The sequence below is a fragment of the Pyrus communis genome, chromosome 6 (assembly GCF_963583255.1).
Source record: "Pyrus communis chromosome 6, drPyrComm1.1, whole genome shotgun sequence".
Lineage (NCBI taxonomy): Eukaryota > Viridiplantae > Streptophyta > Magnoliopsida > Rosales > Rosaceae > Pyrus > Pyrus communis.
The window spans coordinates 14985740-15057828 of record NC_084808.1 but is presented as its reverse complement, the minus strand read 5'-3'; the positions used below and the strand labels follow the sequence as shown (position 1 = coordinate 15057828).

Genomic DNA, 72089 nt, shown 5'->3' with positions numbered 1-72089 from the left:
AACTCACATTTATACTCCCCCTCAAGTTGGTGCATAGATATCACACATGCCCAACTTGTCAAGTGAGTCATCAAATGTTCTACTACATACGGCATGAGTAAAGACATTCGCAAGTTGCTATTCAGAATTAACAAACAGTATAGATACAATCTTTTTCTCAATAAAATGTCAATCAACCTCCTCATGCTTCGTCCTGTCATGTTGTACCGAATTATCTACTACATCCCTCGCAGACTTGTTATCACAATATAACTTCATAGTCTTCTTTGGCTTGAACCCAAGACCCCAAAGAAGTCTACGTAACCAAAGAATTTCACAAACCCCCTAAGCCATACCCCTATACTCGGCCTCAGCTGATGACTGAGACACCACCTTATGTTTCTTACTTCGCCATGTAACCAGATTTCCTCCAACAAAAGTAAAAAACCCAAAAGTGGAACGCCTATCAGTCACATCACCTGCCCAATTCGCATCAGTAAAAGCTTAATCCTCAGGTGCCTATGTCTTTCATACAATATTCATTTCCCTGTTGCAGACTTTAAATATGACAAAATACGCATAACAGCAGCCATGTGATCCACACTCGGTGAGTGCATAAACTGACTCACAACACTTACAACATAGGCAATATTTGGATGAGTATTGATAAGTGCATTATTTATCATATTTTCATATTAATTATCCCTAGGTTTTTTTGAGGAATTGATTATAAAAGAGCCTTATTACTTTCCTTTTCTCAGTTTCAGCCATTCGGCGCACTTAGAACGTTTTTGGTGATAATTCGACTTTCTAGAGAATTTTTTATGCAAGGCCAATTGTGTCTGAATTTCATAATTTCCCATGAAGCCAAACATTCTAGTTTTGCAAATCAATCCCGCAAAAGTTGTTTTCCCGTCAGAACTGCACAGCTGTGGGAGAATGATGATTTGAAGGCTTTCCCGATTTTTCCTAGTGGCGTGCGATATATACTTGGAATGATAAGAGATAAAGCTACGTTTCCCATATGTTTACAAAATTTTCTAGAAGATAAATCGACCTAAAAAATGGCGTGCAAGACATATGACGTGTTTCCCAAGCCAAGAAAGATTCTTTCCTAGTTTGTGTCATTAATTGTTTATGAGTTTGTTTTATTTAGGACAATTTATCCCATACCTTTTAGGGTTTTTCTAGTATAAATAAGGTGCCCTAAGCTCTCTCTACAGAGTCCGACATCACCCCACATCCATACTATCATTCACCATCTCCGCAATTTGTGAAGAAAAGCTTAAGGACGTGCTTTGCCATGGATTCGTTTCTATCTTTCTTTTATTTTTATTTCCATATGTAACGAAGTTATTTTCTAAGGTTTATGATGAAGCCATGAGATGAATATTTGCGAAGTACTTTGTTAATAATTATCCAATTATATGCCATGTTATATTCTTAATCTTTGTGGGTATATTTTATTCTAAGTTTGAATTTCTAATGACTGATCACCTTTATGAATTTTTCATTTATATATTTAGATAAATCTATGAGGATGACCGATCAATTAGGTTTATTGGAACTAAGGTTAAGAAGAGTAGACAAACTAGTGAGAATGACCAATATCAAGCTAGTCCTACTTGGTTGACATGATTCTTCTTTACTTAATGGGTTTTTATGTGTTTAATTGTATGCCTAACCAATAGGATATAGTTATCATGTAAAGATAAAAGAGTTGATGCCAGACCACGGAATAATTCGTACCTTAGAAAGAACAACTTTTGACATTGGCATGGTAATTGGATAGTAGTTGGCTCTAGGCAAAGTAAATAGGATTGTTGTTGGTGGATTCATAACCTTAGACTTCCATTGTTTCTTAATTTCTTCTTGTGTCGTGTGTGATTTTAATTAATTGTCTTTTGTTTTTCTTGTTAATTTTAGTCTTAATCAATTAATCAATTATTAAATTCAATCTACCCTTTGTTTGTTTAATTAAGTCTAGCGTGATTAATTGGTTAAGTTGTGTTAAAGCAATCCCCGTGTGATCGACCTTGTATTTACATATATTACTACAATTGATTCATGTGCTTGCGAGTTTGATTTGGTTTAGATCAATCTATTATTTAGGTTGGTTTAAATACACATCGAGTATGAGCCAAATAAATCAGTTTCCCTACCAATCTCTAATATCTACCCTTATCTACCAGTTTATGATCCGGATACAAACCCAGATGATGTTTTTCCACAATGGGAGTATCCACAGGCTTACACCCCTAGCATACCCGTTTCCCTTAATAAATCCAGAACATATTTACGTTGGGACAAGAAGATACCTTTGGATGAGCGAGCAACTTCAAATCCAAGAAAGTACTTCAAATCCCCCTAAATCCTTCATTTCGAACTCTGCAGCTAGGCTCCTTTGCCATTTTAATATTTTCTCAGAATCATCACCTGTTATAATCATATCATGTTCATAGATAATCAGTGCAGTCACTTTATCATGCCTACACTTCACAAATAATGTGTGATCAGGATGACTATGACGATACCCATTCTTCTTCATAGCTTGAGTAAACCTATCAAATCATGCATGAGGTGATTGCTTAAGTCCATAAAGTGACTTACGTAATCGACATACACTAGTTTTTCCACCAGCATCATAGTCAAGAGGAAAATCCATATACACCTCTTCTTCCAGATGACCATGAAGAAAAGCATTTTTCACATCGAACTGTGTCAATTGTCAGTCCATATTTGCAACTAGAGAAATAAGAACACGTACCGTATTCATCTTGGCTACTGGAGGAAAATTTTCTTGGTAATCCACGTACCATATGTTTGAGTATATCCTTTTGCCACCAACCTTGCCTTGTACCTGTCAATCGATCGATCAGCCTTGTATTTAATTGTAAATACCCAACAACACCCAACAGGCTTCTTTCCCTTGGGTAGCTCTATTATTTCCTATGTATTATTTTTCTATAGCGCCAACATTTCTTCATCCATTGCTTTTACCCATTTTGGATCCTTCAAAGCTTCTTCCACTCAGGTTAGAATCTAAATAGACTCCATACTATTTCACCAACGCTTGACATTTAGGTGCAGGACTCTTGCATGATATGTAGTTGGTTATTGGGTACTTCACTTTTCCTTCCGAAGAAAACTTGTCACACACCTGGATTTTTGCCTTGGTCACAACTTACATGAACTTACAACATTATTTGGATTAGTTGCATAATCATCTATTATACTTACCTCAGGTATACTTAGAGGAGATGTATTGGACGACATGGTGGAGCTAGAGAGAGGGTGACATACTAATAGGCTCGGCAAGAGGTTGTTGTGGCTGGGTACTATATGGTTCAGCAGCATATGGCTACTAATCATCACTAATCTAGACAGAAGTTAACCGAACGTCCATGCTGTTCTCGGCAGGAGCTGGTCGAGGCTCTATCTTGTTCTCAGCAAGAACTAGCCGAAACCCTGTAGTGCCTAGGTCAGAAGGTACAGGTTGATCTACTTTACTATTCTCGGTGGCATCACCTGGATATTCTTATCCCCCTGAAATACTTTGATCACAAACTCCTCCCACGTCCAACCAACCAAGATCACCAGCAGAGCTAGTATTCTCCCCTTGGTGATCTGAAGTTGGAATGGACGAAGTATAAAATATTCAGACTCTGAAAAAGTAGCATTCATTGTCATATACATACGTCGAGTTTTTGAATGATAACATTTATACCCTTTTTGCTAAGATGCAAAACCAACAAAGATACACCGAATGGCACATGGATTAAGCTTACTATAGTGAATTTTCTGAATATGAACATACGCAACACACCCAAATACTCGATGGGTGAGAGTATTAGTCAACACCACTGGAGCATGTTGAGTGAGAACTTGGAGAGGTGTTCGAAATTCTACAACTTGGGATGGCATACAATTGATCACATGTATTGCATAAGTGACCACTTGAAGCCAAAAGAACTTAGGCAAGCAATGCACATGAAATTTCAAGAATGAGAGGGTTCTTTCTCTCAGCAACCCCGTTTTGTTGTGGGGTATATAAAGGCACATTGTTTCATGAAGAATTCCTTGATCATGAAAAAACTCAGATAACTCAAAATTAACATATTCACATCCATTGTTAGAGCGAAGAACTTTAACAATATAGGAATATTTTTTTTAATCATCTGAGAGAAAGAACGGAACACCATACCAACATCACTTTTACTTTTAAGCACATATAGTCAAATCGTAAAGGTGCAATCATCTACAAATGTGACAAACCACTTAATTCCAGATGAAGTAACAACTGGAGATAACCCCCAGACATCAAAGTGCACAAGATCAAATGAAACCTGTCTTTTATTCATACTAGGAGAAAACGAAGCACGATGGCTTTTAGCAAGAATACATACTTCACAATGTAAGTCTAATTCACTTATTTCATGAACGATGTCATCCACATAGTACAACCCCTCTCTCTTAGTGCCATGCCCAATTATCTCCTCGGTTTGAGTATTATAAAGTAGACAAAAGGACGGATACATTAGCACAACATAATCCAGTTGTTCAGTAACTTGTGGTATAGAGAGAAGATGATGTGATAAAGAGGGGACAAATAAGTTACGGTGTAGAGACAAAGATGGAGTAAGATTCACGTTGCTTGCTCCAAGAACTGAGGCAGTGGAACTGTTAGCAGTGGCTATACACGTTCTATGAGGTGTTGTCATATATTGAAACAAATTCTTATCATATGTCAAATGATCAGTTGCATTAGAATCCAGAATCCAACCTATATGATGCTTAGTGTCTGAGGCTAAAAGAACACGCCTTATAGTACCTGTATTGGATAAGGATTCACTAGGAGCAACACAGGTCAACAGTGTTTGACTTGGATCTCAAAAACTAGGCTCAGCCTTCTTGGTGTTGGGTGCGGCAATAGCAAGAAAGGCACGACCTCCATTGGTTCCACTATTTCCTCGCTTTTTTGCACATAAGTGTTTCTTCATCTCCGGAAACCAATCGGGTACTCCATGTTTCGCAAAACATGTATCTTCAGTATAACAGGTTTGACCACAGAATGTACACTTCAAATCATCTTTGTTTTCTCAAGTAAAAGGATGAGAATTCGAAGATGAATTTGAAGAGAACGTTGAACGGGAAATGGACGATGGCCGAGACACCATTGCCACAGATGGCGCTCCTCCTTGGTTGCTCATGGTACTCCCACCCATCATAGTGGCATGCCATTGTGCGATCAAGCCTAACAACAGAAAACACCTCCTTGACATGTGGTAATGGTTGAGTTCGTAAAATATCACTGTGTACCTTATTGAATATATCATCTAATCTTGCTAGGAAGGCGTACATACGATCAAGTTGAATTTACTCTTGAAGGGTCTTTAAATCAATGGCACACTCCATCTTGATAGGCCAATGTTGATCAAGTTCTTGCCAAACGGATTTAAGGTCAACATAAGACACACCAATAGGATGCTCTTTGTGACGAAGTCAAAATGACTTTACCTTCAACTCATAAATTTGGGAAATATCAAACCCATCATAATATGTGCAAGCAACCTCTTCCCACACTTCCTTAGCCGTGCGAAGGTGGATGAAAAAAACCCATGATAGTAGGATCCATGGAGTTAGATCAACCATCCTTTCATAATTGCATTCCCTATCTCCCATGTTTCATAATCGACCTTCACTAGGTTCCTTGATGCTCCTTGTCACAAACTTCTTTTCCATGTCTAGCTATATGCATCTCCAAGACCTTGGACCAAAGTGGGTAGTTCGATCCATTAAGTTTCACTATATTCGGTACGGTTGAAGCATCATTCTGAATAACCACTCGATTCAAAACTAGGTTCTTGGTTGTGCTTCGCGCATCACCCTCCAACTTCAGTTTTGGGCTTTCCTCTGAACACTTCCCAATTAGCACAAGGAACTTGGCACAGCACAACAGAAGGTAGAACACACCTCTGCGATTTCCATAGCAGTACACGGCAAGAGCAGATGCAACTCTTGCAGGAAACAGACATGATAGCAGCAAAAAATTGTTTTTTACGGTTAGGGTTACGGCAAAATAGGCTTGGATGCCAAATAGAACTTTTACAACTTAATTCTCATTGTATTACATAATCAAAGATATATACACATACAATCCTTGTTCTACAAGGTAACAATAAAGGACACAAAATTATATCCGTCCTAATAAAGGACTCCTAATATTTACACAATCTACACATTCCCTTTCTAATTAACTCACGTTTACATAAGTTATGTGCTTTTTCCAGTGAATTAGTAAATTTTGAGAAGTCAAAATTTTTGTTTTTTCAAATACTAGGAGAAGAGTGGCTCGTAAAATCAGCAGGATATGTGGCTCAAATGTAGCTAGCTCACTTGGGACGTATCTTGGAGTTCTTTTATTGCATAAAAGGGTCAATAAATCAACCTATCAATATGTGGTGAATAAAGTTCAAATGAAGTTGTCTTCTTGGAAGAGTAAAATGTTTTCTATGGCAGGTAGGCTTAATTTAATTAAGTCTATTGCTTCTTCTATACCGATCACACTGTGCAAACAGCTAGCATTCCTATCAGTATTTGTGATTCTCGTGATAAAATCAGTAGAAAATTTCTTTGGGGTAATATGGATAATAGAGCCAAACCGCACCTTGTGAGTTGGAACAAAGTTTGTTGTCCTATGATTAAAAGGGGGGTCTTGGCATTAAAAAAGAAAATCAAATGAATAAGGCCCTTCTTACTAAATCAGGTTGCAGGTTACTAAATAAGGACAATGGTCTATGGGCTAATATGTCCAGGCAAAAGTATCTCAAACACGGTGAGGCTGATCGTTTTAAAATTAAAGTCTAGAAGGGTGCTTCTTCTTCTTGGAGGAGTATGACTCATGATGTTGAGACTTTTCATAAATGCCTGATATGGAGAATTGGAAATGCTCAAAATACAAATTTCTAGTTTGATATTTGGGTTTGAAATGATACCTTGATTAATTATGCTCTGCCTTCAGTTCATGGCTTTGATCCAAATTTTAAAGTTGTAGACTTCATTGAGGATGGGTCTTGGAATGTTGATAAGTTAAGTCTTATGATTCCTCCCCAAGTTATAAAAAAAATTCTTTGTATTCTGGCTGCTTTGTCCTATGGTGGCAATGACTCCATGATTTGGAATGGCACCAATAATGGAGAGTTCAGTGTGAAAAGTGGTTATCTTATCCATTTTCCTAACCAGGAATTTGCTGATAGTTCTTGGGCTTTCATTTGGAAAATCAAGTTGCCTCCTAAGTATAATGCTTTCTTTGGATTTTAACTCATGGTAAGCCGCTGACTAATAAACAACGTTTTAAAAGACAGATGTCTAGGAACACTTTCTGTCACATTTGTAATTCTGTAGTGGAGAATATTTCACGTGTTTTCTCAAGTTGTCATGCTGCTATTTGGAGAAATATTTTCTTTCCACATCATCTTCATTGGAACCAATTTGATTCCTTTTTTGGTTGTGTGGGGGCAAATTTAAGATGCAATGATCCGCATGAGCTTGGGTTATCTTGGAATCTTGTTTTTGCTGTAGCCTTATGGTTCATATGGAAGTGGAGGTGTTATGCTATTTTTTGTCCTAATTTTATTAAACCTCCGGATCCAAAGAAATGTATCTTGGAGTACTCTACTGAACGACTCAAAGGTAATGTTAGCATCTCAAGTAAACTCAACCATGTGCAGTTTCTCTTAGCTTGGGTTCCTCATCCGTCTGGGACCTTTAAGTTAAATGTGGATAGTGCTAGGCTTGGTTCTAACAGGGTGATTGGAAGTGGAGGATTAATTAGAGACTGGCACGCTAACTGAATCACTAGTTTTATTGCTAGAAAAGGAGTTTGGGAAGTTCTCCATGCTGAGCTTTGGGCTTCGTTTTATGGGTTGAAGGTAACTAAAGTTAGAAATTTCTCTCATCTTATTGTCGAGGCTGATTCTACTTTGGTGGTCTCGCTCATTCATGGTTCACCTAGCCTTATTAATCATCCTCTCTATGGTCCTATCTCGGAGTGCAGAAGTTTGATCATAGAGAATTGGAGTTGTAATGTGTAACATGTTCATAGAGACCGTACCTTTGCAGCTGACGAGTTAGCCAAATTGAGTTTAAATAGCAAGATGGAGTTTTAAGAACTTGAGGAGCCTCCTCCTTGTTTTGTTCAAACTTTTTTGGACAACTTCTCTGGAGTTGCTGCAGCTAGATTAGTTGTTCCTTAGTGTTTTCTTTTTCTTCTTCAATGTTACCGGAAAAAAAAAAAAAAAAAAAAGATATTTTTTTTTTATTTTTTTTTATTTTAATTATTTGAGTTTAATGGGTTTTTTATTTCAGTGTTCTTCCTTTGGAAACATATGACGTTTTGGATTCCACGACATTTCGCCAATACTTTACGTTGTCTCGCGTGTGTGCGCGTGTATTGAAGTATGGGATACACAAGGAAGGTGTGGGAGCTCCCATCATGTGGGAGCCCTTTCTGCAAGCCAGACATATTGATCCCAATCTGGGTTAATCTGTAGATAAAACTGTAGGATTTGTCCCTCAATTTTAACTCAATCGAAGCAATGATTTCTCAACTAAAAATTCATAATCATTGACTCATAAAAATGTGCAGCTATGGTCATTTTCGTCAACTTCGTTAGGATTCCGTCAAAACAAGTCATGTTGAAAAGACCATTGCTACACTTGGGTTAAAGTTGAGGGACCACTACTCTAGTTGGGTTAAAATTAAAGGACAATTTCTCCAATCATAGGTTCAAGTTGAGGGACTATTTTTACAATGTTTCTCATTTGTTTTTTCATATTTGTCCCTTGATTTAGCCTCACGTGCTTGGCATGTAACTCGTTAACGGAAGTTGTAACAGAGTTACGATACGTTTCGATGAGTTAAAAGATCAACGTTCATGAAATTTTAGTTTGAAAGACCATTCTAATTGAATTAAAGTTAAGGATCATTGCTACAGTTTCCTCTAAATACTGTGTTGACTCATTGACCGAGTAAAATAGAAACCCTAGCGTGTGGAAGGTTGTTTTGCGCCTTTTAGTTGGGAAGAGCACTGTTCTTCTGTTGCTTTACACCCTTTCATGCTTCAAATTTCATTGAGTTTCTTGCCCTTTTTGTCTTTGAGTGTAAAACCAAAGCCAAACCACATTGTTGTTTTGTAATGTGTTTGTTATTCTTCCTTGCGGTTTGATATACTGATTAATTAGAACCTTAATCCTTGGGTTTGTGCACACCATTCTTTTCTGATCAGCAAGGACTTTCATAGATGAGTCCGTCAGAGTTTTGCTTGTTATTCATCAGCTTTTTTCCAACAGAAGATTAAACTTTTCCCGTATCCTTGGTCATGGTTGCTGAGGACTGTTTTGTTGGTTTTTCGTTATTAGATGAGGACGTTGGTGGTTGAATTTTTTGTGTGCATATTAATTAACCTATGTTACTGTATCTGCTCCGCTTAAAGCCTTGTTTTTCATTTTCTTTTGGTATCAGGCAGAGGATATCCGTAGAGAAAGTGGAATCCAAAGCAAGTGAAAATAGGCATAGTGGGAGCTCAATTTAGTTTTAAAACGCCGCCAGGTCTTGTAAGCTACTTGGTATCTTGGACCTCCAGAGCCTTTCCGAATTTTGAGCTCCTTGATACTTCAAGTATTGAAAGAACAGATGATTATCGAAAGGTGGAGCAGGACTACAACTCCTTGATACTTCATGCATCAGCTGCTGCTGCTATGGATGCAACTCGGCTTTCTCAACTTGTTTTCAACAATGAGAATTCATATTTCTTGAATAGGAGGAGCAGGACTACAACTCCATTCAACTAGAATTTTTGGGCGACTGTATCGCCAGATTAGAGATGCTTGTGATGAAGAAGTGGCAACCTTTCTAAACTGGATTATGCTCCAGATGACATCCCATATGATATGAAGGAGCTTGAAGCATTCGTACAACACTCTTAGGAAAGAATTCAGGCTAGTTTTCGAGAAGTTGGACTCGAATAATGAACGACTTAGTGATGATGAGAAGAGTATGATGTAAGAGCAGAAGGCATCAGCATGATACTAGGTAACTTACCACCCGAAATGGGTTGAAAAGTCAATGCATTTGCAAGAGCCCGATGTTCCTGGGGATGCGGCGATGCTGAGCTTTTCCTGGATTTCAGCTGACTACCTTGCTCGAATCAAGATTAAATGCCATGGAGTGGAACATATTGAGTCTGCAAAGCCGATTAACTCTTTGTTGAGGTACCTCGCTGATCAGATATGACAACCATTTGAAGACCTTAAGAGCTGTGACCTTGTGGCTTTCCGAGCATCTTAAGCCCTTGAGAGTTGTCAGTCTCCTGTCTCTCCGTCAAACTTCATGGCGGTCAAGGCCATTCTGCCAATTTCATTAGGTCAACTTTTATGTTTTATGTTCTGTTTCTTGATTTCTCCTTTGGAAATATGACTTATTGAAACTACAAGTTTATTGCTTGCTTGCAATTAAAATGCCTTTTGGGGTTGACTGCAAAATTGTTTGTTGCTTTGGATCCTCTCTGCCACCATTCAAACAGCCTGCTAGTTGACATCTTCAGAGATAAACTGAATATAATTTCTGTGTTTCTACCTTTAGAGTCTTTAATTCCGGAGTTTAGCGATTTAAAGGTTTCGGTTTTCTGTTCAGTGTTCACCAAGAAAAAAAAGGGTTTCAGTTTTTCGTTTCTTTGACGGAATTCGATGCTGTTTTCCTTCAAAATTCATCTGTCACCCCTGTAATTATCAAACATTTAGTGTATAATTCATCTTTATTCTAACAAGTACTCACTCCAACTGGACTGTACTCTAAAAATGGACTAATAAAGCAGTACATTGAAAAGTTGTAGCTCCACATGAATGAAAAAGTGTAGCTCTAATGAACGAAAATCGCAGCCAACCTAAATGAAAAATTGTAGTTCCACATGCATCGGTTCTTAGATTTGAACACTCCCCTTCAGAGAACCTTGGCCGGAGTCCATGACACCAAATGAGAGGAGAGATCCGTAGGTGGCAGAGAAGTGGAGATGTGCTAACTCATTAATTATGATGTTTTAATGAATTTAATTAATCGAAATAGGTTCTATGGTTCATTGTTCTTAGCGAAGTATAGGTTGATTTTCGTAAAATAGAAGCGCACTCTTGATCACGTAATCTTAGGCAGTCCATGTATAGTGTTCTTTAATTAGAATAAGAACGCTAATATGAACCAAAAGAAACACATTCATATAATAATGTGCTTTTTCATTACACAAGTTGCACCGTCTCAGTGCACTTGTTACAACCAAACCATCCATAGATTCCATGCAATCAGATTCAGAAGTACTACTTATGTTTTCTGACAGTGATATAAGGAGTAGAACCTAAGTTCGGTGCTACTTGGGGTGTCGTACAATCACCACCTTGGACTGAGAAGCAGGAAGTTGGAGTGAGTGGCAGTTGGTTTTCCAGTGATTTCAATGGAAGAGGACTTAATGGGAGAAGCTGACTTGGGCTTTGCATTCCCTTCAGTGGTCTCAGGCAAGCCAGGTACCCATTTGATTGATTGTCGCATAGGGGCAGCTTTGTTGCCTGAGTTGCTGCTTCCTTCTCCTTCGCTACTGAAGCTCCACTCGGGTCCTGCCATGAAGTATCCACAGATGGTTAGATGGAGTTTTTCGTGTTTCTTAATGGCAGAGGCTAAAGAGTTCTATGTTTGAGCATTCTATCAGAAACAGAAAATATACTAAAGAATTCCAATTTCGTAGAAACCAGAAAAGCTGCAACCTAGCATGCTGCACTCTAGCCTAGCATGTTGAAACATGGTTTGAGACTAACAGGACTTACCCCAAGCATGAGAAAAGCGAATGCTTGATTGTCTGCCCCGAGATAGATTTCAATCAACTTTCGCAGGTCAGCAAGGGTTGCGTCTTTTACAACCTTCAGTGTTGTAATAAACTTCCCTGGATTTTCTTTTGAGCCCTCCCATTTCACATACACTTCAGTTATATCCGAATCAATGCCCTCATTTGAAGGGTCGCAGTTTTCTTTGGAAGCCAATGCTCTCTCATCACACACTCGGCTTTTGTTTATCTCTGGTTCCACCAATTTTTGCTCATTTTCTGATTTAACTGATGCAACAGTAGGTGCTTGACTTGGGATATGCTGAGATAGCTCTCTGTAGTTTCCACAGAGTGTAAATATGTTGCGGATTCTGACAAGCCTATCATCTGGTTTTCCATTGCTATCTTCTTCCTCTGGATTTCTGCTTTGCCGATGCACAGTTGGTGTATCTTGATATTCCTGAGGTAAAGATGTCAGGTAGCCCACTTTATAATTACTCCTGAAGCTAGATCCATCAACCACACACACTCTCTTTTCCTCTATAACTTCTTTCTCAACCTCTTCAGCCTCCACATTTTCATTAGCTCCTTCCTCTTCTTCCATTTCTTCTTCCTCAAAAACAGTGCTCAGGCATACCCTGTCAGCATATTTTGGTTCAAAAGAATCAGTGTGTGCAGCATTTACAATATTGCTGTCAGATTGAGAAGCAACCCCAGGTACCACTCCTACATATTTGATCTCCCGAGCAAACGGTTCTTGATCATCCATGTCTAAATCCATTGACTTTACCATTCCTCCTGCATCATCACTGGCATAGATTCCTAACAACCTTTTGGCAAACTGCGTTCCATCAGGCTCCTTTGACCCGCTCTCCTTACCATTTCCATCACTTGAGCGGCACAGTTCAAGCTCAATTTCCTCCAACCGCTTTCTCAGCATCTCAACTTCCTGCTGCTGTTGCAAAATCCTTTCTTCCATTCTCCTTCTCTCTAGTTCAACAAACTCATTAGCCATTCTCTGGCATTCAGCCAATTTCTTTTCCAACTCATATTTCAGAGTCTGGGCCACTTCATTCACCTTCAAGTTGATTTCTTCCTCCTTTGCCCCAGATCTCTTCCCTTCTGTAAGCTCAAGTTTAGATCTCAAAGCAGCAACCTCCTCTTCTTTCTTCATTAGCTCCTTGTGTGCTTCATTCCGCTCTTTCTCTTTGAGCTTATTCTCCCTTTGCAGTTTAAGGATAAATTCATCCATGGCAGCAATCCTTGATCCTAAAATAACTGCAGATGCATCTTCAGTCCCAGTTTTGTCCTTGAGTGGCGTATGAGGGCCGCGGACAATACATTTTGCTTTTGCACCATATTCAAGGGTGGAGATTGTCTTGTGTATCTCCTTTGGGTCTGGACTTGCACACAGGACCATTAAAATTTTTGTCTTGTCGTCCTCAAAAGAATCCTGGACAAAAGGAACAGAAGAACCATCATCCACATACTCTTACACAGTTAAAGGGCACCATATAAACCTAGTAACTGGCATTAGTGTGACTAAAAGTAACCTGTAGAAGCATGGTCAGTTTGCTGTCCCTGAAGGGCACATGAGAATCGCCATTGGCAATGGATTCAACTACCCTTTTCAAAGCTATGTTTCCTTGGTTGATCTTTGCAGTCTGCAAATTCAATGTAAGCATAAATCAGCAATCGTTATGATGCCAATGAAAGTGTTGCATACAATACAAGCATAAATTAAGCACGACCACGGAGAAATTACCTGCATTTTTGCCTCGAACCCAATTTGGCCTGCTTGCTCGATATTTTCAGATCCAGCCATGTCCACAAGCATCAAGCGGCCTCCCACTGTTGGCACATCAAGGATTATCTGTACAGAAATTGGAAAAAAAGTTATATCCAACTAGTGGAAAACAAGATTTGGTTTATTATTATATAATTGAAAGTTTGAGGGAATTCTACCATGCAATGGCTTCGAGAACTTCTATCATTGCAAAGGGTGCTCTTAACAATCCTTCTCTTTTCCACTTTCTGAATCTCTTTTGAAATTTTCCCAGCTTCATTTCCAGAAATGTAGGTTGCATTCTTTGCCTTCTTTCCCATCACTTCAAGCCTAACCTGCAGATCCAAGTAATAGTACAGAAAACCAAAGCAAAACTATGTACAGTGAGCCAAAACAACCAAACCAATTTATCCTTATAAATTACAGTGAGCAAACCAATTCAGAGTACGTTATAATTAGTTTTCTTGAATTGAAGCGAACACAACCAACTTAATCAAATTTACAGTGAGCAAACACAACCAAATCTAAAAATTCAAACTTGCATAAAACCCATTTCCAAATCCAAACTTAGAGTTCTAAACAAAAATTAAATGTGACAGAAAACTCATAAATCATCAAGAACTCAATAAGAAAAGAGAGACCCAGTTAGTCTAATCACCTTAGAATTGAAGGTATTCCCCCTAAGTTTAACCAACAACCAACCAAATCCAAATATCGAAATTTGCACAGAAAACCCATTTTCCAAATCTGAATTTACAGTTCTAAACACAGAATTTTTTTACAGAAAAACCGTAGATCGTCAAGAATTCAACAAGGAAAAGAGAGACCCAGTTAATATTATCACCTTAGAATTGGAGCCATTGCTCTTTGGCCATCCAAACCCGAATCCTCCGCCGCCATTGCTCGACAACAAATCATAAATCTCCTCATTGTAAATCTCCAAAACAGTGACCTGCACAAACGACCCAACCGCCGTACCACCATCGTCTTCTCCGTCCCCAAGAATATCTTTCAGCGACCTGTAAACAATCCCAGGTTGCTTGCAACACCCGAACATGGTGTGGCTCTTCCCTGAACCAGTGGGTCCGTACATCATGATCGTACATTTTTCCCCCAATTTCACGCTGTCAATCCTGGACTGGACAAATTTTCTGTAAAACGTCCCCAAGTCGTCTTCTTCAGACAAAGAAACCCCATCGAGCGTGAAATCCCGGTATCCAAAATCGGCCCGTACCCGAATACTCTGCCTCTGAGGATTGATCTGGAGAACCGATGCGGGTTGTTCTTTTCGATCTGGGTGGTCTCGGATTCGGGCTAGGACTTCGACCGGGTGCTCCGCCGGCGGGTCTTTTACTGCTGAGTTAGGGGTCGGAGATGGGTGGGCTTTCGGAAACTGGAGGCGGTGCTTGGACAGCGGAGTCTTGAACTGGGTTGTGTGGCAGTGGTTTAATTTGGAAGAAGACGGCGTCGGAGCCATTTTGGGGTTCAAGAATCCAAGATTTGATCTGAGTTGCAGAGACGATGAGGGTTAGAGAGAGAGAGAGAGAGAGAGAGAGAGAGAGAGAGAGCTGGAATGGAAGAGTCTTGGAAAGGAATTAAACGAAGTCAAAAGGATTGTAATTTGAAAATGAGGGGCTTTCAGAATTGTATTCGAACTTTAAAAATGTAGCCGTTGTGATTTGTAACGTCTAGTTTTTTTTCCTTTTGTTTTGTTTTGTGTTTTTTTATTTTTTATTTTTAATTTCATCTGCTTTTCAAATTGACTTGGTGGGTCAAGTAATTTCAACGTTCCTTTTAACAATGATTTTTCATTAGAAGATGCTTATCTTTTGTCTCAAGGCTACTATCTAAAAAGTGAGTGACAACATAATACAAAATTTTGTTATGGTCAAAGGAAAATATGAAATTACTAAGCAAATTCACTGTATTGATTTCTAAGGTATAAAGGGTTCAAAGAACCCCGAAATTGTATTAAGCATGAAAAGTAGAGGTGATAAATTAACTCATTTAGTCGTTAATGAGTATCTATTAATATTCATTCAGTTTGATTTCATCTTACACATCATCACCATTATCAATCTCACTCCTATATCATGGTGATATCAAATTAAACGAGTTTTAACGGGTGCCCATTAACAACTCAATGAATTGATTTGCCACCTCTTATGAAAAGTAATTGATGGTATGGTAAACCATAGCCAAATTAATGGCCCGAAAAATACTTTCTTAACTGCTAGATGTAAATTTTTGTCACTTAATATAACGGTTAAGGTTAATGATATTTTTCTTTATTGTTAGTGAGATGTTTTAGCTTGAATTCCCTTTCTGATAAATGTAAGGGAAATTTTTTGAAATGTCAACTTATACATAATTTTCAATTTTTCCTATAAACTAAAATTTCAAGTGAATTGTATATAAATTTTCCAATCTTTTTTTTTTTTTTTACCATCTCACACAAACTCCAGTAAACTTTCCATCCAAAATAACTCATGTGCCCTGCACATTGCTTTTTGTTCGGGGTTGTTTCAGATTTTTTAATTAATTTAGATAATTTATCCTCTTTGGCAACCCGTGTAAGAGATCAGATAGGATAAATAATTCAAACCAAGACGTTTGGTTCAGTTATGTACTAAATGGGACCCATATTATTTCAATTGGACCCACATGTTTTATACTGTATCTGAAAGCCTGCTAATTTACACTCCCAAAACCTGTGTATTATTAGTCAGGTCTATAAACATGCTCCGTCTTGCTCTCTCGGTCCCGCTCTCGCATCGTTCTGCAAGCTTACTCCCGTTGCCGTCATCAATTCCAAGTTTTCTTCCTCCTCTTCTTCTCCTTCTCCTCGTCCTTCTTCTCCCCCTCTCTTTATCCTTTGTTCCGCCCTTATTCTCTGTAGGTGTTGGGTTTCCTTCTTTTTTTCTTACAATTTTCTTAGTATCTTTCTAGTTGTAGTTTGTTTGTTATTTTTCTTTTCTTTCATATTATTAGAACTTTGACAAATACACTGTATGGAAAGCCGGAATAGTCTAAATAATTAAAATAAATGAATGAAAGAGAAAGAGGTGTCCAACTACAAGTCTACAACCGGATATTTAACATGTTACATGTTACAATGCGAGTTCCTGCCGAATTCATACAGATAAAACTAGCTTTAGGATTTCAATCTTTCTTATTATTATTCTTCTCCATCTTCGAGGTAATATAACCACATCCTTCGTAGTACAAGTAATAGTTAATAACTCCTAACCAAATTAGGAAATACAATAATAATAATTATATTCCATTACTACAAAATTATCTATAACTGGCGGTCCAAAAATCAACAAAAAATGTATATTACTGTCAAATTTTAAGCAAAATCAAACAGAAAATGGATGCAGTGGCAGATATAATAAACAACAGAATTGCCAGTCTCAGGAAATGAATTTTCGGACAGAAAATACTCTAAAACCGACAGAAATTGTGTCGGATATAACCGACAAAAAATATATTAATAATAAATAAATAAGAGCATTTCTGTTGGATAAAACTGACAGAACTTGTGTCGGATATAAACGACAGAGAATTTATTAATAAGAATAAATAAAAGCATTATTGTCAAAAAAAACCGACATAAAATATATTAATAATAAAAAAAAATATAAACCACTTTCTACATTTTCCATATCCTTCCATATTCACTGCATTCACTGCACTTTCTGCATTTTCAACTTGTTTCTGCATTGTTGGATATAAACCACTTTCAGCATTTTCAACCTGTTTGACAACACGTTTCAAATCCTTCCATATTCACTGCATTCACTACACTTTGTGCATTTTCCATTTTCATTGCATTTTCCATATTCAACCTGTTTCAAATCCTTCCTCTCTGATGACAACATGTTTGACAGGGGAAGAATTTGTATGGACTATTTATCTTAAACAACATCCATTATTGTTTGCTTCTTACAGTTATCTTAAATAAATGTGCTTGAACTCATGTCTAGCACACGCATATACCTTGAGCAGCAATTTTCCTCCATTTCCTCCTATACTTCGTGACCTCGCTGGCCGTATTTGAGGTGTCTCGAGCAACATCAGCACCATAATGTTGTGCTAACCATTCTGAGTGACCACATCCGCTCATAGCACCACCACCAACAGAATCCAACCCACTGAAACAAACAACACAAAATTATTCAAGTTTACAAACAGCATCTAACTACTAACAAATTTCAGCAAGTTTAAATTCGTACCCACAGTTCCCCATATGAGAGACACAGAGAGAGAGATAGAGGGAGGGAGGGTTAACATAGGAACTGGCAATGTTAAAGTTGAACTACAATTACCTAAAGGTTGATTAATACATGCAGATTCATTTCTTCTTCAAAGTCAATCAAATACTTGGAGCTAACCTCATCACAACTGTCATCTTCAATGAACTTTGCATTGTGAGTCTCTGCAAGTCTAGTGTGAGAATATGGGCAATAAAATCGATATCCCTTAGATTTTAACAAAATAACAAGTTGTTGTTTTCATATCCAATTTTCTTTCATTTGGATTGTAAAGCCTAGCTTCACACTTGCATCCCCATGTATGGAAATGTGAAAAACTAGGTTTCCTCCCTGTCCAAGCTTCTAAAGGTGTAATGTTGACAGCTTTGGTTGGCACTCTATTGAGTATATTATTGGCTGTCTTAATGGCTTCACCCCATAGAAATTCTGGAAGATGTGTATATGACAACATGCTCCTTACCATGTCTTTAAGAGTTATATTTCTTCTCTCAACTACTCCATTCTGTGATGGTGTACCTGGTGTAGTATATTGAGCCATTATCCCTTCTTGCTGCCTATACAATGCAAATGGTCCCTTGAGTTGCCCTTGTTCTGTGTACCTCCCAAAGAATTCACCTCCACGATTGGATCTCGCTATTTTGATTTGCTTATTAAATTGTTTTTCAACCTCAACTTTGAAGATTTTAAAACAATTTAAAGTTTGAGATTTTTCAGAAATCAAAGTAACTATATCTTGAAAAATCATCTATAAAGAGAAGGAAGTAAGAGTGTCCACATAATGTTTTTGTTAGAAATGGACCACACGCATCTGTGTGAATGATCTCTAAGAGATCATTGCTTCTTTTAGCTTTATTCTTGTTAGTTAAATTAGTGGTCTTGCCCTTAAAGCAATCTATTCAATCCGAGAAGTCATCAAGGTTGACATTTGATAGAATACCATCATTTTTAAGTCTCAACATTCTGTCCTTGGAGATATCCCCCAATCTTCGATGCCAAAGCATGGAAGATGTATCATTAGTGAGCATTCTCTTTGGTGCAGAATGCACTATGTTGAAACAATCATGATAATATGAACATTCAATTTGCCAAAGGTCACCATTTGGGAAAGCATAGCCAATAGCACTGTCAAACTGGTTCTTAAGATAAAACTTTATTTGATTGGCATCTCCAATATAAGAGAAAACCATTTTTAACAAACTAAGTTACAGGAAATAAATTCCTTCTAAGTGAAGGTACATAATGTACATTGTTCAAAGTTAAAACATAACCAAATGACAGTTTCAATATGACAGTACCAACTGCTTCCATTTCCAACATAAACATTATAGGACTCTCTACTTGTCTCCTTTTGGCTTTGAAATCCCTGCAAAGAATTTGTTATATAGATGGAACATCTAGTGTCAAACCACTAAGAGTTTTGAGGTACAAAAACCATATTTGATTCCACAGTTACAAAAACATAAAAAACAGTCATACCTTTCCTGATTAGCCATGCCTTAAAGGCTAGGCAGTTCTTCCTTAAATGTTTAGTGGATTGACAGTGATAACACTTTTTAAAATGAGGGTTTTTTGAACTTGTAAACCAAGTGAGGTAGAGGCTCCACTAGTTTTGAGAGACACACCAAAACCTTTGAACTGTTTCTTGGGACCTATTGCAGCATTTGGAGTGGTTTGAGATCCAGAAGGTTTGTTGCCCTTACAATTATCATTTTTGTTCCCCACAATCATTTTCCCTTTGCCTTTGCTAGTATTGACAAGATTAGCCAGTTCCACTCTGTCTGCTTTTGACTTCTTTAACCTCTTTTCCTCTTGACAACAGATGGCAATGAGTTCGTTGATGCTCCATGTCTCTTTTTGAGTGTTATAGTTGACCTTGATTTGGTCATACTCTCCAGACAAAAAATACAAGGCCATATGCACCAGAAATTGATCAGTGATACCAATATCCATTGCATTCAGTTTGTTGGAAATATTCACCATCTTCAACAAATGCTCACGTACACTACTTGACCCATCATGCTTGCTATTGATAAGGGCAGAAAGTGATGCACCCACTTTAGCCTTGTCATACCACTTAAACTTCTCCTCAATCCTAGCCATATAATCCTTGGCTAAGTCACAACTGGATATGCCATCTCTGATGTGTTCTTTCATTGCATTATGCATAATGAGAAAAGACATCTGATTGGCTATTTCCCATTTGGCAAAGTGTTCCCTTTCTTGAGCAGTGCTTCCAACAACTAATGATGTTGGTTTAGGAGTCTTGAAAGCAATGTTGAACTCGAGAATTCCCAAATTCATTTCAATCTGTTGCTTCCAAGTGTTGAAGTTGTTACCATTCAACTTTTCAATGTTAACAAGGTTAAGCATATTAAACCCTGCATCATGAGACATTTGGTTTGAAAATTCATAAATGTTGTAAATAAGAACTAGTCTTAATCGTCTTGTCACACTTAAACTATGAAACCAGTTACACCTTTGGGCAAGAAACTATCCATAAATTATATGAATTTCAACTTCATTGCATAGCCAAGTATAAAGGACATAATCTTATGCAATACTACACCTTTAGGCAAGAAGGATCACATAAGTACTTGAATTCATCACTCATTATACATCGATTCATAACAATCCCAGCAAACAAATTTCTTTGGAAATTTCTTAACTTGTTAATATTATGGAACTGCTTTTGAAGTACCCTTTATGAATGCATGTAACCTGTATACTTGTTTGAACACTTTGGTGCAAGAATTAAGTGTATTACATGATATCAGTACTTAAAATTCAACACATACATTTGTGATACTAGTGTATCATTCTCTGCAATGCACGTTAGTGCAGACTTGAATAGTAGCGGAAAGTTCATCATCATCATATATTTATATAAACATACACACACACACACACACACACACACACACACATATATATATATAACAAATTTAGGTTTGAATGGATCGGCTCTGATACCACATGTAGGTCCTTTTAGAAATTGAAACCATCAAACCTTACCAACAAATTTATACTATGCTGGGCATTAAATGAACATGCACAAACCCTAATAATTTACAAAAAAGGTTCGCATTCCGCTTGAGAGGCAGAGCACAGTTATATCACCGCTTGAGTGGCATAGCACAGTTATAGAATCCACCGCTTGAGTGGCAGAACTCAGTTATATCATTGCTTGAGCGGCAGAAGCACTAACCTGAATGTGCAGCCATGTTTTGCAGTGGATGAATCGGTTCTTAGGGCAATGGTTAGTCTTCTCTTCTCTTGTAATCACGTTAGAGTTCTCAGGTTTTCAATGGGACAAACCAAACTATATGGAACAAAGATAGATTACCGAGAAGAGGGACCAAGCATTTCTATATATGCATTGCAATTGCTTTCTGCCATTAAGTGAGCAGTTACAATCAATTATCAAAGGAACTCTAACTGCATCATTTAAATTCAAATTTGTTCCTTATATTTCCCTCCAAATGGTTGTTATCCGGTTACAACCCTAATTAAGTCTTACTTTATACATAGCTCATATTACTTGTGTTATTGCATGACTTAGTGTTTGATCTTGCTCACCAAGTAAACCTTACAACACTCTCTATGTTATTGGATTGTGAAATTCTGGAAAAAGCCTCATGTTGAATATGTGACAAAAAGTTTCTGTTTCTTAATACATACAATTGCAAAAATAATAAAATCAACATCTTTTCACTTCTTACATACCCCTCTCAATTTTGGCAGTCAGATTGAATGAATTGAAAAAATCAAGCTATAAATTAACAAATTGTATGTGAGAAGGACAAATGGGTGTGTATATACCATCACCAAACATGTTGCGTGAGTGCTAACAAAAGGATTGGCTTGGTAGAGTAGCGTTACAAAGTTTTAACACTTGAAAATGATGTGTGTATAGGTGAGAAAAATAAAAATTTGGTTGACCAGGAACCGGAAGTAAAATGACCCTAAAATTCTCTACCTATTATTCGGATATAGGTTTCCCAGCCAATAATACCAAATTAGTCGAACTAGCAACCCCAAAATTTCCAAAATGGGTTTCGCATTAAACAAGCATCTTACTGCATTGTCATCACCTACCACACGGGCCACAAATTAATCATAAGCAGAAAAACAACAATACAACAATCCAAAAATTTGACTTCAGGCCACAAATTAATCATAAGCAGAAAAACAACAATACAACAATCCTAAAATTTGACATGAAGATGTATATCATATATAAAAGTTGGGATAAACTAAAACTCTTCGTATACAAAAGTTAGGATAAACTAAAACTCATCATATACAAAAGTCAAGAAAAACTAAAACAACTCATCAACGAAAGGATTAAGGTAAACTACAACGCGTCGACGCTTATCAACAAGAACCGTTATATATACGTCTTCTCTAATTAATTCACTTGGTAGCTAGGCACGCGCACACAGTGATTCGCAAAATCTAAGTTACGCTGCTCTGAACAGAAATATGGACGACTCTACCAAATTGACAATTTTTACGGCTTTCCTTTTCGCTGTAATTCATGGAGTTCCTGGGCTAGCCATGCTACAGCGCCTCAACAAATACATGTTACTCAACAATGTTAGTGAGTTTAGAAAAATCGAGGTTTTGGAGGTACCTAGTTTGCTATTATATTTGTTGTTAATATTGTCCTCATGTATTTGTGGATTTATACATATCCCTAAACCCTATCTATCTATATAGGAGCCCCCTAGCTATTAGGGGAATTTTGCTTCACTGTTTATACTTTTCTGTTTAGTAGAGCAATAGTGTTAATAGGTTAGATTGTTAGTTGTTAGGGGAGAAGAGAAATTGCTAGGAATCAAAGCAGTACTAGTGCATTGGCATGATTGCTTCACTGTTTATATTGATAACCAACAACTAGCAGGCCCGGGGCGAAATAAGACTTAGGCTGTTGCCTCACCTAATGGCAGTAAACTCTCCCACCACTGGCCACCGTACCCGGTCCTCCCTTGTGTTATTATATATACCTTTCCTTCTGTCTCTACTCTCTCCCTTTAGGTGTCTAAATCTGTTTAATTTGCCCAATCTCCATTTGGGGTGGCTGCCTCCTGCTCTTGTGCAAATCTTGGTGTCTTTGGCAGCGGGGTTATCGTTATTTACAGTTGAAAGAAGCACTCTAGAACACGTCCTCAAAAGAAGCTTTCTCTTCTCTGCAACTTGTTGGAGCAGTTATGTTTTTATTTAAATATTTAAATATATTTATATTTTGTTTTACTACCAATGTCAAATACATAACGTTTTACTTTATTACCAATATTAAAAGTCAATTGATTTTGGCTTAAGGAGTTATGCAATCAAACCGTTTCGTTTGTATTTCCAGTTTGAATTTGAATTACGTTTTGATTGTCCCGTTGTGGTTTTTATCTTTTGTCTATTTTGGTTTCCTACATCATTGCACCACTAATAACTCCTTTGATTGCAAGCCGGTTTACACCCCCATAAACTCCCTTGATTTCTTACGGTTTCACACCCTCCAACGTCTATTTCTTTATATATATATATATATATATATATATATATATATATATATATCTATATATTAGTCGGGCGAATGGTAGAAATAAGAGATGAAAGAAAAAAAGTTTTACATATATTGATTTAAAAAGCAACATATCGGAAAGGTGTAAGTTCAAAGGTTCTTCCGGTGTGCAAGGAAGAATCTTATCAGAATAAGGTTTTGGGCTGTTTTATCCTTGGAACAACGTGGTGTTTGTGAACTGCTTGCACACTTTGGGCAGAGTCACGAAACGTCTTAAAGAGAGCGACGTAGTCCGCGACTTATCCCAAGAATCATTCACCACTCAAGGCTTCTACATTTTTCGGGTAACTTCGGTCCTTTCTATTTCAGTTTAGAACACAACTCCTTGTAATTAGTAGTAGAAAGAATTTCGGTATTTGATTCGCCATATGCATCAATCTAATGGCACCCACGATTTTCCACATCTTCTACGAGGTTGCGATATCTCCAGTCTTTTAACACTCGTATCATATTTGTACTCTCCATGAATGAAAAGGAGTCACCCGCTTTGGAACCATGCAACCAATCCAACCAAAACAAGGCAAGCCGCATCCAAAGACGATAAGTGACTTGCATGTACGTAGGTACGTACGAATTTAGTCCTATCTAACTTTTCCTTTATTAATTTGCTAGTTAGATGAACCTCTTTGTTTTTTCTTTTGTTATTGTTCTTTTGCTAGTTAGATGTGTGCTCAAGTTTCGATTTTGAATTTTGATAATTTGAAGTTTTTTTTTTATCAGAATTCACTCATTTTAATTTTAAGCGCTTCAGTAGTATTGTTTTCACCCAAAGGGGAAAATGTTGCTGCTAGGTGATTTGAATAAGTTCATATTCTGAAGAACTTTATATGATTATTTCTTGAAAGCAAGCATTTTTATGATGGCAGAAAAATTCTCTCAAAAACTTAAGACTTCTCTATTACTATAGCAATTGATTGATTTTGTGCAATTTAATCAAGTTTTGATTCTAATTCGGGTCATAATTTATTAATAAGTGATATTATTTAGAAATATAAAACTAACATATTAGCTGACAATCTCTAATGCATGTGGGTTTTATATGCCATGATTGAGCTCATATATATTGAAAAGTGACTGCATCAGTAAATTTGTTAGTCCTGTGTGTTTAAATACTATTATTGTTTTTTTTCCTTAAAATCATAATGTTGTCTTGAGTGGATTTGCTTCATATATAGTCCGCATTGCGATTTCTTTTGATGTTGCAACTGGGTTCATTGACCAAAAGTCAAATGAAATCATTTGATTGACAATCGAAGCTAAATGTTAAAATTCTTAATATGATCAAAGATTTTCGATTCCTTATGTACGAAAATTCCTCAATAAATTTGATTAATGCCACCAGTTTTATGCTGTAATTCATGTGAAAAGTCGAACTCGAACCTTGCCTAACAACACTGTTTAACGGGGTAAACAATGCGTCGATCAAGAAGCACGACCATCTAAATTTGGATAGGCAATTTAAAAAAAGTGTATACTTGCTATGTTTTTCAAAATATTTCAAGACAAAAAATCAAAACCTGTCCCATGTTTGTCAGTTTACTTGAGCTTTTGAAGTTCCTATGTCAAATTACCATGTCAAAACAAGAGTCTCGTTCTCATAGACTCGTCCAAGAAAAATGAGGTTATCCAAAAGCTCGATCTTAAAGTACAACAAAAAAAGTTAAATGACCACCTTCAATTGGATTAAGATCGAACTGTGGGTAGTGGCAGATCAAAGAAATATTCTTCCGTGCGGTGAGGTGTTACGAGTAAACATTCATGTGGACTTTTGCTCTACTTATTATCGGCATCCGGCAGTGCCCGGGGTTGTGACCAGATGAAGGTTTTTAACCGAAGAGATAAATCTTGCTACGAGTTAGTTAAGTTGATGCAGTGAAAAAATAATAAAATCAAACATTTGGCGTGACTGCTAAGAAAAGGATTGGCTTGATAAAGTAGCGCTACAAAGTTTTAACACTTGAAAACGACGTGTGTATAGGGCATGGGAAAAATAAAAATAGGTCTGAGATATGGAAAGACTGATCTTATTTATGTGTTACCGATGTTGATGAGTATGGTTTTTCTTGCCGTCGATTTGTATGAAATGTAGTTTATGTCTCATTATTTGAATGTGCAATGCATATCTAGTGCAAAGAAGATTTACGATATCATTGCTCAGTATTACGGTCTAGTGATATTCTGCTTCACTTGGAAGTGAGAGGTCTTAGGTTTGAATCTTGTGAATGGCGAATTCGATATCAAAATTAGACTGCCCATTGTGTGGTTTTGCCGAACTCCCCTCCCCTTAATGTCAAAACATCGATGTACTAAAACAAAATAAAAAGATTCACGATATCAATTGAAAATTTACAAGTATTCAACGTTGTTTTGTAACAACCCGTCCCCAAATATTACTGTTTTTACAATTTTAATACGTGAATTTACAAAAATGCCCTCCAAGGCTAAAACGTTGACTTTTGTTGACCGTCTTATCATGTCACATAAGGCTCTTTTCCTTGGCGTATCCTGGTAGTACTCATCGTTATGAAAACGTGGGCACAAGCAGAATCGAATTCAAAGCTAAGATGAAGATTTTATGATATTTGAAATGTAAACGCATTTTGGTAATTTTACAAGTAGAGATATTTTCCACTGTGGACCACCACCGGGCTGACACATGGCAACCTCCCCCATTTCTAGGGTGTTCTTCCCGATTCTCTCTCTTTTTCCCTCTCTTTCTCCTTGTCTCTCCCAGGACACACTCTCTCACCCCTCAGCTCCCTCTCATCCCCTCTGTAAGCTCTCTCTCTCACTCACCTTCACGCTCCAAGTTTTATGAATGATTTTTATAGCATGCTAGAGTTTTCATAAAACCTACCATGTAGTACTATTACTATATATGTGTTTTCAAAACAAGGGAGTTAGTATGTTCAGAAAGAAATGATTTTCCTATTATTAGTATTATTATTAAAAACTTTGGTAAACTCACCCTTTTGGTTTTGCGTCTCCTCAGGAGTTAGAATCGAGGCATACAATCACAACGTCAGAGCACTTCCACATAGGTATCTTCGAGCCTCTCGATGTAGGACCCACTTCCTTGGTAATCCCATTTATTTCATAATGATTCTTTCACATTATTCTTGATTAGTTGTATGCTCTAAACACGGTTCTGCATGAGTGTATCTCTTTCTAATCACATATTTTGTTCGTATGCATGTTTTAAATGGCTTCGTCACCCTCGGGTGTCGGCCAGCACGTGCCTATCTTGATATTTGGGGATATCGGGATTGGGGCGTGTCATGTTTCTTGTTGAACACCAGAACTTCCATCCATCCGTTCATGCATACAACAATTGGAAGTAATAATGTATGATCAGACGACACCAAAAAGACGCGAGGATAAACCGATGGAGATACATTGGAAATAGAAATAAAAACTACCAAGACACTATGAAATCACAAATACCCTCAGCTCGTCTCTATCTCCTCTGGTGATGCGGGTATCTGCGTCAAGGTAGGTAACGTCAAATTCTCCACTTCCTCGGTTAGACGGAGGTCTTAGTCCTTCTGGTAACTGAGGTAACTCTAATGGAGGAAGTTGCGATAAGGTTCCAGTAGTCTTTACAGTAGTTTTCTCGAATACAATTTTAACCCTGGCAGATCCTGTTACCATTATGGGTGGAAACTGTATTAGAAAGATTATTCATTGGTTTATGCCATGGCATGCGTACGTTGCTACGTAAACCAAAATACAGTAAATAACAGAATTCGGAAGTACCTATGAGCTCAAATTTGTGGGCCAAAGTGGCAGTTGCGTCAACGGGAGGCAGGGGCCATGGAACACCTAGTTCAAGCTCCACTATGTTATCAAAGTCTTTGCTGAAGATGTCAATCCGTTGAAATACCTATTTGCATAACATATATTACATTCAGAGCAGCAAAATTATCAATGAATATTCAATACATGGAATAATTTTGGTATTATGTAAGACCATAACAAGGACTAAACAACAATAGGGTCAGACAGAAGATCATTAACGATGAATGCCTAGCAAGGTAGGTTGTTTGTCTGAGTTGATTTGCATCGTACCACAGTTAATTTAAGTTCCAAATAGGTCTAGTATGTCTTCACACAGCAGATCTTAGACGTTCTCCCTTCCAACTGTTCAGAACTTCATATGCATCACACATGGATATGTTTATATGTGCGCGAGCACACGTATTGTCTAGTTATATATTGACATATGGTGCTGCTATTTGAAATCCTAGGCCCAAGTTTAGATGGAACAAAATATGTTTCAAAGGAACTATTCCAAAGTTTTGCTTCGTAAATTGGTTAGCTATAACAGACATTTAACTATCAAAGAAAGACGTTCAAAGGGATTCCCCTGGAAATTTTCTGTGCATTTATACCATATGGTCTGTGTATGGTTTTTGGCTTTCTTTACTGCACTGTTTCTTCCTTACCAAAGAAAAAGTTTTCATACTTGTTTTGGCACTGTGAACAGGATATGGGAAGGAGAGATATGGAAAAGGATCCACACTAATAAAGAGCACAAATGATCAACTTCCTAAAGCAATGGTGGAAGAAATTAGAAATTTGAGCTAACGACGAGATCTGGAATGACTTGCAGACTCAATGGTTAAAAAAGTAAAAGACTTTGTGGGCATCGGGGCATGTGAGTTTCTAAGGAGGCTCAGGTAAAGTCACTGGACATTAATATTTCAATTGGTGTTCATAGTTAGCAAACATGCAAATTAATGAAAGTGTGTCACCAGCGTCCAGGAATATAGTAGATGAGTACCTGGCCTAAAGTAATCGGGAGTAGCCTTCCAGTGGGAGGTCCAGGACGGCTCCCACCTAGAGTACGAGAAGAAAATGCACTGCTATATATCAGTTTCCATCTCCCCTGCAGTTTATCAAGATCAGCTGAGAGATCCACTGGACCTCCAGCAGCTTCAATCTCCTTGGCAGCAGCATCTGCCTTTTGTAGATCCTCTCGCAATGCTGCAAGGCCTCTATTTAACCCAGAAACAGCACTCTGCACCATATTAACACACACATTTAAAAAACTTAATGACCATAAAGCAGGATAAACAGTTGAATACACATAAATAAAGACCATGACTACCGCAAGCCCACGTGCACATTGCTATCATAAGCGACAACAATCAAAACATGAGTTTAACAATGTAGATTCGATATGAAAAAGATGTAGACTGAGGGCCGTGATTTGATTAAGATACACTGACAGAAAATACTGCTGAATCTGTAGATCAAGAAACTTTTTGCGAAATCAACTTTATAAGAAGAGTTTAAAAACAGAACCTAGAAACTAAGGTGACTTAAAGAGGCTTATTCAAGAGCTTCTGTTGAACCCTATGCCAGTCGCATTAGCCTTCGTATCCTCATTCCAGCATATTTACCTCACAAACGTTCAATATAAACACGACTATTGGCTTTCTCTGATCATAAAATCAATGTTTGACCATAAAATATAAAAGCAAGAAGACATTATCAGAAACCACAAGCCCGAAAAAAACAACCATGCACATAACATTAGTGTGATAGAAGTAATTTAACATGAGATCCATTAAAAATTTTACGAACCCCATTCTTCGTTGAACAGCATGCTGCAGAGAATTCGTATCCCAGTTACATTTACACAGTAGTCTAATGATTCCACCAACTACTTGATTTGCAGCGAGAAAAATGTCCAAGACGTCAAATTTTGTAAGGTTTTGATAGCATGCAAGGTCCTTCCATATAAAAACAATCTAATTTGCCCCATTCACTCCTAACCTCAACTGTACCAAGTTTAAAATTCCAAAAGTATAATTAAACAACTGATAACAAAATAGGAGCATTCAAAAAATCCAAATTTTAAATAGTTTAAATCAGTACGAAAATACCCAATAAACCCCAATGCAAAATCAAGCAACTTTAATTATATTTAGCAAAATGAGAGCAAATTAAGCTTGATTCAGAAATGGGCAATTCGCAATTTCAACGACGTACCAATAGCTTGAGCTTCAAAGACGCTAAGAGTTCAGGGTTGGGCGCGGGTTTACTTCCGGAAGACGGCGGAGGTGGCGGCGGCGGCTCGACAAAAGAGACCTCGTCCGCAGCTGCTCTCAGAGCAAAGCTTTTGGTGTGACGGGGATTTGCCGAACCAAAACGGAGGCGTTTTGGGGAGGGTGGTTTGCTTAGAAGAACATAGTTTGCAGAAGAAGTAGAAGGCGAAGAATGTAGAGAGTGAGGGAGAGAGCTCGGAGAAGCCATGGCCATGGCCAGAAAGCAAAGGTCTTGGCTTTTTAGGGAGTACATGTTTGTCGGTTGTGGGACAATTGGACTTTTTTATTTGGTTGTCAGGACGCGACTGCATCGGTGGTTGCCGGTAGCCCTACATTGCAAATTTTAACGGTTTAAATTCATTTTATTTTATTTTGGTTGGATTTATTTAAAATTGACTTTTTAGTTAAAATTATTTTTGAGATTTGACTTCTCACTTTGTACCAAAATGATAGAGAACCATGGTTTGGATTTTTCCTTTTTTTTTTTTTTTTTTGGAAGAAACGATATTATATATATTGGGACGAGGAATGTGGGTTTAGCCTTACAATAGGCAACTAATAATGTGGTTCAAATTCACCTTTGGCGAAAATTGAATATAAGGCATTTCACTTACAAGTGAAGAAGAACATCACTAGACAATAGTATTAAATGGCATTTGTATTAAGCTTTTTAGTTAAACTCTTGGGTGCACTCATCAAATGAATGGGTGCATATGGAGCCATCTATATGGGTGTGGGTGCACTGATCAGAAGAAGAAGAAGGCGATTGCATTGGTGGTTACTAGTTCGTTAGTGTAAGTGCGCGCGTGTTTGTAAATGTCCAAATTTGGGTCCTACGATTACAAATTTTAACAGTCCAAATTCATTTTACTTTCTTTTGGTTGGGTTTATTTAAAATTGGCTTTTTAGCTAATATGGTCCATAAGATTTGCATAATTCCTCACTTTAGTTCCTGAGATTTAAAATCGATAAAATTGGTCCATGAGTTTGGCAACCATCAATCATTTTGGTCATTCTTTGAAATATCTCCATTAAATAAGGATAAAATGACAAAAATACTCTCAAAATTTGTCAAATCATTTTGCCCTAGTGTTTATTAAATTGAGGGTATTTTTGTCATTTTGATCTTTACTTAACATAATTTTTCAACAAAGGAACAAAATGATTGATGGTGGACAATCTCAAGGACCACTTCTATTGATTTCAAATCTCAAGAACCAAAGTGAGAAGTTATGCAAATCTCAGATACTATTTTGGCTAAAAAGCCTTTAAAATCGGTTGTTTAAGAGGGGATAGAGAACCATGGTTTGGCTCTTGCTTTAATAATAATGAAAAAAAAAATAAAGCGATATTATCTATACTAGGGGAAGGAATGTGGGCTTAGCCTTACAATTGGCAACTAATAATGTGATTCAAATTTACTTTTGACGAAAATCGAATATAAGACATTTTACTTACAAGTGAATAAGAACATCACTAGATAATAGTACTAAGTGGGTTTTGTATTAAAGTTTTTAGTTGAGCTCTTGGGTGCACTGATCAGATGAATGGGTGCATACGGAGCCATCTATATATAGCCTATAAAATAAGGTCCATTACTATAGAAACTTCAAGGCCCAAACCGTAAAAACGAAACTTTGAGACTTCCGAAACCTCCAAAAATTTGAAAATCTCAAATTAATTTCATTTTCCCGCTCAAATTCGAAGCAGAGACAAATCAATCCAGTCGAAATTAATTTCAATCTCCATTCATTTCATCTTCCCAGTCCCTCTAAAAAAACTCATCTTCCAACCTTAAGATCTTCGGTTATTTATTTACTCACAAAACACAATGTCGGCCTCATCGGCTCCCCGCCTCAAAGACCGCGGCGGCGCTGGCTCCGTCGCAGGGTCCAAAGCCGCTGCCACTCTCAAACCATCCAAGCCCCTCACGCCGGTACCCTTTTCCGACAAGAGGTACTCCAGCGTCGGAAAAGAGAACCCTCTTTCTGGGACCGCCGCTTTCCGGACTTCGGCCAAGAAGCCCACGATCCGGCCCGTTTCACGTGTTGACAAGGCGTCTGTGTCTGTGGCAACCAGAGACCGCGGCGGCGAAACGCGTGCACGGTGGTCCATGCCGTTGGCGCCGAGAGGTAGGAGCTCTAGTCCTTCTGAGTTTACAAGGGTCCTTTGTCATACGGTTAAGGAGCGGAGGGTCTCGGTGGGTCGGGCCAGACCGGGTTCGGGTCTGAGTTCGGTGGGGGAGAGCGATCGAGTGGTGGCGAGTGCAGGGAAGGCTCTGAGTAATGTTAGGGGATCAGCGAGTGGGAAGCAGAGAAAGGGATTTAGGGATTTGGATGTGAAGAAGAGTGAAGTGGGGGCGAATGGGATTAAGGTTTTGAGGGATATCAAAGAAATTGGTAAAGTTGATGTGAATTTAGAGAAAAGGAATGCACCTTCTGGAGAATTAGAAGTGAAAGGGGTGGGAACTGAGAAGAATTGGGATGGAGTTAGGGTTTCGGGAAGTGGTGGTGGAGTATGTAAACTTACCTCCGAATTGAAAAACCCAAATGGGGTTGATAAAAAGGATCGAAATTTGGTGAGGGTTGATGATAAGGCTGTGAAATTTGGGAGTGGTGCTGTTTTGGGACTGAAGGAGTCTGGTGAAAAATCTGTGAGTAATGCAAAGGTTTTGCAGGGTTTGAAAGAAAAGAGGCTGAGTGAAGAAGGGCGTAGTGGCAGTCGTTCGGGTATCAAATATCCAAGTAAGCTTCATGAGAAGCTCGCTTTCTTGGAAGGGAAGGTTAAGAGGATTTCCTCGGATATTAAGAAGACAAAGGAGATTCTGGATATGAATACTACAGATACGTCGAAGGTGATACTCTCCGATATTCAGGAAAAGATTTCCGGGATTGAGAAGGCCATGGGACATGTCAATGATTCAAGAGGTAAGATTGGGTTGCCGAAAAGTTCTGAGCATAATGACCGAGATGCCAAAGTAGTTGAGAAGGGCCATATTGAGCCGGTGAGTAATGCTAAGAGTTTTGTAGAACGGTTGAACAGTGAAGACTTGGAAGCTAGGCTCTTTCCTCATCACAAGCTGCTTAAAAACCGTACGGCATTGAAAGGATCATCACAAAGCTCTCAAAGTCATGGGTCCCAAGCTGTTGAAACCAGTTGTGAAGCAAACGTTGAAGAGAAGTCATTGAGCCTTATAGATGATAACCTAATTGCAGTAGAGTTCTTGGCTTCGTTGGACCAAACTAAAGTTTCAACAAGGGATGATGGATGTGAAGATTTGAAATGTTTTGAAGTTCAAGAAGTGGATGGTGTCAATGCTGCAGAAGTTGAAAAATCTTCAAAATTTGTCACTGGCAAGCCGACTTTGGAGCTCATTCTCACAACTGATGAAACACTTGATGAGTTGGATGATCAGGAGAATATACAGGAAACGATCATGGATGAGGAAACTGAGGATACCTGCATTTACCAGCTGAACCAAATAGGCCAAAAAACCTCAACTGGTGGGTGGTTTGTGTCCGAAGGAGAGTCGGTTCTTCTTGCTCATGATGACAGTTCATGCACCTTCTATGATATTGTAAACTGTGAGGTATTTAACTTTTCTCCTATATTGCTTGAGCTTCATTGCGTAGTTATGCTTATAATCAGTTGTCAGATTCATCCTTTGATATGCTCTTTGCCCTTTAATAATTGAAATATCAAAGGAATTTCAGATCTTGTCCATATTCAGCATAAATTAGGCTTACTAGATTTGAGTTCGAATTCTTGGTGTGATTTTACTTTTACCGCAAATTATAGTTTGATTTTCTTTCAATTATCCTAGACCAAATACTAAGATTCAAAAAACCAAGGTGAAAAACGTGCATGTTTATATTATAGTTTGAAAATATGAACAATTAGAGAACGTAAAATTGTAATAGCTGGATGTGAAATTCGCATTATTGATTGATGATTTATGGTCTTTTCAGGAGAAGGTTGTGTATAAACCTCCTGGTGGAGTTTCACCTAATATGTGGAGAGACTGTTGGATAATCCGTGCTCCCAGTGCTGATGGTTGCTCAGGAAAGTACGTTGTGGCTGCATCTGCTGGAAATACAATGGATTCAGGGTTTTGTTCATGGGATTTCTATGCCAAAGATGTGCGTGCTTTCCGGATTGAGGACTGTTCAGCTCCTTCAAGAACAGTGCTTGGTCCCTTGCCTAACAGCATTTCATATGGAAGAAATGCTTTGTCTGATCTTCTGGATCCAGAACCTAGACAATGGTGGTATAAACCTTGTGGACCTCTCATTGTCTCGACTGCTAGTTGTCAGAGAGTTGTGAGTATTTATGACATCCGTGATGGCGAACAAGTTATGAAATGGGATGTATCGAAGCCTGTTATAGCAATGGATAATTCAAGTCCCTTGCAGTGGAGAAATAGAGGAAAAGTTGTTGTAGCTGAAGCTGAAACAATTTCCTTTTGGGATGTGAACTCTCTTAACTCTCAGGCTTTACTATCTGTTTCTACTTCTGGTCGGAAAATTTCTGCTCTTCACGTGAATAACACTGATGCTGAACTAGGTGGTGGCGTTCGACAAAGGTAGATGTCAACCTTTCTTTTGGGCTTTTACTTGTTTCATTTTCTATTTCTGGTTCATATATTTTACTTGTTTTGCTTGTGTTTGATGAATTTACTCTCAAATTATATCATGGATTTGTTCTCCATTATCTGCTTGGGGTTTTTCAGATTTCACTAAAGAAAGACTCATTCCAAAAAGGATTCCTGTAGAATTCCGTTTGTGACCTTAAGTAAGGATGTAATGGACTTTTTTCTTATACAACCATGTTGGCGGCTTTTTTCTGCTTGAATATGTCACTGTGTTGCTAATTTTGTATGCGCAGCTAATTTCTTTTATCTTGTTTTCTTGCTTATATTGTTGATAGTATATCAGGTAGGAAATTAGGGCTGGCATGAGAATATATAAGTTGAAGCAGAAATTTTCTTATGGTCATTTTTGAAGCATTTGCAAAAGAATCTTTATTAAGAACTTAAGTGATTGTTTAAATTGTAGGGTAAGTTCTTCTGAGGCAGAAGGAAATGATGGAGTGTTTTGTACCCAAGATTCTATTAACATTATAGACTTTCGGCATCCTACTGGCGTAGGTCTTAAGATACCAAAACTCGGTGTCAATGTGCAATCAGTTTTCTCCCGTGGAGATTCTGTCTTCCTTGGCTGCCCTAGTGCAAGATTGGGATGGAAAAAACAGTCCTCTTCACAGGTTCAGCAATTCTCAATCCGACAACAAAGGCTATACAGCACTTACGCTTTGCCAGAATCAAATGCTCACAGCCATTACACAGCAATTACGCAAGTTTGGGGGAATTCCAACCTTGTCATGGGTGTTTGTGGATTGGGGCTGTTTGTATTTGATGCGTTGAAGGATGACGGAGTTCCATTGTTGACCAGTGATGATGGGACTCATAAAGCCAGAGAAACTGTTGGTCCAGATGACTTGTACACTCCTTCTTTCGATTACTTGGGTTCTCGGGCACTTCTCATCTCAAGAGATCGCCCAGCACTGTGGAGGCACTTACCATAGGTTAGCAAAAGTTGTAATGCGTTTTGTTATTTTGGTAAGATGCTGCTGCTGCGGTGTGTGGTGTTATGTATAATATATTGCATGCCTCCAGGTTGAGGTTCTCTCAGGATCTTTGTTTATCTTGGTTTTATGCTTGTATTTCAAGATGGTTATTGAAGCTAAGAATCTGAAACTGTAGGGTTGGAACAAATTTTCAGCATTGTGATGAGGGTCGTACGCCGACACCTAGACATGGTCCCGAGTGGTATAAAGAAAATCAGTTGGATTCTTGGCTCGTTTGGAATCATTTTTAATAATAACACAAGTGCTCCTTGAATATAAGCACACATCAAGTGCTTCTTTCAGAAAGTGCTTTTTGAATGCAAAAGCACGTTTAAATTTTTTTTTTTTTTTTTTTTTTTTTTCTGCCAAACAATGGTCAGATGTGTTTTTGGTGATTTCAAAGTGCTTTTAGCTTTTTTTTTTTTTTGTTATTTTTTTTTGAATAAACGATATTATTTACACTAATAGGATAAGAGAGTAGGTAAGCCTTACAAATGGCTAGCAATACTATGTTTATAGCTATTTTAAAAGCACATCCATCCAAGTAAACTTTCCAATGTCCCTAGATCTTCTAAGTTTGGAATGTTGATGGCTCCAGCAGGCAAGTGGATGAGGGAAAAGTCGGTTGCTTTCTGCGGAACCATAGGGCTTTAGTTGGAGCCTTTGGAGGTTCCCAATGGCTTAGGATCCTAGAGTTGACGCATAACATGTTACCCTTGTTAGAGCATCTCATCCAGTTGGCATAGGGCAATGGCAATTGGAGAGCAAAAGCACTAAAATTGTCTTTATTTTTTACTCTAAACAGTAATTGTCTTTGTGCAAGTCCACCAGTTTGGACAAAGAAAGAGCTAAGGGTAGGGGCAATTACTATTCACAAATATAATTTTTAAATTTTTTTAATGTCTTATTTGTCTTATCCGTCGCGTGTCATTAACATTGTAAATTTTTACTAAGATTCTTGACCATTCATGTAGTTCCACGTGTCATTATCGTCGTAGATTTTTTATGTGTTTAATTTTAAATTTGTAAGTGTCTTGAACTTTGTAAGATTCATCAAGTGTGAACTTTGAATGTTTTTAATATATTTGGGTATTTGTAGAAAAAAATTTGGGGTTTTTTGGAATTTTTTTAAGGAATTTTTTGGAATTTTTACTATTAGAATAATCTTGACCGTTGATTTCCAAAATTATAACGTTGGAAGGTGAGAATTCTGCCACGTGGCAGTTGACCACAAAGGGAAAAAAAATTTCTGGTTGGAAAACCAATGGTCCAAATTAATGGACCATTGGAAATCTAACGGTACAAATTGACCAAGAAAGAGTCGGTTGGCTCATGTCTCATATGTTGGGATCTACAGTTGTTTGCTAGTGCAAGTTTAGGGCACCTGCCCTTGCAATAATTAGAGCACTTCCACCGTCGGCAATAGCTCGATGGACACCCAATGGCCCGAGTTGCATGTTCCAACCCACAATGGCGTGTGGATGAAAGGGGGCCCAAGCAAGAGGCTCGTGGGGAATTGCTGGCTCGAGACCCCGGAGTGGGTATGATGCAAGGCTGACGTCAGGGTAACGTCAGCCACGTGTTGTCTCTTTTTTGCGTCAGGCGCTTGCACTTCAAATGCGTGTTGGCCAACACAAATTCAGAGTTGGGGCTGCGGCGCTTTTTTGAGATGTAACCATTGGGGAGGCCACGTGGCTTCCCCATGTCTATTGGATTTCAATGGCAAAATTTTATGGATAGTTGGATTTCCGACGGTAAATTTTTTTTAAAAAAAGGTTATTTAATTTCAGATGTTGGATATGAGATCAACGGTCCATGTTATTTGCCTTTATAAATTTAAAAAATAAAAAACAGTTTAAAATTCTGAAATCTTACTGTTGTGCCACGAGGCACAATCTAGAGTGTTGGAATTCAATTTTTTTTAATCCAATAGCAGAGATTAATTATGTGAATAAAAAATTAAAAAAAATGTAAAAAATTAATAAAAATCTTAAAAAAATTTTGAAAAAAAAAAAAAAAAAATTGATTTTACTTTTCTATAAATACCTTCTCATTATCTTCTATCTTACACCACAATTTCATATTTTGTCAACTAGTTTCAACCACATTCCTATCTTTCTCTCAAAGTTTCAATCCAATCTTTTTTCCAACAAAATGACTAATGATGCATGTGCGAATTGGACGCTTATTGAAGATGTTACATTGTGTACTAGTTGGGTTAAAGTTACTTATGATTCGATTACAGGTAATGAGATGCAGTTGCAAGAAATGTGGATCAAGTAACAATATATATTTATTTGTTTGTACTATACCCAAATTTACGTTACCTACTTTGATTATAATTATTTCTTCTCCAGCATTGTTTAGACACTTCAAGCACAAACTTGGTATAATGCCAAAACCAAAAGCAAAAACCAATAATTCAACAGGTGGGAATGTTGGAATATTGTCAAAGATTGTCCTAAATTAAGAGTTGTGTCTGTCGGTCCAGAAGTTTTCATGAACATCACCCCTCTACACTCTATGCCCGATCATGCCTTGCATGTTCATGAAGATGACGTAGAAGAAGTGCCTGAAACGCATCCCCTCTGAATAAGCGTCGGGGTTGACTCATTATCCAATTAGGCCTCAAGGTAAGAAGGCTTCAAAGAGAAAAGGGAGTGCTTCCAAGAATGATTATGCAAATTATATGGAAGAACTTGCTTGCCAAGGTGAATAGACTTTGGCATGGGAAATGGCTAAATTTGAGGCTAATAAGGTTAGAGCGGAGGCAAAAGCTGCAGTTGTTGAGAGAGAATTAGAGAAGAAAGAAGGGCTCAAAGAAATCATGACATTATGAACAAACCTTTAGAAGGGAAGTCTCCGAATTCTAACTATTTTTGGAATTCGGAGAAAGCGGACATGGTGCGAAGGAGGCGTGCAAGAGAAGCGAGAGCAAGAGGAGATGATCCTAGCACCACAAGAGAAGATGATCCTAGCACCACAAATTGGTTTGGTGATGATTTTCCATTCATGAGCCCATAATTTTCCAATCACTTTGGGTTGTAATTTCTTATTTATTGAATAGAGTAATTTATGTTGTTTCCAATTTATTGAATTTAGTACTTTATTTAAAGTAAGAGTAAATTTATTTAATTTGGTAATTTGTTTATACTAAGAGAATCTTTATTCAAAGGACATAAAGACACCAAATAAAATTACATAAACATACCAAATAATAAAAAACTCACAAAATGAACTAAAAAAAAACACACCAAATAAAATTAAATAAACACACCAAATAAAAACAAACACACTAAATGAACTTAAGTATATTGAGCTTGTTTCAATTCTCACTGGTGTTCTATTATGGCCTTTGAAGTGCAGTATATCGTTGAATGAGCCTTTCATTGTAACGTCCATCCCTTTCTAATGGCTCGTGTTGCACATGAATGTGAGGCTCTAGGCATTCTTGCTTCGTCATCTCTCCTTCTACTCTCCTCATCCTCTTCCATCTCATTTTGGGCCACCTAGAGATTGAGCATTCCCTTTAATTGGTTAAACAATTCTTCCTCTTGCTGATCAATTTCCCACATCATCCTTGAAGAAGAAGACATTGTAAGAAGGAAGCAAAAACTATGAATCATAATACAGATTTTGATTTTGGTGAAGAATGAAGCAGAAACTATAAATAATGATAGAGATCTTGAGAAAATTGGTGTGAGATTTATGAGGATGGATGGTGGATTATATGGAGGATTCAGAAATGATTAGATTGTAGATAATGCCACGTGACATGCCATCATTCATTAAAAATCTGATTGAAATCCATCCTCAAAGATTGTAAACAGATTGTGACACGTGGTGCGACGTGATTGGTTAAAAATCTTATCGAAAATCTATCTTCAACGATTTTGAAAAGGTAACGACACGTGGCATGACGACATTGGATAAAAATCTTATCGAAATCCATCACCAATAATTGTCTTTTCGGATAATGACACGTGGCGCAACGAGAACAATTAAAAATCTTATCCGAAATTACAAATAAAATTATTTTGTATTATTTTATAAATAAAAAAAATATTAATATTTTATTACCTATTGCCAAGACTACACGTGGCGCAACGAGAACAATTAAAAATCTTATCCGAAATTACAAATAAAATTATTTTGTATTATTTTATAAATAAAAAAAATATTAATATTTTATTACCTATTGCCAAGACTATTCAGTGTAGGGATGAAGATGCAAAAGACAGTTACCGTTCATTAAAAGCAGTTACTGTTCACTGAATGGATTAAATAACGAATAACCCTAGGGGCCTTAGCAACGATAAAGTTGCTCTTAGCAGGGCAGCTGCCATACGACCTGCCCTCCTGCCAATTGCCACACTTTTTTGTACTTGGAGCAAATGTTTTTGGGTAGGGAGGCAATTCAACTCAATTGCAAGCGCAATTCCACAATGGTGGAGATAGTCTTAAAGGCAACCCCCATGGCCGCATTTAAGGGTTTGTTTCTTAATGTATACGCCTTATTTCCCACATGGAATTTACCTAGTGTCACTTTCTCGCACTAATATTGTTGTATTGCGAACCCCACGAAAATGAATGGTTAGAAATTAAATACGTACGTATGAGCGAATAACCTGTTCATACTTTTCCCCTTGTCCGGAAGAAGCGCACCCTTGCCGATGTCCATGCCAAACTGAGCCGCAGCTTGAACCGTTGTTTTTATAAGCTGTAGGACACCCGTAGATTCATTTATTTTAAGATGAGTGGGCTAGGGGTAACCTGCCCAGACTTGATTGTGGCTTTAGTTTTATTGGGCCACTGCCCCACTTCCACGCATGCAACCCAAAACCTTTTCATGTGATATTGTTTTTTTTTTTTTTTTTTTTTTCATACAAACGATAATGATAGGGAAAAAAATTGGATGAAATTCGTTATTTACGAGATTTAAATGTAAGATTCTAAGACTTTTTATTTTCAAAAGAAGTTGAATATCACTAAACCACAGTACTAAATAACTTCATCTAAAGGTATACCTAAGAGACAAACAAGAAAAAAGAAAGACGTCTAAATGTCATTGTTATTACCTAAATAATCACATCATCACTAAATATAGTCTTAGCCGCTGTGTCAGATAGGTCCCTTTAAGAAGGGGATCCCTATTTTTCACAAGGCATGAAACTAGTTGTGAGGTCTATCTATGTTACACTCTTTTGTAATAATTTGAATCGTCTAATTTTTAAATATTCATTTATAGATCATTTTTGTAAAAAATTAATTCAATTTAAAATTATTTACCTTTATGGTAATCAAGATGAAATTTCAATAATTATTTAGACAATGATCATTAACTTCTTTGCAATGATAATGTATCAGAATAAGTAAAAAAAATAAACAATTCGAATTGTTAAAATTTAATGCGTAGTGGGTAGACTCCACATTTTAGAAAAAAGATGAAGATCTCTTTCTTTAAAACGGGCCCCTGTGGGCATCTGACATGAAAACTTTAAAACCACATTGGACCTTTCAATGGTCACAATTACAAAATATAAACAATTCGAATTATTAAAATTTAATGCATAGTGGGTAGACTCCACATCTTAGAAAAAAGATGAAGATCTTTTTCTTTAAAATGGGCCCATGTGGGCATCTGACATGAAAACTTTAGGGCCACATTGGACCATTCAATGGTCACAATCACCATTGGCTGAGCCACTAGGTTGGTTGGGGGTGGCTCATAGATTTCATCATCGATGGTATACCGTATGCTACGATGCTTTCTAAATTATATGGATTTCATATTTCTAATACAATAATTCGATATTAAATTAGATTGTTTATTATGTGATTTAACCAAACTCTTCATCTTTTTAATGTAAAAATATTAATGTACTAAATAATAATAATAATAATAATTTGGATGTTGGCCAATAATATTATTTGACATTTGTGGCACCTACCTGACCCACTTTATAAATAAATGTGAGGAGAAGGGAGGGAAGAGGTAATCAAATTAAGATGGTCCCCAGTGCCAAATGAAGGTTGTTTCTCTGATTTATACCTACCAAAACAAGTAAGAAGAAGAAAAACGTGCAACTTATCTCAAGATTGCCCAATATACTGTGAGGGTTAAGGGTTAATCCATTCCAAGAAATATGAGAATTTTATTTTCAATCTTTGATTATTTTATCAGATTCATAGGAAAGCAGTAGTTTTTGTTTCTAAATTTATTATTTAGTAACAATTGATCTTCATGAGATTCGAACTCCAAAACAGTGTTTTTCATATTTTTACCACCAAAATATGTAAGTTAAAGAAGTTATGAATGTCGATTTTCTTCAATGCAAAAATAATGTGTATGTTGACTCTAAAAATTACTAAACCTACGTTGCGCGCATGCCGAGTAACTAATGAGCTAACTACGTCCATCTGGTCAATTCGGGTGTGCCAACTCATTGCCGAGCTCGGTCGGTGAGTAGAATGGTTAAAGTGGTGGTGTCAGATTAAATATAAGAATTAACTATTGTTTCTCCTTTTTCCTGCTCCTAATTCGTATCTCAATTTTTTCTTCTACCTCCATCATAGGTTAAATATGTTAACTAATTTATGTTGCAGGTACTATATATATGTATATATATATAATATATCAGCATATATACTAGTATGAATTTATACAAAGATGAAAGATGAAATTTCTTTGAACTATTTTTATGGATGATATGTATATTAATTTTTATTTATTTTCGTAGGTACCTTTATCACATGCCAAATGTGTTTTATCAACTTATGACATAGGTATCATATATGATGAAATATAAATTTTCTTTTAACTATGTTCCATGAAAAGTAGTTAGATCTGCATATTTTAAATATTTAAATTAAAACTTTGAGTAAAAATACATAAATAAAAAAATTTAACTAAAATTAACAAAATAAAGAAATTGGACTAAATACAAGAACAGATCAAACTTAACCTCATTAAGGCCTTCAAATTGCTTGGAGGGACAATCTTATAATGGTTACGAGATATGACACGTACATATGCACTTGCCACATGACTTTCTGATCGCGCAAGTGGACAATGGAAAAGCTCCTATATATAGAGGTACAGATAGAAAAAGAGACTTGATAGTTTCTACTTTCTAATCATATATTAACTTTTCCCTTTTGTGTTTCTCTTCAACTCTCACTTAGCAAGCCAAGCTGTGTGTTTTACCTTCAATTTACAGAGAGAGAGAGAGAGAGAGAGAGAGAGAGAGAGAGAGAGAGAGAGAGAGAGATGAGAAAGGAGTGTCATCCTTTGTTGAATGGGGGAAGAGGATATGTAGGAGATGCCAGAAAATACAGTCATGGATTCTCTTCAGCTGAGATGCAGTCTTTGGCAAGTATCTGTGAGGCTTTATTACCTCCTTTGTATGAAATCAAGGGTGAACAACCTACAATTAACAAGGCTGTTCAGTCCTTCTACAAAACTTCTGCGGCTCAAACTCCCATCCCTGATGAGGTATCTCTCTCTCTCTCTCTATCTGCGGAGTTTTTTTTTTTTTTTTTTTTTTCAACTAAAAATCATTAAAAAGAGAATTATTTATATAAGTTGATAATTTTTTTTTAAAAAAAATTTGAATGAAAATGAATAATGTTCAATCACAGGTTGGGTAGGCTTGATAAAAAAAATAACAAAAAATCACTAGCATAGGTTCTAGACTGACCGCACTAATACTAAACTTTTTATTTCGTCGAACTAATACTAAACTATTTCGTTTGTCAAACTTATGACTCTAAAATTTAATTAAGTATTAATTAATGTGTGAAAGTTTGAGCAAAATTAACAAAAAAAAAAAAAAAGGTAAGCTTGTGCTCTTTAAATTAGATCTTCATATTTCTTGGATTTATTACATCACTTGGATATATTCGTGGAGTACAGGTTGCACAGCTAATGGTGAAAAGGGCCTTAATAGAAGCTGTGGTATTGGTTAGAGTGGTTTTGTGGATATTGGGAACTAAGTTGGGAACCCTACTGCTCTGTGGCTCTCTTTGTTTTGGTAAGACATGGCCCTTCGTTCACAACTTTTCAAGTTTGTCGTTGGAGAAAAGAGAAAAGGTCCTGCAGAAGTGGTTCAAGCACAGGTTTCTTACCCCCATTAGGCTTGCCTTTGTTTACATCAAGTTTCTTTGCCTCTACATTTTCTTCTCTCGGGTAATATTTCATTTCCTTTCTCTAAACTACAGTTTCACTGTAAAAGATTTTTTTCTTTCTATTTCAATTACTAGCAATATCACACAGGTTTCGCATGTGAGGCAGTTTTTTTTTTGGGTTAAAAATAGAAGGCAGTTTTTGGGGAAGAAGTTGAGAGAAATTGGGAAAATGGTTCAAATTTTAAAAATTTTATTACCTGATAGAGAGTTAAATAAAAAAATATTTTAACTAACCCGTTATACAGCTTAGTCAAAATTTTGTATTAAAAAAAGGATGATAAAGATTATAATTTGTTTGGGTTGACAAATAGAGTAATAGCATGGCACATCAAACAAATTAAGAAGTTGAAGGTGAGCGGTTCGTGCAGACAGATAGCGAAAGGCTGTATTAAATCACTGCATGATAGTCATGAGACATTAAATATAAAATAAATAAAAAAGTTGAAAATAACCAGTGGTTGAAACATCATCGTCATCACCTGCTGTGCAGATGAAGCTAATAAGATGATCATGTGTCAGCGTACTATATTTTAGGTATAAATTCAAGTAAGACTTGGCCAATTAATTATTTAATTAGGCATCAAGAAAAGCTTAATCTTTCTTATTGGGTACCACGAGGTGATGAACTACTCTCCTCATAACTAGAGAGCTATGCATGAAGTTGTGGCTCAGCCCCAAGATGGAAAATGGTGACATTTTTGTCACGTCCTTACATGCCCTCTGGTGTGCAGAGAAATTTGATTAAGCTAAGCACGAGAATAAATTAAGAGGGTGATGCGGCGTAGATGTGGTCGGTAGGGCTTCAAATGGGGTTGAACTTAACTTGGATTCCATGAACACTATAGAGCATTAGTCACTTTAGGTGATAGCTGTTGTGTTGGCAAAATAACACTTTTTAATTTTTTGTCATTATTTTTCTCCAAAAGGTCAAAATCAAGTGGTCATTAGGGCCTAACTCAACTTCTTATATGCCCTTACAATATATATTTTTTTAAAACTTTTTTAATGAGACATATTTTCACATCCTTACAAGCTAGTATTAAGCCCTTAAACTCAGTTTGATATTAGTTGTCTCTCTAAAGCATATAATCTCATGAGAAAGGGAATTCACGTGGGATAGACACCTAATCGAGGAATCAAGTATATCAATTAGTTTTCAGTGTATTGATATAGTTTTTTCTATTCAGTTGGAGGAGGAGGTTTTAGGTTTTGTTGACTAACATGAATACAAAGATGATGCATATTTATGATGTATTGAATACCTAATTGTGGTTATAGCTACGTTGTGGTTGTGTAGCTTTACTATGAATACAATACATTATCATAGTGAACAAAATTACTTTTGTAGTGTCTTATCATTTGTCAATTTTTTTTGAGAAAGTATCATCCTACTAAACAAAAGTTAAATCTCAATTAAACTAGTTCTCATAAAAAAATCTCAATTACACTAGTTCTCATAAAAAAAATCTCAGTTATGTTAAGATAGCTACAATTGTAGGTTCTAAGATAGAGAGAGATGAAGGAGAAGAGAGAAAGTTGTATCAGTAAAATGTTTTCTTCATTAGGAACCATATGGTTTACATTGTTCACTTATATAGTAGTTTTCGATACCAAACTTACAGAGCAAGTAATCCTCTTTAACTACCTCCTTATATCAACTAACTCCCTCTAACCAAAGCACCAGATTCCAACTAACTAATTATATGCATAACAACCTATTTAATCTCTTGACAAATGGCTTTGTTTTGACCATTGATAATTTCCTCACTTGGATCACACTCCTGAACTTCATCCTTCTTACAAATTAAACTCACCTTCTATTAAAAAAAAAACAAAAAAAGTCTTTCTAGGGAAGTAATCTTGGGAGAAACTCAATACTAAAACTTATACACACACACATATATATGTATATGTATATATACACATATATATATATATATGTATATGTATATGTATATATACACATATATATATATATGTATGTATATGTATATGTATATTTATGTATATGTATATATATATATATGTATGTATGTGTGTGTGTGTGTGTGTGTGTATATATATATATATAGTGTTAGGATCAGGAAAAACATTTTTTACACATATTTTGTAGGTCTATTTCGTAATGTATTTTAATGATTCAATAGTCTATCTTTAGGTCTTCACTCAACGATCATATTTACAAAAAATCACCAAAATCTGAAACCATATGATTGTTGGATTAAATGTTAGTCATTTTAGTGTTTCTTTGCAAAACTGTATTCATCTATTTTCTTCACTACAAATGAATGTCTTAATGATTTTGATTTGTTTAATTTTTTGTAAAGATGATCTATGAATGATGTATTAAAATATAGATGGTTCAGATCATTGAAAAAGGTTATGAAGTGAGCTCTACAAAATAGGTGTAAAAAAATGAGGTGTCCTTAATTCATTTGTGTGTGTTGTATATGGGACCTCCTCCAACTACATGAAAACTTGTATTTAATAAAGAGTTAGACCAATTGATCATGTGGGAGCTTGTAGAATTCTTGGCTTTTTATTTCATGGAGGTCATGTGTGAGTTTGTACGTGAATCCTCATCCTATCCCCACTTATGCCATGCCACTTGACAAAAGGGTTGTGGCCATTGATTGTTCTTGTGTATATAGTATTTTCTTGTAGATGAGTTATATTAATGCTGACCTACTGATGTCAAAATACATGACGGAAATATCAAGACTTTCTAGTAATTATGGATTAAAATCCCATGAGGTTTGCTAGGCAAAATCTCCGTATTTAACTGTAAAGTAGTTTCCAAGCATTTGATAACTTAAGACATGTTTGATACTATTTTGGAATTGATTTTTTTAACCAATAAATTCTTAATTTTTGAAAACTATAATTTAATTTCAAACTGAATACCAAACAATCCCTAAATTTTTCAATCTTAATCTTTTGACGCAGGTTGGTGAGAATGCAGAAAACCTAATATGGCAAGCCATTGGATACCATGTAGAAACTGATGACCAAGATGATCAAAAGAACCACTCAAAAATGCAAGAACAAGAGAGGCCTCTTCAGAAGGGTATCATAGAAACAATGCTTGAAACTGATACCACCCTTCTGAATTCCCTTACACAGAAAGGCTTCCAAGTCATACACGACTGCACAAAAAATATTTACAACGTCAAATGTGACGTTATAGTTGTTGGCTCTGGTTGTGGAGGAGGTGTCGCAGCTGCTGTTCTTGCAAGCTCAGGCCACAAAGTCATCGTTCTTGAAAAAGGAAACTACTTCACTCCCTCAGATTACTCTTCTTTGGAAGCTCCCTCCCATGATCAACTCTATGAATCAGGAGGCATTCTTGTAACTGTTGATGGGAAAATTGTGCTTCAGGCTGCATCCACGGTTGGTGGTGGCTCTACTATTAACTGGTCAGCTTGTATTAAAACACCAAATTTTGTGCTTCAGGAATGGAATAAGGATCATAAGATCAAGTTCTTCGGGGGATCGGAGTATCTTTCTGCAATGGATACTGTGTGCGAGAGAATTGGTGTTACTGAGAATTGTGTAGAGGAAGGGTTTCAAAATCAAGTACTAAGGAAAGGGTGTGAGAATCTAGGCCTTGGGGTGGATTTTGTGCCTCGAAATTCTTCAGAAAAGCATTACTGTGGATCATGTGGTTATGGATGCAGGAAAGGAGAGAAAAAGGGGACAGATTCTACATGGCTAATGGATGCAGTGGATTATGGTGCCGTGATCATAACTGGATGTAAAGCTGAGAGATTTGTATTGGAAACCAGCAAAAGTGGAAGTAAAAGAAAAAAGAAGTGTTTGGGAGTAATGGCAAAACCTTTGAGCAATAACATTACGAAAAGGCTGCAAATTGAGGCCAAAGTTACAATCTCAGCTTGTGGAGCTCTTTTGACACCCCCTTTAATGCTTTCTAGTGGACTTAAGAACAAGAATATTGGTCGGAATCTTCATCTCCACCCTGTTTTAATGGCCTGGGGGTATTTCCCTGACTCAAATTCAGAGTTCAAGGGTAAAAACTATGAGGGTGGAATAATTACATCAGTGTATAAGGTGGTATCAGCAGACTCTAAGGTAAAAGCAATCATAGAAACACCGGCATTAGGGCCGGGAACATTTTCTGCTTTGAGCCCTTGGGTGTCTGGGGAAGACATAAAGAACAGAATGCTGAAGTTTTCAAGAACTGCCCATTTGATTTCAATTATCAGGGATAAGGGTTCTGGGGTAGTTACGAAGGGCGGAAGAGTAAGTTATGACTTTTCTGCCTTAGACAAAGAGAACATAAAGGGAGGTTTAAGGCAGGCATTGAGGATTCTAATAGCAGCAGGAGCAATTGAAGTTGGCACACATCGGAGTGATGGGCTAAGACTCAAATGTAAAGGGATTGATAAGGAGGAACTGGAGGAGTTTCTCGACATGGTTATTGCAGATGAAGGGCCGCAGTCACTAGTAGAGAATTGGACAACCTATTCCTCGGCTCATCAGATGGGGAGCTGTAGAATGGGAATCAATGCAAAGGAAGGAGCGGTTGATGAGAATGGGGAGAGCTGGGAAGCAGAAAGCCTCTTCGTATGCGATGGGAGTGTTCTGCCTAGTGCTGTTGGTGTCAATCCCATGATCACCATCCAATCAACTGCATACTGTCTTTCAAAGAGAATAGCTGATTCTCTGAGAAAGTGTTAGAATATAACTATTAATGCAGAAGCTTTTCGTAATGAAAGGAATGCAATATTGATTACAAATAATTTAAGATTTCTACCACATATGGGTCTTCTTAAACCCTATATATCTTGTAAACATTATTTATGATTAAATCAAGGAGTCGTATTTCTACCACATATGGGTTTATGTATGACGTGTTTACACGAGGAGTTGGCAAAGTTCGCTGAACCTCTCTAAATTATGTGTTTGTGTATGACGTGTTTACTTTATTGTTCATATATTCTCATAGCATCATCTTATAAGTTTGAATAACACCAGAGACTATCGATAAACAAGATCAACTAAGGGGATTAAAATCTACACTTGGTTTATCAAGTGTTCTTCACCTTTTAACTCCATGAACGTCCCATATGACTGGGATTGATTGACAAATCAGTTGAGGCCCTTGAAGTTGGGGTGGTAATTGTGATTGTCGTTGTTGAACCCCTTGATTAACCCAGGAGTTAAACCCCAAGTCCAGTGATGGTCGTGGAGTAACGTACTCCACATACCTCACATGCGATTGGGATTGACAAACCGGTTGAGGTTGTTGTTGGAACTAGGAGTAGCAATTATGATTGTTGATATTGAACTTGTTAACTAACCAAGTTGTCGCACCCTGAGTTTAGCGAGGGTGGTGGTGCAGTGCATCTTTCATTCTTCTTCACTGCTTGCAACAATGCATTAAAGTGTATTGTTGATATTTTTCGTTATGGTCGTCCTATGAATGGTTTCATTCAGGTCTTGTTTCAAACTACCCATGTTTGATTCGACCGTCAAAGTCAGTGTAGGTGTAGTTATTCTAGGTTAGGATCTTGTGTTAACCATGACTCAGTCATGTTTTGAGTTCAATTATGATTATAATTTGGCTCATAATAGCCAAAACTAGAACTAAAATGGTTGTGGAGTCCATTGTAAACCATATTACCCCATCACAGCTTGGTGATATTCATTTCCGGTAGAAAAATAGTTTGTACATATAAAATGAAAATCATTTGCGTCCCATTGCTCATGCCAAAAGATGGTCTCAAAATTGGTCTCAGCCACACATCCAAGAATTTCAGTATCTCTTGTCCTTCAAGTTTTTGTTATAGGTGTGCCAATTCATGCCCTAGAGGCTGAGCGAGTAAAATTTGATTTGCCCTTTGTCTGGCTTCTTTCAAAATGATTGTGACCAAGAAAGAAATGCGTCTCGGTTAAGGGTTCTCCATACCTTGGGTGCAAGGACTTTAGAACAGGTGATGTTTGTGAAAGTGAAGTGGAATGGTTATGGTGGTTGATAAGGTAAGCTTGGATGTATGTGAAAGTAATCACATCAACCCAAACGAACTGCTAGTCGAATGGATCGAATTGGTAAGTAACTAAATTACAATACTCCTATGGCAAGAAAATAAAATGCGAGAAAGTAAATTGCAAGGAAATAGGGATTGGAAGCTCCCTCAACTCAAACGACGCGCTTACTTTATAAACTATGAAAAACTCACTGTATCTTGTAGAAGAAGAAAGAAAGAGATAGAGATAGAGATAGAGAAGTAGAGATTTAGAGAGAGAGAGAGAGAGAGAGAATATTCAGTTTATTAATGATTCAAAAAACTTAGTACAAGGTGGTTACACATGCTGGTTATATACCAGACTAGCTAGCTTACTAACTAAGCCACACATTCAACTCACAATCCATTGACATTTGTCATTCTATCTAACCATTGAATCATCAGCTCATAACAAACATCTAACAACCTATATTATTCTTATCATCCCTCCTCAATCTCAGGATGGGAATTTCCAAGCCTGAGATTGTAACAATGAGTTTGAAATAAAGAGGTAGATAAGCTTTTGGTGAGAATGTCTGCAAACTGAGCATTAGAAGTAACGAATTGGACCTGGAGTAACTTCTTAGCTACCCTTTCTCGGACAAAATGAACATCAATCTCAATATGCTTTGTCCTTTGATGCATAACTGGATTATAAGCAAGAGCAATGGCCGAGAGATTATCACAATATAAGAGAATTGGAGAATTCACAAAAATATGCATAACTTGTAATAACTGCTTGATCCAATCCACCTCAGCTGCAGTAGAAGATAAAGCCTTGTATTCTGCCTCAGTAGAGGATCTTGAAATTGTATTTTGCTTCTTAGAGGACCATGAAATAGGATTAGATCCCAAATATACAACCAAACCTGTTGTAGACCTCCTGTCATTAGGATCTCCTGCCCAGTCAGCATCACTATAAGCATAGAAGTCCATATCCCCTTTACTAAACTGAATGCAATAGTCTTGTGTACCCCTAAAGTATCTAAGTATTCTTTTGACAACAACAAAGTGTGATTCCATTGGACAATGCATGAATTGGCAAACTTGATGCACAAAGAAGGCAATATCAGGCCTTGTGAATGTTAAATACTGAAGTGTACCAACAATGCTTTTATATAAAGCAGGATTGTTAAATGGTTTACCATCATCCTTTAACAATCTGTTATAAGGTAGGCAAGGAGTTATAAATGACTTGGATTGTAGCATATCAGTTTTTATCAACAAATCTGAGACATACTTAGATTGAGAAAGAAACAAACCATTGGACTGCTGTGTAATTTGAATACCAAGAAAATAATGAAGAGGCCCTAAGTCCTTGATATCAAATTCTGAATGTAAAGCTCTAATAACCTCAGTAATTGCATCTGTAGCACTGCCTGTAATGATTATGTTATCGTCATACAATAAGAGAACAACAACTGATTGTCCAACATGTTTCACAAAGAGTGAAGAATCTGAGTATGTAGTAAGAAACTCTAGAGATGGCAAAAAAATTTGTGAATCTATCATTCCAAGCCCTTGGGGCTTGTTTTAGACCATATAAAGACTTGTGTAATTTACACACATGTGTTGAATGTTGAGGATCCAAAAAACCAGGGGGTTGAGACATGTATACTTCCTATTGTAATATGCCATGAAGAAGGGCATTCTTCATATCTAATTGTCTAAGTGACCAACCAAAGTGAGCAGCAAAAGCTAATACTAACCTTACTGTAGTTAGTTTAACCACAGGACTGAAGGTTTCTCGATAATCTATACCCTTCTCTTGATTAAAACCTTTGGCAACTAGTCTTGCTTTATACATGGAAATGGTGCCATCAACATTTTTTTTAATCTTATGAACCCACTTACACCCTATAAGATTTTTATGTGGAGGAAGAGGAACAAGGGACCAAGTACCTTTAGAATGAAGAGCTGAAAGTTCATCTTTCATTGCTGATAACCACATAGAAGATTTCAAGGCTGACTTATATGTTGCAGGCTTTGTTTGAGACAAATCCACAAACTGATCATCTTAAAGAACCGAGAGAAATACCTTTTTCTTAGATATCCCACTTTTAGACCGAGTCTGCATTGAATGTGTATTTAGTGTTGGAATTGGTAATATAACTTGTAAACTTTCAGGAGAAAAACCAATAGGATCTTCAGATTGCTCAGAATAAGACTAAGAAGTATTTGCAGGAGCCACAGGGTGAGGAGAGGATAATGATTGAGAAGAACTTGCTGATATTGTTGGGATTGCAGTAATGAGTTATGTACTGGAATTGTGAGTATCATTGGTATCTGAAGAATGAGAACTAACAGTGTTTGGCATAGTAGTATGACTAGGGGCTATAGTATTTTGATGAGTGACAGACATATTTGGAGACTGTGATACAACAAATGACGGAGAAGACTTGGAACACAAAGGAATTGGGCATTTTGAAAGCAAACTAGTATATGGAAATTCAATTTCATCGAATATGACATGTCTGGAAACATATACCGTTTTATGAGATACCTCATAACAAATATACCCTTTATACTTAGTAGCATAATCCAAAAATATGCATTTTGTGGTCCGAGGCTGGAGTTTGGTACTATTATAGGGTTTGAGTAGTGGAAAAAATGAACACCCAAAAATTCTTAAATGAGTGATATCAGGAATGGAATTAAACAATAATTCAAATGGTGATTTGTTGTTTAAGGTTGAGGTAGCCATTCTATTAATAAGATAGACAGCCAATTGAAAAGCAAAAGACCAAAACTGTGGAGGTAATGAAGCAGTTTGTAAAAGTGTGATAGAGGTTTCAATGATATGTCTATGTTTTCTTTCAGCTAGCCCATTTTGTTCCGGAGTATGAGGACAAGACAATTGATGTTTGATTCCTTTATCAAGAAGAAAGGTTTGAAATGTTTTACTAATATATTCCCCTCCCCCATCACTTTGTAAGGTTTTAATGGTAGTTGTAAAATGGTTCAAAACAAAATTGTAAAAACCAACAAAGACAAAACAAACATCAGTTTTATTGCTGAGAGGAAAAATCTAACAATATCTAGTGCATTCATCAATGAATGTTACATAGTATTTTCAACCTTCAACAAAAATACATGGAGAGGGACCCCAAACATCAGTATGTACAACTTCAAAGGGGGTAACATATTTGACACAGAAGCAACAAAGGGCAGTTTACAAAATTTGCCTTCCAGACAAGTAGAACAAATCACAAGTGATGAATCAAATGTAACAGACACTTTACATTGTTTTAAACTGGAAGACACTACAGATTTTGATGGATACCCTAATCTATTATGCCAAAGTGTAGAAGATACTTGTTGTCCAAGAAATGCCACTGGAGATCGAGTTGATAAAGATGATGCAGGTGCTGAAAGTGGAATTGGATACAACCCATCATTGCAAAGCCCCTTAAACATTATCCTCCATGTGGCCTTGTCCTGAATCTAAAAACAGAAAGCATCATATATCAACCAGCAATTATTATCCAGACACAATCAATGTACAAATAACAAATTCTGTGTTAATCTAGGAACATATAGGATAGAATGTAATTGCAGTGGTTTGATTGGAGTTGGAATACCGGAAGAACCAATATGTGAAATGGATAAACCTGCACCACTAGCTGTTTGAATTGTCTCAGTGGATGGATAGGGAGTAGCCAAGGAAAAATTATTTAGATTAGTCATCATATGTGATGTAGCCCCTAAATCAGTGAGCCAAAACTGCTGAAGAGGTGTACTTAAAACAACAAAATGTGAGATAGTGTTGACATGCATAGCAGTAGGTGAAGAGTTCTGAACATTGGAGTTTCTGTAAAGACAAAACTGGGCACTATGATTCTTTTTACCACATATTTGACAACATTGAACAGCTGCAATATCCGAATTCCTGAACTTGCAAATATCAGCCAAATGCCCATATTTACCACAAATTTGACATGTAGTGTTAAACTGGCCTTGCTGAGATGGTGGTGAATTTCCAAGAATACCAAGAACATTATTGATGTAACCAAATATGTTATTCCCAAACCTAGGCTGTGAATTGTTGTAATATTTCCCCTTGCCCTTGTTCTTATTAAAATTTGGCTTATAACCAGAAGCATTATAGAACCCAGATTGAGAATCATAAGAATTATTTTGAAAAGAATTCCCAGATTTAGACTGATCTCCAGAATTAGACTGTCGAACATAGCTTGAATTCTTATAATCATTACCACCATTCTTGGCAACCATCGCAATTAAGAAAGGAGTGGCAGCCACATTTTCAATCATTGCTTCCTCAACAAGTAACTAAGAGCAAAGATCCTTCATTGAGATAACATTTTCTCTTCCTCGAATTATAGACCTTAAAGTATTATACTCAGAAGAAAGACCATTCAAAGTTAATATCACAATATCATCATCCTCAAATGTTACTGCAGCAGCAGAAAGATAATCACGAGCCTCTTTGATTCTTTGTAAATACTGAGAAATTGAATCAGTACCTTTCTTGATGTTTTGCAAATCAGATTTCATCTAAAAGATTGTTGTATGAGTAACAATGGAAAATTGCTCCTTGAGACGAGTCCACAAGTCACGAGCATTGGTACTTCCAATTGCACAAGAAACGACGGAATGAGACAAAGTGGCAGTGATCAATTGCATGAGTGCCCTATCATGCATCTTCCAAATCTTGAAGGTATCAGTCTCAATTGAATCCCCAGATGTAGTGGAATCAAACTGTGAGGGACAAGGGTTGGTGCCATCGACAAAACCCATTATGCCATGACCTTCCAAAAGTAATTCCATCTGGAAATTCCACACAAGATAGTTGGAATCATCCAGTTTGACAGTAACAGATGAAGAAACTGTTGATATAAGAGAGGTAATAGGAGATTGAAGGATATGAAGTTGTGCAGCCATCACCATAGCTTCCAATAAGAGAGAAACCCATATGCAAATTCTCAACGGAATTAAACCAAACACCTGGAGTGCACAAGAAGGTGCACAAGGAACCAAGAAATATAGAGAGATCAAGAACCCAAGAAATGTGAGAAAGGGGAGCTGTTCACAGATAGAGAGCGGAAGCGGAGAAATCCAAGATCGAAGAACCGACAAGCACGAAGCTTTGCGGTGATTAATACCATGTAAACTATGAAGAACTTATCTTGCAGAAGAAGAAAGAAAGAGATAGAGAGAGAAGTAGAGATTTAGAGAGAGAGAGAGAGAGAATATTCAGTTTATTAATGATTCACAAAACTTAGTACAAGGTGGTTACACATGTTGGTTATATACTAGACTAGGTAGCTTACTAACTAAGCCACACACTCAACTCACAATCTATTGACATTTGTCATTTGTCATTCTATCTAACCATTGCATCATAAGCTCATAACAAACATCTAACAACGTATATTATTCATATCACACTCGACTCGAATGCACACTCACTCGACTCAAACGAAACGGCACTCACTCGACTCGAACGAGATGCGCACGCACTCGACTCAAATGCCACGCTCACTCGACCCGAACGGGGATGATAAATCTAGGTCCAAACAGGTTTAAACCAGATATATGTTAGCACATTCTTTACATGTTTAAACACCAAGGAAAAACTACAACATGAGGTTCCAGGATTTTAATTTCAGTTGAGTTCTCTACGACTGACGATTTGTGAAGGGAAAGAGAGCTTTGTGCTTGCCCTTCCCTGCCATTGCATATGCACCATTACTTAATCTGCCCCTAGAATTGAAGATTATGAGTACAAATATTACAAAGCCTCATGTCTGTTAGCACATTCTTTACATGTTTAAACACCAAGGAAAAACTACAATGTAAGGTTCCAGGATTTTAATTTCAGTTGAGTTCTCTACGACTGACGATTTGTGAAGAGAGAGAGAGAGACCTGTGTTCTTGCCCTTCCCTGCCATTACATATGCACCATTACTTAATCTGCCCCTAGAATTGAAGATTAGGAAACTTGAGTACAAATATTACAAAGCCTCACTCTCACAGTAAATTTCTCATGCAGAATTTCAAAGACGAAGCTTCGCTTTTAAGGTTTGTATTTGACCATGTTTCCATCAAGAATGGTAAGCCCCTAATCGTGCTATTCTTTTAGTAAAAATAATCAGATAAGACAGAATTGTTTTCTGATGGTTCATCAAATTGAGACAAACTGTTGAAATGAAATCACTTGCTCCAATTTTCATTTCTTGTAATGGGGTTCATATAGATTGTTATTTGAATGCGAGCATTTTAATAGTCAATCCGAAAAGGAACTGTCTTCAGAAATATATGATACACCTCCACATTAAAATGCCAAAAGGAACAGCAGAAAAAGGTACTCCATTTGAAAAGCGCCTTTCTTCATTACACTTGGCGGTGCCTTACAATTTATATATATATTCCGAAGTGTAATGTGAGATGAATGGATGGCAGGATCTCACACATTGATATAAGAAAGTCTGGATTCCTTCTGCCATGGCTTAATTTTCCCATGTCAGCATTTCGGGGTTTCTATACATATTAGACAGGATCATCTTAGCCATCAGAATCTGTCTCACGGAATGGTAGCGGAACAGTCTTCACTGCCCTGTACTTGCCAACATTATTTAGATGCTCATTCTCTAACCTGTTTGACCCAAAAATCTAACAAGTTGAGAAGCTTGTGATTTTATTTTTAGTGCTTGTATAGAAGAATATGACTCAGGAGTTACCCTATTATTGGTCAAATATTTTGTTCAAAAATGATGTTGTACCTGTAAAAGTTCCAATGCCCTCGTCGGATAACCTCTAATGAAGCTAAGAGAAAGTCCAGCAATCGTGACTCAACATCCGGAATTCTATGAAATCCCATTACTGTTTCTACCCAAGCGACTCTTAGGACCGCATTCAAGGCCTGCATAAATTTGCACCATCTGTTTGAGAATTTTGAATGAATGTGGTTTATGCTAAGGAGGCAATGAAAGTATAGGCCACATAAAGATTTAAATAAAAACTCACAATGGAAGCATAATAGATGCTTTTGTTCTTGAGAATAAGTTCGTCTCTTAGCCATAAGTTCTTGGATTTTGCGTCGAAAAGCCCCCAGTCCATGACAAAGTCCCAGTACAACTGGTAGACTGTAGCCACCACAGAGGTGATCACTACTATATAAAACCATAGGTGGCTGTGCGGGTTGTTAGCATATGTAATCCTTGATCCGGCTGCCACCATGGCAGAAACATATTTTCCCATGTTAGCCAAATGGTTAACGTCACATTCATCAAACCATCGCCTTGCACACTTGAAGTTCATTGCATATGGAAAAGGTTACATGTCAGTTGGACTAGCTAAAAGAATTATGATTTTCACTGAACAGAAAAATAATGGGAGAGGTTGCATTACTTGCATGGCGCGCCAGTAGTATGGCAAGAACGAGATAACATAAAGCAGCTCTCTAAATAGCCTTCCACTTCGGCAGGTTTCGTATTGGTGTGATCTGAAATTTCCAGCAAGAAAGTAACAAGCTGTAGATTCCATGTGTCTCAGCAATGGGATCTACAAGCAGGAAGATCACAGTTCATTACATAACAAGGGATGAATGTTAAGAGTTATTTACTTTTAGGACTTGGTTTACAGTGGCATTAGATGTTTTTTTGTATCCGTTGAAGTATAATGTGATTACCTGGCTAGTAAGTTGATCAGCCATAAAAAAATCTACCATCAAAACCTGCATATTTTTCAAATGACAAAAACAAAAAGTATATTAATTCTAATTTCAAAATATTGCGTAGCATTCTGCATATTTGATGAGAAGATGAGAGAAGCTGTAAATGTACCTTGTAAAGTGGTGAGCAGACTATGTTACGAATTACTCTGATGAAGCAGTAACGAGTTGGTCGATAGAAGATGTCAAATGGGCATACAAGCAGTGCAACAGCAAACTGGAAAATTCAAATGAAGATTAGCACAATGTTTCATGATATATGTCTCAATTTTCTTAGTTACTTTATTTTAAAGCCTGAGTTTTGATTATTATGTTTTATACAAGTTACTCAACTCCAAGCCATCTTCCTAACAAGACCTTGATTAAAGCAATGAAACTAACCAGAAGGAAAACTCCAGGAATGGCATCAACTCGGCTAGGTAAGAAGTTTTTTGCCCTTAATATAAGGTGCACAACCATGGCAGCAACCACAGTTGTCATGAAGGTTGTGCATACGAGGAAGGCATCGCGATACTTGAGGGCCGTGCTTGGTTGGAATTCAAATATAAAGTTGTAATTGATTCTTGTACTCTTCCACATGAATAGGTTGCACCCATACATAAACAAGTGCAGGCTGAGTAAGGCAAAAACACTGCACAAATTCACACCCTTAATTAGAGAAATGCAGACATGAATAAATACATAGCTGCAGCCCCCATCCTACACTTTGCAAACCAACAAAGGATTGGTGACTGAGAATTAGAGGTTTCGAACCCAAGACCTCCTATAACTAAGGCTTAAATACCTTATTGGAAAATTAAAAGACACCGAAGTTTAAGTTTAAGAAATGAGCCAGTAAGCTAAGAAATTTCACGTAGTTAAGCATAAAACTTCATTATCTAGCCACTAACATGAAGTTAGGGATATATTTGCTTAAATTAGTGTATTCAAGTGACTGACAATACATATCATCGCCACAATACTAACAATGCTATGGCTCAATCTATACAAGTGATTCTCATACTCTCACCTCTGTTGGTGATATTGTCTGCAGTATGGTTCACAATTTTAGTGCAAATAGTTTAATTTTAGATCATAGTAGAAACTATTGCTATTTTATGATACGATTTATATATGTTATCATTTTATATAGTATATGCGTAAAAAAATTAGGGCTATTTAATATATAGATTGGGACCAAAGCCACTTCTTAGGACAATTTAGTAGTATTATTTTTTATTTGTAAGTAAAATGTTTCAGTTTGATTCTTGTAAATGATGAGTTTGATATCAATTTGTTTTCTCCCTCCTATGTGTAAATATATAACTTTTTAAAAGAAATATATGGGATGAAAAGTGCACCTGAAAACAGGGTAGACAGTTTCCATGTAATCTCTTTCTGTGCTAGGAGAGAATATACCAGACAAGTGCGCTAAAATTGCATACACACTAAACAATGATACAAAACAACCTGTAAACAAACCTGCATCCACATAACAAAAAACGACCATGCTTTATTAAAAGATTGAGACCACAATCAGATCAAACAAAAAACTCATACAACAATCGGGCTCCTGATTTGTGGGGCACCAAGTAAATTTTTGGTGGCCACCATTCATTCAATTAAATATTGAGCAATCCCACTATCAGGATTAGTGGCAAGTAAAAGCTTTATACGATACGATGCAGATTAATGCGGTTCATGTTGGCCCCCAGGACTAATCATGCATCATATTGCACTGCATAAGCGATGTTTCTGTCATTAAACTTTTGTGCCATTTGGTGAAAATGCCCTTTATGGCACAATAGTTAAATAATCATTGGACTAGCATTATATAGTGACCTTTCTTATATTATATGAAGCTGTATTTGACACTTTAAGATAGCCATTATGTATTTTAAATTTATAAATATATATGGAAATTTGTATAATGCCAGCCAGTAATAACCTCAGAAATATTTACATGTATGCACTCTTATTAATTATTTGTGTGTGCGTGCGCGCGTGTGTGCGTGCGCGCATATTACAGAGAGAGAGAGACAGAGAGAGATTACCAACAAAAAAGGTAACAGTATGAGAATCTTTGTTTTGTTGTGGCCTCAAAAACTTCATTGCCTTTTTCTTGTCATTACTGGCGAAGTGCTTTGTGAATATGGACTCCACTTCGTCCATTAGTCTAACAACCTTTTCAAACCATATATAACAATACACACAAGCCCAGTCAGAAAACCATTAAAACTGTCTCCAACACTAGTTAAATGAATTAAAAAATAGAAAAACTAATGAAAAAAAGTTTGAAAACTTTGAGTTTTAATAATAAGGACAAAATAAAGGGTAAAGTGAATTGCACCAATATTGATTTTTTAGTATAAAAATGTAATTTTTCGTTAAAGTGAACAGTACCGTGAACTTTTCGTTAAAACTCCCTTAAAAAATAGCACTAGAATATTTTGAATTCTGTAGTAAATCTTCTTTTATTAAATTATTATTTGACATGTTAACATGGAGACGGCAATAACAAGTCAAACCTCTCCACTCAAAAACTAAGTACAACTAATACAAAATAATGATCATGTTCATTATACAAAACAACGGAAAAAGAAATGAAAATCATGGTAACTAGAGCAGATTCAAGCACCAAGCATGTGCATATTAGTTAGATTAGGATTGCAGCTAGGGTATCAGACTGGTTACCTTGTCAGAACAAATGAAATGTGATATCTTCACTGCTTTCAGATAACTTTCTGACGCCTGCTGGTTTGATACCTATACATGGAAAAACTTAGTTGCTCCAAGTTATTACGTACACCAATAGTGGATGTGGTAAATGTGTATAAAGCAACAATAAGATCGACAGAATTTGGAGAAACAAAACTTGATAAGCACTGTTATACGCCTAATTAAATATGCATGACTCATGACCTGTATAACCACCTAAAAGTAAAATCCCTAATAAAATCAATGCAGCTTAATAATACTATCCTATCATGGCTCATGAAGTTGAGATATTTTTATTTGCTAATTAAATGAGGCCGAAGAAAATGGTAGAATATCAAAATATATTTTAATATAATATTTAATCTAACAAATCTATTGTTTGACAAAAAACAAATTAATGTATATCTTACCTTGTCGAATTTCTTTAGGATCTTTGTAAAAGCTACCATATTTAGTGAGCTGTAGAAGTTACAAATTTGTTTAGATACTTAATCAAGTACTTAAAGAAAACATACTTAAAACTACAATCATTAGCTAAGCTAAATAATGCGTAGATCCAGTGTTACACTGCACAATTAAGTAGCTTTCACTATTAAGACGGTGTTTGATTCCTTCCACTTCTCTATTTTAGAAAGAGAACTATTTAGTAGTATATAGTATCACCACCTTGATAATTTTCATATCAATGTGTTTTCACCCAGTGCCCACATCAGCAGCACAATAAAAGGGTCATTTGTTATATACCTTTCAGAAACTGTTGCTAATGCTTTTGCTACTTGAGGATACAAATGCTCAAGTCAAAGTGAAGGATTCTGCAAAGATCCCATCTGCGTGCTTAAACATGTATATAAACCAAATTCTATACGTATACTTTAAAAATAAAAAAAACAGAAAATGTGGCCCAAATTAACGAGGACGCCATTCGTTTCTAACAAACTAGATTTAAGCTACATAATTGACCGCCTTGCTGACTGTTCCTGTAATCGACACGACACCATCTTGTTACGTGGTTTATTTCTATTGTTGTTCAGAGAATCAGAAAATATGTTCCAAATGTCTCAGTTATTGGTTTGATTGCTTTTAACCGAGTCTGAAACAGTAAAAATAGCTGAATAACACCAAATTTAATATTTAAGCTTTTTTTTATCCCTAGCTTGTAAATCAAAGTAATTGTTATAAAAAGAAAGAGATAGAACCTGTAAGTTTTAAGCAAACCAAGACCTCTGTAGAGCTCTACAAAAGCCCCTCTAATCATCTTTTCAGCACACTGTATCTTCTTTCGATTGATGAACTCTCCAGGGCCATCCTTTTTAGGATTGTTCACTAAATCTTCCCAAAGCATTGATGTAACAGCTGTGATAGTTCTTGTCGGTGTTGTGTTTGGAATATCAATCCTCATGGCCGTTTTAGGTTTGCCTTTCTTGGTCTTACCCCGAGTTGTCGTGTTAATAAAGTTAACACCATTTCTTTCTAATGCTGCAAGTGCTTCACTCGTTTGTGTTATTTCTGTAGGGGCCGTATTCGATTCCGCCACGCTCTCTGCATCAAGGTCGATTAATAGTAATTAATGCATGGCTTCATAATTTTTTAATTTTGAAATATTCTTTACAACCTAATTCTTTTCTCAACTCTCTCGCATCATATAGGACTTAATGAACATGTACCATTATTATTTTTGGCATGTCTGTCCTATGTACGCTCTTGATCATTCTTAATGAAGTTTCATCAGATTAAAAAAAGGAGGGGCATGCATGTAAGACTCACCCTATACAAAAAAATGTTATTAGGTCATACACCATCATCTCTCAATTCTATCACGAGTAATAATGCTACTAAGACTAATATTTGGTAGTTTTTTGGTTGATATGATTCTTTTGATAAACTCCCTACTTCTTCAACAGCATTTTTTTTATTCAGTTTAATAGTTTTTATGTAGAGCTTATATTCTTAGCAAATTTATAGGGGAACATGGAAAATATTTGAGACAGAACAGAAAGAGTAAATTTTGATATATTTTCTTTATCCCTTTCTCAAAAAAGAGAAAAGTTGATGACAATAGCGTTAAAGATTTGGATTTGTCCAGAATTTATCTTCCTCCAGCTGTGATAGATAGATATTAGATAGGTGCACTAACGATTAGACTTGCGACTTGAAAGCCAAAGTGCCATAAAGACCACGAAAACTCCCATACGTTTAGTATACCATATAAAGTGGTTTATTTGCATAAGTATATCCATTAAACCTACAAAGTTGACAATTTATCACTTGCAAATGTGAAAGAGGATTGAGAATGCAAGCAATACTTGCAAGAAAGAAATGTGACCTCATATGGCACTACTAGAATTCGAGCACAGCCATGGATTTTGTGGCCACTGATCCTTAACAGCTAATTTTCTTTTGCTAAACCACAAATAAAGACCGAAGTTAATTATTAAGGCACTGGCCTAAAGAGTCCGTATCACCATGAAGAGAGGGAGGTAGAATTTATTTTTGGTTTGATCTAATGTAAAACGACCCAAATTTTTTCCCTTTATGGGCATTATTAGGTGGTCCATGGCCTTGTCATAATCTAAAAAGCAACACTAAATGGTTTATTTTCCGTATCTCTTTTGTTGCACATGAACAGTCTCGAAATTTCCATGTGTTTCCACCTACCTCATCATGTGGAAGTCCACGTAAGCAAAACTCTGTTAATTTGGCCAGAAGTATAATATCAACACAGAAAACATAAGCAGATGTCCTATTTTGAAACAAGAGGCTTACCGGTACTGAAGTCGGAATTCCGGGGCGAAGAAGACCATGAGCTGGGAACACTCGGGATGTTGGATTTTGATCCAGAATTCTTCCACCGCCGGTCATTGAAAATTTGCTTGAGGTCCAGCAAAATCTGTAGCTGTTTGTTCAAAATCTCTCCTCTCTCAAGAAACTCACTCTCTTTCGTCTTGTAAAATTGGTTCACTTTGTTAAGTTCTACATCTAGTACCTCAAAAAACACCCTCACCTACATAAACACCAACCCAACACATTAAATATTGCCCTAATTAAAATGTTTTTCAATAAATAAAAAATCAACTAACCCTAGTCACCTTAATTACTTTGGATTGGTTAATTATTTAGTGGTAAAATTTGTACCAATATTTGTTAATACCTCATCCTCCGATGAAAACAACTGAGCGAGCTCTGTCTCATAAATTTCTTCTTCATCACCATCCTCCATGATTTTACTCTTCACCTGTGCAACAGAAAAAGATCCATAATAATTTATGGGACTGCTGTCTTTGTTTTTTAGTGTCTTTTCAAGTTGCTTTTGGATTTACTTTCACATGGTCACGATGGTTTCGTGATATGAGTATGTCTACAACTACAACCGTTCCATAATTTGCTTTCGTGAGAAAGATCGAAACCTTCAAAAAGGTCTTGTAAGAAGACCAAAAGAAGGGGCACTATACGTGCTGGACTCTGAAACATTTTCTGGCATTTCCGGCCACTTTATTAACGTTTTGAACAATTATAATGTACGCCGATCATTGAATCTGTTAACTAAACAAAAAGGGGAGCCTAGTTCATGGAAAAGCAAAAGAGCATGTATTTGATGAGAAAAAAGATTAAAGAAGCCACTGTATATTAGTCATTCCTGTAGTCCAATAGCTAATGTTCATTTTAGAAAGACCCACTTTTATGCGTTAAAGAAGGGAAGTTATTGTCTGGTTACTCAATTTTAATTTACAGAATATTGTTTGAACAGGTGGTGCTACATACACTAAATTTGTGCATCAAATGATATGACACATTCTACACCATATAATTTTTAATTATAATTATTCATCGATTTCCAACTTGAATTAAAGTACAAATTTATTTGATGACACACCATTTAGTGCACATATCTAATGTGTCCAACATTATTCTTGTACGATGCACAAATGTAATACCAATATTATGTTTCTTTATTTTATTTTATTTTTTTTAAAGAAAAACCTTGTGGTGTTGATTTTGTAAAGGGGTCTTTGGAAAGACGCCTCTAGCCGCCTCACTAATCGAAGCCAATGTTATTTCCATTGTGCCATGCACACATATCATGCATATTTCCAAGGGCGAGAAACCGAAGCATCTATATATTTATATACCCTAAAACATTCACGGCACCGGCACTGAAGTAAAGCTTTGGTGCTTGTGTCACTAAAGTTGATGTTATGGCTGACGAGCGTTGAAAGGACGTAACTTTAACAGAGTGAAAGGGACGAGGAATGAAGAAGATTTTAAGCAGTGGTATCGGAGGATCGGTTTAGGAATCAGAGTTTTGGAAACACAACCCGAAACCTTTAGCCTGAAAATGACGTGATCACTGGAGTGTTTTGCAGGTCTGAACACAACCCACAAAGAAAGACAAAATCCAAAACACACCAACTTTATTTTTATTGGGGAACAAATGAAAAGAAGGAAAGAAACTTAAGTTAACCAAGTTTTTGGAGTTCTTTGTTCCTTTTAGATTTGTAAACTTGTTAACAATTGCCTGAAACTCGCCTGAAAATCCAAAGTAGGCAAAACCCTTTCCTAGCAACCACCTATAAACCTCAAAGAAATAAAAATAAAAAATAAAAATAAAAGCTCATTGAAAATTAATATGTTAATAGATATATAACTATTGACATGTTCTATTCGTGTGCATTAATTGATTACCTGAATTATCTCCGTTTTGTTATCGAAATTGAACAACATGTCGCTAATTCTTTTGGTGACAAAGCGAACTGGATCGAAAATGGAGACACCGAAATCTCCGGCTGCGTCTGAGGGTTGTTTGGGGACTCTTGAAAGCTTGATCTTCTTAACTTGTTTCTTGAGTAGCCAGTAGTTGACGAAAGCACCCTTCCATTCTGGTATAAGCTGAGCTTCAAGCTCCTTTGAGAACTTCACCATTCTTGTTATGCGTGTGTGAAGGAAAAAGGAGGAGAAGAGAGGAGAGTTTATTAAGAAGTATTAGAGAGAAATGAAAGTGGTTTATATAGAGCGGCAGGAGAGAGAGAGAGAGAGACGTATAGAAGAGTTGAATGATTTGCTTTTGATCCAAATAATTTACCTACAAGGAATGTTATTTGATTCAAAATATATAATATAGGTGTATTTTTTTTTCAAATAATTGGAACAAACTAATTTACCTAACAATTAATATGGATAAAATTGCTACAAAATATATCACGAAAAAAAAAAAAAAAACTACTTTTCTAGTTTGACATAGATACGATTAATGCAAACACTTTTTTTCATTTTATTTCACTTTTTCTACTACTTTTAATTTGGCATAAATTTAGGAATTTGGAAAAGGGACCATAAAGTATGAGTGGCATGAGTGTAAATAAATTGTATTAATATGTCAATAGTGTTCCTATATGTTTGCAAATTTTAAATTTGGGCTTAAACTGGATCTTTAAAGATAGATGAGTTTTTATTTAGAAATAATGAATTGTAAGGGCTAAAATCTAAAGCACCCAAAAATTTATCCAATAAAAGACAAATTTAATTGCATCAATAAACATAAATATATTGCTGTCGACCGAAAATAAAAAACAAAGATATATTGCTTATTCTCACATTAGTACCTAACACACAATTCACCTGTATTACAGATTTTACCAGTTTTATGTATAAAAAGTTAAACAGAGTTATTCCTCTCGTTTCTCCATCTCTTTCAAATTTAAAAATGTAAAAAGATATTTATAGCTGATCAAGTAATAAAAAGAGAATTCATCTTGCAGTTAAGGTTCTGTGTTCAAAACTACCGTCTATGAGAGAGCTTCCTTGCACTTAAGGTTATGTTTAAATTATTCCCTTGGGATAAAGTTTGCTCTTCAAAAGAGAGTGGTGGCCTGGGTATTAGAAAGAGTGTTCGTTTTAACAATGCTTGCTTGGCCAAGTTGGGCTGGAAAATCATTACTGATGAACAAAATTGATGGGTTCAAATTATTAGAAATAAGTACTTAAGACATGAGAGTTTCTTGGAAACGAAAGTTAGGCAAAATCACTCGTGCCTGGAAAGGCTTCTTAAATGCTAGGCATGTTGTTAAGATGGAGAAATTTTTCCATAATAGCTGAGTTGGGGTTCCCAACTAATCAAAAGTTGCCACCTGTCTCTTTTATTTTTTAAAATGAAAAAAATCCAAATTAAAAATTTTTATCAACACAATTTCTGAATTACCCCTATCACAGTGAACAATTCACCATCTCGTCCACGCCAAAAAATCACCAAAAAGCAGCAGCTACCCACCCCTATCGCCGACCGGCTAATTTATCGGGGCACCCCATCTCTTCTCTCTCTTCCTATTTTTCTTTCTCGTTTTCCCTCGATTTCTCCACTCTTAATTCGACATGGAAGCCGATGGATGTTCAGCGGCAACTCAACCTCAAATTTGGTGTGTCCAACGCCAAAAGTACTATCACCAGGGAAGGGCAAGGCCATTCATCCATCTTGGAAGACTATAAATAAATTCGAAAGGACGCGTCTACCTTTTATGCGGAAGCTTAAATCTCAACACGCTCCTACAAATATGAACAACTGCTCTGACTCTCCGTGCATGTCTAGAACCTCAGAGGTCGTCGGGTTGGCTACAGTATGTCGAGTTGCCCCTTGGTTTTCGCCTCCCAAGACCTAGAGCTGAAAGTGATAGCTCTAAAGAGCTAACTAGAATATTTGAACTGTGGTAAAGTTTGTGTTTCTTATGTCTTCTCTCTTCCCCAAAACCTCCTTATATAGTGATTGGGAAGAGTGTACAAAGACTAAAAAGCCTATGAAAATCCCAAGTATATTCTAATATGAATATCTCTTGATTTTCATCTAATTATCACATAGATAATTAAGAGGTTAATATCCTCATATGGGTGGTATATCCTTTGATATTTATTTATCTTATAAGATAAATCCTACATTTCCCACTCACCCAGATAGGGTGTGGCATAGTCTCAATCAACACACTTAGTTCACATCTATTCTAGTCTATCTCCTCATACAAGAAATAGGACGCGCGACCTTGCGAGAAAGAACATACAAAACCAGGAGCACTGCCATTAAGCTATCACTAAACTAACAATAGTGCATCACTCGGAAGTTCATTGCTTTATGCCCCAGACTGTTCGTCACACACTAGACTTGACATTCTTTATCCCTCGTTATGAAAATAAAAATAATGTCATGTCTCATAAGTATCATGTATCGATGTCTTATGTTTGATAACAAATATCAAAAGACGCTGTGTAGCTAATGAATCACATGACATGGTATTTTCTTCGAACTGTCTTCCTTAAGCTCTTATGTCAGTCTAATTTGATTTAACTCCTTGCCTAGACATGCCTCTTAGGACAGTAGCTAACATGACCGTCTTAGATAAACGTGCTAAAGTAACAATCATTAAACCTCATCTTTCTAACATAGACTTTAGTTTAAAGGGCATATGGGTGGAATAATATAGATTCCTTATGGATCACACGGTGATTGAAGCAGGGATCAATTCATCACTCCCACTATTAGTCGGTTATAGCACATACAATATGATTTGTATGCTATGGTGTATCTTCATTTCAATGAGTGTGTCGCATGTCCATTAGATATACACCATACGGATCTTAGTCTAGTCGCTACACAAATGCCTAACTTGAGTCTTCTAGCCTAGTCACCTTCTCGGCACTAACCTAGATACTCATATCTGGCTTTACAAGCTTCAGCATAAAACAAACCTCATGTTCGACTTCTGTTAAGTCTCATCTTAGACACTTCTAAGGCGACGTTTACCTTGTGCATATTGGTACGTTCAATATACACGTGTTTGGTCTTACAGTCCAATGCGTTGAGGACACAAATGTCTCATCCTACTCGCTATCTCAACGCCATGGCAAATCGTTTGTGTGAAAAACCTATTCTAGCTTGCTGACACTCATAAAGATGTGTAAACAATCATTTCAAAAATAAATATGAAATGAAAAACTTCAATGCATTTTTATGCAATAATAATGTCAAATACAAAGAAAAACACATCAAACCCTACATAAACCCATATTCTTTACATGAGTCAGAAACGAGTTTCTAATTATGGGTTTAGTCATAAACAAATGTTTCAACATTACTGGTCAAGATATGTTTCAACATTACTTCACCCTTGGTAACCTTGTTCCTAAAGAAATGATATTGTGTATCTATGTGCTTAGATTTGCCATGATATTTAGGATCTTTGGTGTATGTTAAGGCTGAAGTACTATCACAGTAGACAAGTACAGCTTCTTGAGCATAAGCCGTAACTCCCATCTATTGTAGAAATCTCCTAAGCCAAACAGCTGATCCAAGGGCAATATATTCTGACTCCATTGTGGACAGAGCAATACAAGTTTGTTTCTTGCTACACCAAGAAACAATTCCACCTCCAAGGACAAAAGCATAACCAAAGGTGGGCTTGCATTCATCTCTATCGCTTGCCCAGTTTGCATCACTATATCCTCTCAACTTTATATCCCCTTCTTGGTAAAATAAGGCTAAATCTTTTGTTCCTTGCAGGTATCTTATAATCCTCTTGACAGTTTGCCAATGAGCTTGTCCAGGATTACTTTGATAACGGCTTACCGTGCTCACGACATGGCAAATATCCGAACGCATGCAAAGCATCGCATACATTATACTTCTTATTGCATAGCCATAGGGGACGTTTTCCATTTGTTCTTTCTCTTTCTTAGTCTTTGGTCACTGTTCTAAGGACAATATCGTGCCTTTTTCCATAGGAGTGCCTATGGGTTTGGAGTTCTCCATCTTAAATCGTTCAAGTACCTTTTTAATGTAAGTCTATTGAGACAAACTTAGAAGTTTCCTTGAGCGATCTCTCGTGATCTTAACTCCAAGCACATAATGTGCTTCACCCATATATGTAATCTCAAAATGGGATGACAACCACATTTTCGTGGTTTCTATGGAGGTTTTGTCATTTCCCGCTATTAGGATGTCGTCAACATACAGAGAAAGTATGATAATACTTTTCCCAGATTTCTTAAGATACACACAGTGGTCTTCCTCAATCATCTCAAAACCAAATGAAGTGATTGAATTATGGAATCTAATGTTCCACTATCTAGACGCTTGCTTGAGGCCATATATGGAACGTTTTAGACGGCAAACTTTGCGCTAGTGTCCCTTAGCCTCAAGGCCTAGAGGTTAATCCATGTATATCGCCTCGTCTAGTTCTCCATTGAGTAATGTTGTCTTAACTTCCATTTGGTAAAATTCCAAATCTAGTTAAGCAACAATAGCTAAAATGAGGTGAATATAGGCAAACCTCACCACAGGGGAGAATGTCTATTCATAGTCTACACCTAATTGCTGAGTGTATCCTTTCACCACAAGGCGTGCCTTATATTTGTTAATTGAACCATCTGCCTTGCATTTGATTTTTAAAACCCACTTATTTCCAATGGTTTTATGTCTAGGTGGAAGGTCAACTAACTCCTAAACAATATTTTTGTCCTGGAGCTCATATCTTCCTCCATTGCAGTTATCCATTTTTCTTTGGCCGTTGAAGGCAACGTTTCTTTGTAAGAAGAAGGTTCGTCTTCCTCTGAAGGTATGCAAATGTAGGCCTCCCCATCAACCTCAAAATGACATTTGGGAATATGGCCTCTCTTGCTTCTTCGAACTGTGCGACCTTGAATTTCAGAGGGTATGCTCCCATTATTGCGTGTATTCTCTTGAGTGTTTATGGATACATTACTCCTACTGGGTTGTGTACTCCCACTCAGATCAAGTCCTCTTACATCATATTCAACAACCATCAGATTGGAAATTAATTCCCCTCATTCACTTGAAGATGTTATGAGTTCTTCATCTTTCTCCAACTCATAGATATCAAGGTTTTTGACAGCATTGCCAAGTTTTGGGAAGTCATTTTCTATGAATTCCACACATCACGTGAATCAATCTTGATTCTCCCTTCATCTGGATGTTCATCATACATCACATAATCTTTCGAGTTTTCACAATATCTTATAAAGATATGTTTATTTGCCCTAATACCCAACTTTCCTAACTTATGTGATTGATTATGAACAAATCCAGCACAACCCCAAGGACGCAAATTACCCAGATTGGGTTTTACATCATTCCAAAGTTTGTATGGGGTTGAAGGAACCGTCTTTGAAGGCACACGGTTAAGTATATACATCGCAATCAATAATGCATCACCCTAGAAAGATATGGGGAGATTTGCATGCACCATTATAGACCTGACCATGTCTAATAAAGTTTTGTTTCTCTTTTCAGCAACACCATTTAGTTGTGGCGTGTAAGGAATTAAAAGTTATTTGCATATCCTCTTACTTTCACAAAAAACCTTGAATTGGTCAGACAAATACTCGCGTCCATGATTAGTGTGAAGAGCTTTTACAATCTTCATTTTTTGATTCTCAACCTCAGCTACGAAGCATTTGAAATAATCTAAATCTTCATAGAGATGAGCGATCAAGTACACATAACCATATCACGTGCAATCGCCAATCAAAGTGAGAAATAAGAAGCGCCATGACGGGCCTTCACACTCATTGGTCCACAGATGTTAGAATGGATTAACTCTATTTGTTGAGTGACTTAAACAGCTTTTCCAAAAGGCTTTCTAACCACTTTGCTAGCTAAACAAGGCTCACATACAGGCAGATTGACATTAGTGAGTGACCCCAACAGACCTTCTTTAACTAACCTTATCATTCTATCTTGCCCTATATGCCCTAGTCTAGCATGCCATGTTTCAGAATTAGCATGTTTATTAACAATTACTAAAAAAAGTAAAAGAACAAGAATAAATCAAGTCCAAGCAAACAAAATCGTTCTTTATTGAGCCATATCTAATTTCAACTTGATCCAAATAAATTACAAGTCTAGACAAGCTTAAGTAAATACAATATCCTTTATATAAAAGTGCAGTAATTGAAAGTAAATTAAATTGCATTCTAGGGGCGTGCAAGACATCAGGTAGAAGTAGTTAACACCTAATGCTTAGTTGACGTCGATACGAACCAACTCCCAAAGCTTCTGTATGACTTCCTTCACCCACGTACACCTAGTGTGACTTTGCTAGAAATCGTTGATAATTTTCAAACCCCTTTTTATCTCGCGTCACATGTTTGGTTGCTTCTATGTCTACAATCCAATTGTCATATGTGTGAGCAACATGTATATGCGAACATACACAAACAATGACAGATTTAGGGTTAAGGATTACCTTTTTATTCGGCTCAGTGCAATTACAAGAGAATTGTCCCTTCTTTTTATAGTTAAAGCACGTTGACTTGGATTCGTCTTTCTTGCCATGTTTACCTCTGTGGGTCTTGATCTTTTTAGAATTAGGAGCAAGCTTTGCTTCCTTTTTCTCAGACTTGGTCTTACCCTTTCCTTTGAACTGGTTACCCTTTTTGGACCCATCTTGACTCAAAAGGGCAGTACTCTGGGTCACCACTCAGCCCTCACCTTCCAGTTCAACATGATGCGATATCTCATGAAAGTTCTTAATCTAATCATTGTGTGTCATGATCTGTTTAAGGGTATCCCACGAGTCTGGGAGGGACCTAATCACAGCTTGGAATTTCTGTTCATCGGTGAAGATACTCCTAGCAGCTTTCAAATCTCATATCATGCTGGACACCTTCCTAAGATGTTCAGATACATAGTGCTTAGGATCCATCCTGTAAACTTTAAACTTCAACACTAGACTTTCAGCCTAGTAGTTGAGGTTCCACCAAAAGAAAATTTATGCTCGTCCCACTTCTCATTGGTGGTTGAGTACCCTTCATACTCACCAATAAGATCATCATGCATGTTGCTTAACATAGTAAATCGTTCACTTCAATCTTTCTTGAACCAAGATTCATAAGACCTTACTCTAGCCGTATGTTGAGCCGCAGTGGTTCCATCTCTTTCAAGATCAAGCTCATCCACCGAATCCTCCAAAGGCTCCAAGAGTTCTTGTTCATTGAGAAGATATTGGATCTTCCTATGCCAAATATCATAGTTGGTTCCAACCAGCTTTTCTCCTTTGGTCAAATCAACAACATTTTTGGCAGCCATTTCTTTCTATAAGGGTGAAATAATTTTGACATTATTAATTACATATCTTACATTTATTTATTTCAAAAGCTCATTAGAAAATATTTCACTTTTTCTCCTAGGTTGAAATTGAAAAATCCGCTAAATGGCTCGTAATTACCATTCAATTCTAAGAGTCAAGATCATATTTTCTAATTATTTTCGAAATAAATCTAATTTAAACATTATTATGTTTTAAGCTTATCCATTTTCCATGCAACATC

The 72089-nt window shown here is 36.8% G+C and overlaps 5 protein-coding genes across 5 annotated transcripts; 2 read left to right on the top strand and 3 right to left on the bottom strand.

Annotated features, from left to right (window-relative positions):
- Positions 1-11264: 11264 nt before the first annotated feature.
- LOC137738177 (kinesin-like protein KIN-10A) lies at positions 11265-15203 on the bottom strand. The gene is made up of 6 exons (XM_068477802.1): positions 14474-15203; positions 13809-13964; positions 13609-13716; positions 13397-13507; positions 11848-13296; positions 11265-11640 (listed from the first exon to the last, which is right to left on the bottom strand). Exons 1-6 carry the CDS (start codon positions 15104-15106, stop codon positions 11347-11349), a joined length of 2751 nt encoding a protein of 916 aa, XP_068333903.1. The 5' UTR covers positions 15107-15203; the 3' UTR covers positions 11265-11346.
- An 11548-nt stretch (positions 15204-26751) lies between these two features.
- On the bottom strand, positions 26752-29810 carry LOC137738040 (plastid-lipid-associated protein 6, chloroplastic-like). The gene is made up of 4 exons (XM_068477644.1): positions 29482-29810; positions 28268-28504; positions 27241-27367; positions 26752-27125 (listed from the first exon to the last, which is right to left on the bottom strand). Exons 1-4 carry the CDS (start codon positions 29788-29790, stop codon positions 26911-26913), a joined length of 888 nt encoding a protein of 295 aa, XP_068333745.1. The 5' UTR covers positions 29791-29810; the 3' UTR covers positions 26752-26910.
- A 1506-nt stretch (positions 29811-31316) lies between these two features.
- Positions 31317-35441, top strand: LOC137738436 (KIN14B-interacting protein At4g14310-like). Its single transcript, XM_068478071.1, has 3 exons — positions 31317-33126; positions 33506-34119; positions 34592-35441. Exons 1-3 carry the CDS (start codon positions 31369-31371, stop codon positions 35118-35120), a joined length of 2901 nt encoding a protein of 966 aa, XP_068334172.1. The 5' UTR covers positions 31317-31368; the 3' UTR covers positions 35121-35441.
- A 6882-nt stretch (positions 35442-42323) lies between these two features.
- On the top strand, positions 42324-48176 carry LOC137737593 (long-chain-alcohol oxidase FAO1). The gene is made up of 3 exons (XM_068477126.1): positions 42324-42657; positions 43078-43350; positions 46296-48176. The coding sequence occupies exons 1-3, from the start codon at positions 42433-42435 to the stop codon at positions 48045-48047; spliced, it is 2250 nt and encodes a 749-aa protein (XP_068333227.1). The 5' UTR covers positions 42324-42432; the 3' UTR covers positions 48048-48176.
- Positions 48177-55563: 7387 nt separating this feature from the next.
- On the bottom strand, positions 55564-64731 carry LOC137738251 (phosphate transporter PHO1-like). Its single transcript, XM_068477881.1, has 15 exons — positions 64446-64731; positions 62914-62997; positions 62529-62766; positions 60962-61304; positions 60176-60224; positions 59742-59813; positions 59102-59231; positions 58409-58529; positions 57450-57699; positions 57181-57285; positions 57027-57071; positions 56747-56899; positions 56363-56644; positions 56119-56258; positions 55564-55991 (listed from the first exon to the last, which is right to left on the bottom strand). The coding sequence occupies exons 1-15, from the start codon at positions 64680-64682 to the stop codon at positions 55901-55903; spliced, it is 2340 nt and encodes a 779-aa protein (XP_068333982.1). The 5' UTR covers positions 64683-64731; the 3' UTR covers positions 55564-55900.
- Positions 64732-72089: the final 7358 nt, after the last annotated feature.

Bases quoted from the DNA above. Each gene is read 5' to 3' on its own strand.
- LOC137738177 (XM_068477802.1), bottom strand. From the start codon at position 15,106: ATGGCTCCGACGCCGTCTTCTTCCAAATTAAACCACTGCCACACAACC. The intron at 13,297-13,396 runs GTTACTTTTAGT...CCTTTTGTCCAG, and splicing joins AACTGACCATGCTTCTACAG to GATTCTTTTGAGGACGACAA. The intron at 11,641-11,847 runs GTAAGTCCTGTT...ACTTCATGGCAG, and splicing joins TCGCTTTTCTCATGCTTGGG to GACCCGAGTGGAGCTTCAGT.
- LOC137738040 (XM_068477644.1), bottom strand. From the start codon at position 29,790: ATGTACTCCCTAAAAAGCCAAGACCTTTGCTTTCTGGCCATGGCCATG. The intron at 28,505-29,481 runs GTACGTCGTTGA...AATATGGTGCAG, and splicing joins CTTTGAAGCTCAAGCTATTG to AGTGCTGTTTCTGGGTTAAA. The intron at 27,126-27,240 runs GTACTTCCGAAT...TAATGGTAACAG, and splicing joins CCACAAATTTGAGCTCATAG to GATCTGCCAGGGTTAAAATT.
- LOC137738436 (XM_068478071.1), top strand. From the start codon at position 31,369: ATGTCGGCCTCATCGGCTCCCCGCCTCAAAGACCGCGGCGGCGCTGGC. The intron at 33,127-33,505 runs GTATTTAACTTT...TGGTCTTTTCAG, and splicing joins ATGATATTGTAAACTGTGAG to GAGAAGGTTGTGTATAAACC. The intron at 34,120-34,591 runs GTAGATGTCAAC...TTTAAATTGTAG, and splicing joins GGTGGTGGCGTTCGACAAAG to GGTAAGTTCTTCTGAGGCAG.
- LOC137737593 (XM_068477126.1), top strand. From the start codon at position 42,433: ATGAGAAAGGAGTGTCATCCTTTGTTGAATGGGGGAAGAGGATATGTA. The intron at 42,658-43,077 runs GTATCTCTCTCT...CGTGGAGTACAG, and splicing joins AAACTCCCATCCCTGATGAG to GTTGCACAGCTAATGGTGAA. The intron at 43,351-46,295 runs GTAATATTTCAT...CTTTTGACGCAG, and splicing joins TCTACATTTTCTTCTCTCGG to GTTGGTGAGAATGCAGAAAA.
- LOC137738251 (XM_068477881.1), bottom strand. From the start codon at position 64,682: ATGGTGAAGTTCTCAAAGGAGCTTGAAGCTCAGCTTATACCAGAATGG. The intron at 59,232-59,741 runs GTAACCAGTCTG...TGGTTTGAAAAG, and splicing joins ATTTCATTTGTTCTGACAAG to GTTGTTAGACTAATGGACGA. The intron at 55,992-56,118 runs GTACAACATCAT...TGGGTCAAACAG, and splicing joins GGGCATTGGAACTTTTACAG to GTTAGAGAATGAGCATCTAA.